The sequence below is a fragment of the Tenrec ecaudatus genome, chromosome 2 (genome assembly GCF_050624435.1).
Source record: "Tenrec ecaudatus isolate mTenEca1 chromosome 2, mTenEca1.hap1, whole genome shotgun sequence".
Lineage (NCBI taxonomy): Eukaryota > Metazoa > Chordata > Mammalia > Afrosoricida > Tenrecidae > Tenrec > Tenrec ecaudatus.
In genome coordinates this window covers 137,732,552-137,788,941 of record NC_134531.1, presented here as the reverse complement: position 1 = coordinate 137,788,941, position 56,390 = coordinate 137,732,552, and the positions used below count along the sequence as shown (strand labels likewise).

The 56,390-nt window shown below is 51.0% G+C and overlaps 2 protein-coding genes across 5 annotated transcripts; one reads left to right on the top strand and one right to left on the bottom strand.

Moving 5' to 3' along the window:
• The first annotated feature begins 18,893 nt into the window (after positions 1-18,893).
• On the top strand, positions 18,894-38,827 carry SEPTIN8 (septin 8). 4 transcript variants are annotated; one of them, XM_075541535.1, is made up of 10 exons: positions 18,894-19,187; positions 29,751-29,874; positions 30,798-30,993; positions 31,193-31,373; positions 32,130-32,291; positions 32,766-32,862; positions 33,011-33,179; positions 33,275-33,407; positions 33,537-33,727; positions 35,632-35,823. In XM_075541535.1, exons 1-10 carry the CDS (start codon positions 19,158-19,160, stop codon positions 35,636-35,638), a joined length of 1,290 nt encoding a protein of 429 aa, XP_075397650.1. In that variant the 5' UTR covers positions 18,894-19,157; the 3' UTR covers positions 35,639-35,823. The 4 variants fall into 4 exon arrangements, with proteins under 4 accessions (XP_075397650.1, XP_075397649.1, XP_075397647.1 ...); XM_075541534.1 differs by having other exon boundaries at positions 18,896-19,187; positions 29,754-29,874; positions 31,187-31,373; positions 35,632-35,821; XM_075541532.1 differs by having other exon boundaries at positions 18,896-19,187; positions 31,187-31,373; positions 35,632-35,821.
• Positions 38,828-42,494: 3,667 nt separating this feature from the next.
• CCNI2 (cyclin I family member 2) lies at positions 42,495-47,069 on the bottom strand. Its single transcript, XM_075542685.1, is given in 3 exon segments — positions 42,495-42,844; positions 43,754-43,883; positions 47,058-47,069. Coding segments are annotated over 3 exon segments (492 nt in total).
• Between the last annotated feature and the right edge of the window lie 9,321 nt (positions 47,070-56,390).

Here is a 56,390-nt window from a genome sequence, read left to right as displayed (position 1 = left end):
AAGAGTTACTGTTTCAGAATCTCACAAGGGGCGGTTCTACCCTATCCTGTAGGCTCATTATAAGTCAGCATTGATTTCATGGCAGTGAGTTAAGAAAAAAAACATTCTTTTTCCTCAGCATACAGTTTGAATACGTATGGTGAGAGAATACAACCCTGACACATACCTTTCCTGATTTTAAGCTATGTACGTGGGCCTCATTCTGTTTGAATGACTGCCTCTTGACCCACATGTACAGATTCCATGTGAATACAATGAAGTGTTCTGAAGTTCCCATTCGGAAAGCCATTTGTAGTTTGCTATGGTCCACACAGTCAAATACCTTGGCATAGTCAACAAAACATAAGCTAACATTTTCAGGTTGTATTAGTTATATAAAATTTCATGTCAACGTGACGATATATAAAAGCGTAGGGGTGGAGTCTGTGTAGGGATGTAGGTCTGTCAGTCAGGTCACCTGAGTGGTGATTCCTCAGGTGGAGGGCCCTGGGAACCTACCCTCCCTCTCTGCCTTCACCTTCCTGCTGGTGAGCCACTCTGAGACCTGCCAGAGCCCTGTGTCGCTTCCACTGCCACTGGATCCACAAGACTTTGCACCTACCAGCCTGTGATCTTCCTGCATTCTGTATCATTGCATGTGGCTGCATGAGTCTGGAGAGGAACTTATAGACTAGAATCGGACTTATGGACTTGAGCTAGACTGTGCTGGGATGTTTGTTTCCTTGATATATAATTACTTCTTGATATAAAGCTCTCTTACACATATATACGTGTCACTGGATTTGTTTCTCTGGTCAAACCGGCCTAACACACTGGTATTCTCAGTTTTCAGATAAGATCCATCTGATATTAGCAATTATATCCCTTGTTACATATTCTTTTCTGAATCTGGCTTGAATTTCTGGAAACTACCTGATGATATACTACTGCAACCATTGTTGAATGATCTTCATTAAACCTTTACTTACATGTGATATTAATAATATTTATTATGTGATAATTTCTGCATTCTGTTGGGTCACTTTTCCTTGGAATAAGTACAAATATGGATCTCTTCCAATCAATTGACCAGGTAGCTGTCTTCCAAATCAGCTACTATTCTTTCATCTTTGTTTCAAATTTCTAATTCCAATTGCCAATCTTGATGGTATGTTTAATCAATTTCAGACTGAAGAATTTGGTTGAATTCTTCAATTTCTTCATACCAGGTTTAGTGATTGGTGTGAAAACTTGAATAACAGTTGCATCAAGTGAATTTCCTTGTATTGTATAGATATTATCCTATCAGAGACAGAATTGTACTTCAAGACAGATCTTGACGTTTCCTTTTGTATGATGAATGTGATGCCGTTCCCACCACAGTAAACCATTTGACTCAAAATGGCCAATACCAGTCCAATTCAAGTCACTAATATGTGAGATATCGATCTTTATGTGTTCCATCTCTGCTTTGCTGAAACCAGTTCACTTGGGTTGACCCTGATGGTATTTGAAATATCAGTAACATAGCTTCCTGCATCACAGCAACAAGAAAGACACCACACACACAAAAAAGAAAGAAAGACACCACAATAGGACAAACTGGCAGAGAAATGGTGGCGTTAATACTGTGCTAGAGCTTAAACCCTGAGCAGGAAGTTCTCAGAAGGCTGTGCTTTGGAATGCAAGCTCTAAATCTGTTTTTTGAGTCTCCAAGTAGATTCAACCTCCATGGAATTCTTTCTTTCAATTAACCTACAATGTGAGTGTAGCTTTGCCCCCAGGCAGAGTGTGATTAAAAGTGAATTACTACCACTCCCCTAACCAGTCCCGGGAGGGGAAGCGTAGCCTTTAGGAACTTGCCTGGGAGTTCCCTTGATGGAATTTTCGGTAGTAGGGTCTGAATGGTCATAATCATCATCCTGACTGTCTTGGTCAGAAGGCCCTGAGGCAATCTCATAAGCTCTCCCCTCTAGACTAGGTACATAGCCCACTCATGATCTATCTCTATCACGTTGTAATGTGTTGATCTGCTACCAGCTAGGCCTTTGTGACCGTTACTCTGGAACACTCCCATGTCCTATTAAGTGGTAGCAATTCTGTAAATCCATGCACACCATCCTGGCCTCTGGCATCCAGATGAATTTGCACCTGTCTTTGTGCTGTTTAAAATTTAATAAATGTTATCTCGATCAAGTACATTCAAAGTTGGGGTCTACTCTTCCCCCACCCCCATCCCCACCCCTAGAATAACATGTAATGTTCCCAGTCCCCAAAGAAATAGATCAGATTTATAAAGGTAGGAGTCGGGAGGTGTCTACAGTGAGAAAGGAGGGGAAAAAAGATTTTGTCAGCTATCCCATGCCTGGTAACAGAAAGAGCACACCCTGCCTGAATTGTGGGTTATTCCATGTTTCCCTGCCCCGCCCTGTCTCTTTTAAAATGAATAGTTGTTGATGATGATGATGATGAGTGAAAGTGTACACAGCACACCAGGTCTCCACTCAACAATCGCTACACAAAATGTTCAGGACCATTAGTTACATTCTCAGTGTGTCAGCATCCTCCTTGTTTCTCCTCTGGTTGCTCTGCTCCCATGAGTTTACTCCCACCGCTCCCCACATGCCTCATCTATGTTTTAGACTAACTCTTGTACACCTGGCTGCTTGTAGGCAATTCTTCAAAGTGTACAGTTCTCAAAGGTGAAACATCCTTTACTTTTTGCATACCACTCTATGTCCTGCCACGGCCCCCTGCCCCGCCCCTACCTGCTCTCAGCATGGTTATAGAGGGCCAGAGTGGACGTTGGACAAGCATGCTCAGCAAACAGAAGGTGCCAGAAGCCAACCCAGGCATTGTCAGAGGGAGATCGGGGTGAGTACACCTGCTCACAGCCCTAACACACCGACCACCTCATGAACAGCTAGAGCAGAGCACCTGAGGGGCCAGATGCGATCATAATGATTGACCAAGGGGACCCATGTAGGGTAGGCTTTGCAGCCCATCTGGGATTAGCATACTCCGTACCGCGTGACTTGGTTTCCCCCCACTTCTTTTTATCTGCAAGTAACACTCTTCTGTGTTCTATTCTGCTTATCTATATTCAGCACCCATATGTTTCATTTATTTTATCTATGTCTAGCATGTCTCACAAGTTACTAACTTAATATCTATACTTAACTCAGCATATGAATTCTGCCTACCGCTTTCATATTTTTCTTGCCTTCTACAGAAGATTTAAATAGTCTCAATTATCCAGCCATACATTACATTAGTCTGAACCAAACTTTGGCAATCTTGAAACTTCTATGTGATCAGTCCTGGCCAATGAGACCCAAGGGGAAGAAGTCTTTAAGGGAACATCGGGGAAAGAATTTCTTCCTTGAAGAAAGGAAGTAGTAATGCAAGAAAGACACTTTGTCCCCTTCCTCCCTTGTTGAGTCTTCAGCATTTAAGTCTGACATATAATAGGCCTTCAACAAATGTATTTGCTGAATGAGTGAACGAATATATGGTGTTAGTGTCCGGCCTCAACATCTGTCACACTGTAACCATGATTTTCATTTGGATCAAGTCTCATTTCCACTCCAGGGTTAGGAAGGAGGGAGAAGGGTAGTAAAAAGCACTCTTGTGATGGTAATTTAATAATGATAATAATAACTGGTCTTCCTTGTAGACATAAAGATGCTATCTTATTACTGAGAGCATGGTGCCTCATTACCAACTAATATCTCTACTTAGCACATGTATGAGTTTGCTTACTTAAAAACTTTTTTTCTGGGGGAACCAATTACAAGGATCTACATATAACCACCTCTTTGGGGGATGGACAACAGAAAAGTGGGTGAAGGGAGACATTGGACAGTGTAAGACATGACAATAATAGTAATTTATAAATTATCACGGGTTCATGAGGGAGTGGGGAGCGGGGAGGAAAGGGGAGAATGAGGAGCTGATACCAAGGGCTCAAGTAGAAAGCAAATGTTTTGAGAATGATGATGACAGCAAATGTACAAATGTGCTTGACCCAATGGATGTATGTATGGGTTGTGATAGCGTTTTACGAGTCCCCAATAAAATGATTAAAATATTTTTCTTGCTTCTACAGAGTGTTTAAATATTCTCAATAACCTAGTAAAGATGCATTGTGAGTTGGAGCTGGCTTTTGACAGCCTCGAGCCTCCTGTGTGGTAAGAGCCCAACAAATACAAGTCAAGAGGACCATGACTGAAATCTATGCATCAATTATGAAAGCCAATGCAGCCACCAAGGGGAACCGTGATGAAGAAATCGGTAGGAACTGCTGCAGTCAAAATTGATCACAGTGCATTAGAAAGTGAACTATCGCAGATGCAGCTGGTTAAATGTAACACTTTATCATTTGATCTCCCTGTTGACCCATGAAACCATGCCAATAAAACCGTTTAGAACTTCAAGGTTTGAGATGCAACATTGAAGGTTCTCAGGCCAACATACTGATCAATGCAAGAAGCATCTAGAGAGGATGAAAGGAAGATGCACGGTCACTAATCCGAAGAGAATTGGCCCGCGTTAAATTATTTCAGGAGGTAGCATGCGATCCAGAACCAGTGGTCTCGAAAGAAGATGTCTAACTGCGCTGAAGGCGCTGGCATGCAGCAGGGCCCCGGAATGCCCACTGAGGGGTTTCAAGAGATGATTCGACGCTGTAAGCATTCATTGGCTGCACCAAGACATGTGTGAGACTGGCCAGCTGAAAGTTTGAGTTGCGTATTTGTGACCATTCTAAAGACGGTAATCCAACAGAATGCAGACATTGTCAAACAATAATATTAATATCACAAATAATTAAAACTTTGCTGATGATACTTTTTAAAATGGTTGCAGCAGTACATTAATAGGGAATTGACAGACATTCACATCAGATGCAGAAGAGGACTTGGAATAAGGGGCGTGGCAGTTATACGATCTGTCAACTTGAAAAGGGGTGGAGTCTAGCCTGTCAATCAGGTCGCAGCTTGATGACCTCATTAGGAGCCATGAAGGAGATAAATAAGACTGGAGGCTAGATACACACTCTCTCTCTGCAAACATTTCTGTTGACAAGCCACATGGAGCTATGCTGATGGCAGCCAGAGCCTTGAAGCTGGAGGAGCCATGTAGAGGAGACCCATGCCAGCACTAAGATGCTTCCATTGCCACTGGATCCACAAGACTTTCCACCCAATGGCCTGTGATCTTCCTGCACTCGGAGTCATTGTATGTTTTGCATGAGTCTGAAGAGGAATTTACAGACTGGTATCGGACACATGAGCTAATATTGGACTTATGGACTTGATCTGGACTGGGCTGGGATGTTTTCTTAATATACAATCACTCTTTTATATAAAACTCTTTCTTATACACATATGAATGTCTATGAATTTGTTTCTCTAGTCTGCCTGGACTAACACAAGGGGTATCATTGGTGAATCTTGACTGAAAGCAGAGAAAACAAGAAAGACCTTTACCTGTGTTTAATTGATTATGCTAAGACACTTGACTGTGTGTACTATAAGAAATTATGGATAACATTGTAAATAATGTAAGTAAATTCCAAAACATTTCATTGTGCTCATGGAACCTGTATAAACCAAGAATAGCCTGCATAAACCAAGAATTAGTTGTTCAGATAGAACAAGGGCATACTGTGACATTTGAGATCAGGAAGTGTGTGTGTCAGGGTACTATACTATACTTATTCAAACTTGTGACAGATAGGTTTATTGTGCCAACCTGGCCAGTAGGAACATGTGGGATTAATCAGGTTGCAGTTTGATTGGAGGGCAAAGAGATAAATGGCTCTACATGACCTGCCCACCTCTCTCTTGCTCTCTGGTGATTGGACCAGAATGCAGCTGCTTTAGCTAGCTCTCTGCTTCAACTTGTGAGCTCCACTACTTGTGGGACAAGCCATCCAGTGGATCCTTTCACTAGCTTGAGGCTCCTTGGATACCTGCTTCACCATGCTTCTGGTATATACATTGCTTGAGCTTGAGGCTGGTGGATTCCATTGCCTTGCATTGCTTGTATCCCATCTGGGCTTGTTTCACTAAGCTTCTGAGCTGCTGATTGTTGGTGAGCCGCCCTGCTATGTGCTGCCTGTGGGCGGACTGCCTGCATTGCCCAAGGGAAGAGTAGGCTGTCTGCTTCCTTGACCTTGAACCAGGCTGCCCTTGTGAGTTGAAGGACTTCCAATATTGCAACTGTTCCATGGAAGTGAATTGAACTGAGCCCTCTGTACTGCTGTGTGGATTAATTAGCTGTTATATTGCTTTGTGCTGTGTAAACCTATCCGTGTGTGTGTATAATCTTACGTGTCCTGGTTTTGTTTCTCTAGAGAACCCTGCCTGACACAAAACTGTCAGCTGAATAAATAATATGAGAAGATGAACTACACGAAGAAGAAGCTGGCATCACCCCGTAACAACCTGTAATGTGCAGATGGCTGCATCTTGTTTACTGAAAGCAAAGGGGATTTGAAATACTTACTGTTGAAGACAAACACTACAACATTTAAATGGATTGCATGCAGCTCAGTGTTAAAACACCTGCGTGCACACACACACACACACACAATCTTACAACTGGACCAAGAGACAACATCTGGATAAATAAAGAAAAAATAGATTTGCCAAGGATCGCCACTTACATGGATTCATCATCAATGCTCAGTGAAGGAGCAGTGAAATTTGCCTTGGGCAGTTCTGCTCCTCAGCCCTTTTAAAAGTGTTAAAGGGCAGAGAGATCATTTTGCATGTGAAAGCTGGACAATGACAAAGGAAGACTGTAGCAGACTGGACGCTTTGGGATTACGGTGTGGACAGAGAATGCCAAGTAGATCATGCACTGCCAGAGGAATAAACAAATCTGTCTTGGAAGAAGAATAGCCAGAATGCTTCTTTGAAGGAAGCCTGGTGAGACTTGCTTCATGTACTTTGGATATGTTATCGGAGGGGCCATCGCTAGGGGAGGACATCAAGCTTGAGAGAGGATTAGTAGAAAAAGAGCAAGACCCTCCATGACATGGATGGCACAGTGGCTTCGACAAGGGGCTCAAACCCAGGAAGGACTGAGATGATGCAGGTCCCACCAGTGTTTCCTTCTGTTGTACACAAGGCAGCTCCAAGCCAGGACCAACTCCACGGCACCTAATAGCAGTATTCGCAGCAGCTAGCTCTCAATGAGTTTACGCTGTGTAAGGAAGAGTTCCAAGCACGTCACACTGAGGCCTCCTAATAAACATATATTATGGATTATATTGTGTTCTCCCCAAACACATGTCAACTGAACTGGGTCGTGATTCTCAATATTATGTCTTCAACACCCATTTTGTGATCTGATGTAATTAATTACCCTAGATGTTGTAAATCCTCGTGTTCATCATGTTCATGAGGCAGGATTAGAGGGAGTTATGTTCGTAAGGCAGAATACAATCTAGAGAATGAGTTTGTTTCTTGAATCTCTTTTGAGATATACATGAAATTAAACAAGAAAACAAATGCCAGAGAAACTTCGGTACCTCAAAAAAGAAGAGCCAGGAGAGGAACATGTCCTTTGGACCCAGGGTTCCTGCCCTGGAGCCTCTTTACAGATGAGGGAAGAAGGATGCCAAGACACATGACAAGTGCCCGGGGGCAGAAGCTCAGAGAGAAAGGATCTTCCTCCAACTGATAGAGAGACAGCCTTCCCTACAGCCATCCCCTAAATCCAAACTTGGGCCTCTTAAATTTTGAGAAAATAGATTTTCTGTTGGTTAACATCACTCACTCATGGTATTTTTGGAATAAACCCAGCACTAGATAACTCTGATACCATATAAAGAAATGGTTATTATTTTTATTTTACACATGGAGGAAGCAGGCCCCGGGGGAAAAATGACTGGCCTGAGGTCCCCTCGCTGCAAAGTGGTGGCACTGGAACTCTAGACCTGAGACACGATGCCATCGATACTAATCTCCTGTGGCTGCTGTGAGAAATGACCATACACTTGAACACACATCCTGACCCGGGAGTGCACTGCCATCTAAGCAGGCACAGCAGGACCGCTGAAGGGCAGACTGAAAATATGCAGCCCACGTGGGCACTACTCATTCCTCCAGCCTGGCCCACTGTTGTGCCAGGGGTTGGTCGAGTCAGGCCGTGTTCTGGAGTGGACCCGGGAGCCCACCGGAACAGCTTTCCTACAGCCGCTCCCCAGTCCAGGTGGCCAGACAGGAGTTCCAGACCGGCAAAGCCTCTAGGGGCCACGTTTATTGGTGCTGAGCTCCCGGGGGTGTAACCAGGAGCCCTGGTGGCAGAGTAATGATGTGTTGGGCTGCTAACCATCAGGTTGCCTGTTGGAAACCACTAGCCACCTCATGTTTTAAAGACGAGGCTTTTGGCTCCCGTTCAGAGTAACCGTCTCAGAGGCTCACAGAGGACATCCTATCCCGTCCTATAGGGACTCTTTGCGTAGGCACTGACTTGATGGTGGCACGTTTGGTGTTTGGTTTGGGGCGTCATGAGTGGGGTGGCTGGCTCAGCGTCTGGCCTTGGGGCAGAGTTTGTCTCTCAAGCAGCACCTCTTCCCTTGTGCCATTCTTGCCTTTGGTCAACCACTGAATCTGGTATCAATCTGAGGAACCAGAGTGAAGGGTGGAGGCTAGCCTGTCAATCAGATCATAGCCAATGAGGCCTCTGGGTGGGCATGGCCTTCTCCTGAGGAGTCTGGGAACTCCTGTCTTCCTCCTTGGAGATGGGAGACACTCTTTCTCTCAGTGCCTGCAAGACAGCCTCCTTGACAAGCCACTTCGAGACAGGCTGATGGCAGTGAGACCCCTGGAGCTGGAGGAGTCACGTGGGGACCCCTGCCAGCACTGAGTTGCTTGCAATGCCACTGGATCCACAAGACTTCCTACCCACTGACCTGTGATCTTCCTGCATTTGGCATCATTGCATGTGTTGCATGAGTCTGAAGAGGACTTTATAGATTGGTTTCAGACATGTGGGTTAATACCAGACTTGTGGACTGGATCTGGACTGGGCTGGGATGTTTGCTCAATATTCAATTGCTCTTGTATATAAACCTCTCTTTTATACACATATGGGTGTCTATGAATTTGTTTCTCTGGTCTACCCAGATGAACACACCCTGTCTAAGGCCATAGGCGCTTCCATTTATGATCGCCTTCAGTCTCTTGACCGTATGAGGCTCCATGAGGTTTACCTCTCTCTCCCTGCTGCTTCAACTCCAGGCCATGCACTGTGCTGGAATGTGCGTAGTGTTACCATTGAACACAACACTTCTCTAAAATACAAACAAACAAACAAACAAACAAAAAAAAAGACCTCACAAAATGGATTACTTCATACATCCTGAGGTCAGAAGCCTGATACAGACCTGACTGGGCTAAACACAAGGCGCTGGCAGCACTGCAGCCCTTCTGAACGCTTTGGGGAGATGCTGTTGCCTTGTCTGGTTCCTACAGGCTACCTGCATTCGTTGGCTTGTGGTCCTGCGTCACTCGGAGCTCTGCTTCAGGCACCTCGTAGCCTTCTACAATCTCCTGCCTCCCTCTTGCCTTTGGCCCTCCCAGGCAATCCCCAGGAATCTTCCCATCCCAAGAGCCTCTATTCAATCATACATACAAAATCCGCTTTACTGTGTATTATAAGGTAACACCCAGGTCCTGGGGGTTAGTACAGGGGCCATTGTTCTGTTTACCGCCCCAGCTCCTGGATCCAGGACTTGCAGTAGAAGCTTTGCCATCCACGAAGGACCTGAGGCGTGTCCCCTTGAACCTGTGCTCACTTTCTCAATCCTTCACAGCCCCACCTCAAATGAGCAACACCCAGTGACCCAGCAGTCGGGCCCCAACAGGGGAGCGTAGGCCCCGACCTCCTGCTTAGCAGTTCCCCTAGATTGGCTTCTGTACATTAATCAGAGCTGGGAACCAAAAGGAGGACCTGGTGGTGCAGTGGTTAAAGCGCCCGCCGTGACTTGAAAGGTCAGTCAGTTAAACCCACCTGCCCTCCATGGAAGAAAGATGTGGGCTTCTGTCAAGGTTTCCATCCTTGGAAAGCCTCTGTCCTCTGGGGTCACTCATTATGACTTAGGATCGACTCACCCACGGTGCATTTGGGTGGGTTTGATAAAACCCCAAGCCAAATTCCGTAATTGGTATTAAGTTAATTCCAAGTCATGGTAGCTCCAGGTTCTTAGTTCTAATCTACCCCCCACCCCCAACTCTCCCCTGCTTGTCTATGTGTCTTCTTTACTGCCAATTTCCTCTGATATCTACTCCTACTTCCAATATGGGCCTGGTGACATAATGGGTGAAGCATCAGGCAGCCACACATAATTTGAGTGGCTCAAAGTCACCAGCTGCCCCCAAGGAGAAGACTCTGCTCACACGATGGTCTCCAGTCTCAGAAAGCCTCCAGAGAGCAATTCTACTCAGCGGGTTGTTGCTGTTAGGTACCGTCGAGTTGGTTCCGACCCATAGTGACCCTATGCACCACTGACCAAAACACTGCCGGTCCTGCACCAGCCTCACAATGGTTCCTGCATTTGGACCCACTGGTGTCAGCCCACCGTGACACAGTGAGACGGCCACCGTGTCAGTCCATCTCCCGTCGAGGGCCTTCCTCTCTTCCACTGCCCTTCTACTTGACCAAGCGCTGGTCTTTCCTGACACGTCCAAAGTATGTGAGACAAAGTGAGACAAAGTCCTTGCCTCCAGGGAGCACTCCGGCTGTCCTTCTTCCAAGACAGACTCCTTTGGCCTCGGTGGGTGGGCTGATTCAAATTTGAGTCATGTGACTCAGCTCCCTTTACGTTCCTCCTCCAGGGATCCTGGCCAGCCCCGGATTCCAGGTCATACTCTGAGCCATCTGCACTCAGACTCAATGGATTCCTGGGATTTCCTCTAGACATGGCCTTCTCCAGACCCCCTCTGTCTGTCTGGGTACATTCCCCTCAGAGTTGTGGTTGCCAGGCTTATTCTGAGCTGCAGAAGAACACTTTGTTGACATGCAAGGAAAATATATAAAGCAGATGGAGGGGAGCCCGCCACTGCGGCCCCTCCTCTCCCCTGCTCTCTTTCCCTTGGCCCTTTGGACTCAGTTTGGAAACCATCTCTGAAAACCACTGGGCTGTAAGTCTTGCCTTTGCTCTGGTAGTCGGCTGCTTTCCCGACAGCTGCCTGCAGCCCCTTGGCCAGCATCAAGCACTTGGCTCTCTGCTTCTCTCGGGACTCTTTAGGCCATGCCCCGCCTCCGTCCAAAAAAGCAAAATACTTTCACTTCTTCATCTCTGCCCAGCAGTATCACTCCATGGGGCTTCCTCTCACCTGCTCAGACTCCACCTGTTCATGGCTGCAGGGGTGGGGGTGGGGAGCTGAAATGGGCTGGGCATCCCCTGGCCTCCCCCTAGGGCGGGGGTGTGGAACAGAATGCAGCTCCCTGGTTCCGGGACAGTTGACATGTGTTTTCCATTGGGAATTCCTTTCAGAATTATGTCGTATGAGGAGCAGAAATGTTCCACTTCAGGGAGGCCCAGGCGGGTCCCCGGCCTGTGGGTGGAGGGGCGTGGTGCCAGGAGTGCCCTCCACAGCGGCTGACAATCCCGTCTCCAAGCCAGGCATCTGGAGGGGAGTTTCCTCAGCAGCGCGTGTCTCCAGGGGCTGGGGTCCCTGACGCTGGGGTCCCCGGGAGGCCTCTGTGACCCCTTGACTGAGCCTGGTCCCAAGAACACACAAAGCTTACATTTCTTGGCCCTTGGCTCGCATGGGTTCCTTCCAAACCCTGTTCTTTCCTCATTCTAAAGAAATAATTACTTCCATACCTAATTTCAGAGTTATATTGTATTCTTTTTCCTAAGGAATGCCTTCCATATGATAAGTGTTTCAGGCCCCACGTCTGTCACCTGGATGCATCCTGGGAGCCATGGATACCAGGATCTCCCGGGGCCATAGGGGCCCTGGGGTGGGAAATCTGTGAACTAAAGACAGAGGTTCTCAACACACAAGCAAGCCTTCCCAAGAGTCTCTGCTACTCGGCCTCCAGACGGGCTGAGCTCTGGCAGAGACTCCTGTCTTCATCTGCAGTGTGCATTTCCCACCGGGGCCCCTGAGGACGGCTGGAAACCCATGAGCCAGGGGGGGCTGCTTTCTGCCACTGGTCCCCTTGGGGCCACATCGCTCCTTGCATCCAACCCTGGCACAGTAATGGCCTGTCTTTTGGGTGGGAGGGATCAGAAGACGGGTCCTCCTCTCCAGGCCAGCTGTCTCCTCCAGGCAGGACTCCTGGGTCAGCCCTTCAAGCTGGCAGTGCCACCCTTGAACTGTGCCAATCCTCAATCTGGGTTTTCAGAGTTTAGGCTTTGCGAAATGGGTGTGTCTGCCTGCCGGCTTGGGATATCTCAGAAGTCCAGCACTCAATGCCTAGGACCCGGTCTTAGGTCTTTGGTCCTGTGCTGTGTTGTCTTGGGGACACAAAAGCCAGAGAGCAGACCGTTTCTGCTCTGAAATGGGTTGTGGCTCTTCCAGACCCAGAAACTAGATGTAGAGCTTCTTCCTCAACGTGCAAACTCAAATGACCTAGATAAACACAGGAAAAAGAAATTTACCATCAGCCACCAAAAAGGGAAATGGTGTCCTTTGATCCAATAAACCTCCAGGGTGGAGTCCAGGGGAAGGCAGAAGATTCTGGAAGAGCACATCCCTGCTCTCTCCCCTGCCCACACCGCTCAGTGCTGGGCAGACTGCACTGGGCTGAGAAGAGATGCTCAGCTGAGCGGGCTCCTGTCTCCTCTCTTTTCAACGTGGGCAGGATTACCGAGTGCTGGGGAAGAATAGAGAGCAAGGACAGGGAGGGCTTGGCTGATGGAAAGAAAGGCCCCAGAATAACACCTCAAAGCAGGACGTTTCCCCACTTGGTGGACAAGTGAGTAAGAGGCCTCCGATCCAGACCCAACCAGAGGGCATCCTACGCCTCATGCAGGACATTCCACAGGTGCCTGGAATGGGCACCTGTCCAGGTTGTCCAAGGAGGACCCACGACTGCGCTGGGCTTGGGCCGAGCTCTCAGCTCCCCCTTCCTTCTTTTCAGGCTCCTGAAAAGGCTATGGAGACCACAACCCAGCCTCAGCCGGAGCTCACGGAAAAAAACTGGTCTCAAATGTGGGAGACAGCCAAGAGCCCCTGGCCCTGCCTCCGTGTCCCTGCAGCAAAAAATGAGTCTGGACAGCGTCACCAGAGCATGAACAAGATGAGAAGAAGCGGTGATTTCGCTATGTGAACACAGCAACAAGGTCAAGCAGAAAGCCAGACACCAAACTCACTGCTGTTGGGTCACTGCGGAAACCACAAACAGGAAAGGGACTGACGGGGGGCGGGGTGGAGTGGGGGTGCCCTCACTGTTGATTCATCTTGAAATTGAGGGAGGGGTGCAATTTAGAGATTGCCCCAGGAGCTCATTAGCCTTACTAAGTCCCTGGGTGAAACAAGGGCATGAGAGGGAAAGGAAACAAATTGGGGACAAAAGCAACCTCATTCTAGAGCAAGTCAATTAGGACTACTGAGGAGCGGAGCACAGCAGCAGAACAGACCCCACTGGAAACCCCAATTACTAAATGGGGACGCTGAGCAGGGCAAAGGGATCAAAGCAGTTAGCATGAATAGAAATGGAGACAGTCAAAGAGGATCCAACACAAGGATTAATTGCTCTCCCTGGAGAGGAAAAAAAAAAAAAAAAAGGCCGGTCCAAAGAGAAGTTCACTAATGCAGAGACAAACAAAACTTAAACTACAGGTGAAAAGAATAGGCTATGTTGCTGCGTACCTTGATGCAGAGTTTTAATACTAAGACACGGCATCATTAAGTTAATGAATTAGACACCAAAACAAACAACAACCCCCCCCAAAAAAAACCAAAAACATCAAACATGTCTTCTTTAGGCATCCAAGGAGGAAGAAGAAAAATTTCCCCTAAAAGGAGGGAGATTCAGGTCAGCCTCAGACTTCTGCCCAATAGAAATGCAGCAAAGCCTACATTATGGAGGAAAGAGGGGAGACCCACGAGTATGATATCCAGACATGGTAGCATGTCTGTGCTACAGTGTGACACTCTTAAACATTCCAGACTCTTCTCCATGGAACAAGGAACCAAACAAAACCCTGCTTGCTCAATAAGGAAACTCGTTAGCCCAGTAAGAGATGCTTTAAAACGAAGAACTAGCAACTGGAGAGACCTTGCCAACAGGATGAGTGATGGGCATTGCATTCGTTTATGTCTCGAACATAGACCTAGGAACTAGGGATTATGCTTATAGAAAGGGATGGAATCAAAACCCACATGGCGTAACCACAGTAATAGAAATAACAAAAGGTAGGGCGTCAAGTCAGGGATTGGAAAGAATCATGTGAGCAAATCTTTCAAAGCAGTGAGTTTCATGGTTTCCATTTCTAGCACACACAAACGCACACAGAGACATTTCTGTTGGCTGCTGTACAACAGAACCAACTAATGTACAACAGAACCATCTCCTGCCTGGTCCTGCGTCACCCCCACCATCACTAGCATGCTCCAGTTAATCATTGTGGTGTGGATGCCACCCCCTCCCCCCTTATCGGTCTGTCACACTGCCGTGACCCATGTGGCTGAGAGGCGGGAAGTTATGCCACCTGCGTTTCTAATACCAGCAGGCTCACCCTTGGTAGGCAGGTTTCAATAAGACAAACTACAAAGAACAGCCTGGTAGTCTACTGAAAATCAGTCCAACGGAGATGTTATAGATACACCCATGCAGTGAAAAGGTGTGATTAAAAAAAATTCTAACTTCCTAATTTTTTTCATAATTTTTGTCTAACCCTAGAAAGATCTTTCAGGAAGTAAGATGTCTCGTAGTCAAGAAACAGTCTTTGAAGTCTAACTCTTACTTTTTTGTTTCACTTCCAATTTTCTTCTTCTTTAAGAATACTCACATAAGATTAAATGGCCTTTATTAAAATAATATCTCTACTATGGTGTACATTTTCCTAAAATACTTCTATTATCGTTCCTCCTGTCAGTAGCTGCACACAGGAAACGGTCTACAGTGAGGGGAACGTAATGTTCTTGATGGCCAGTCCTGAGTGATGGGATCAGGACCATTTAAACTGCTCTGCATTGTTTCATTGATTTCAAGTACACATATCTTGTTTTTATAAAAACATGTTTTTTTTCTCTCCCAAAGACAGGATGAGAAATTTATTTGCTTGTTCCTTTTTTCATTTTAACTTTCCAATAAATAAATTAAAAAATTTTAATATTGGGGAAGGAAAACAATCTCACCAGAACAAAGTAAGCCAGACTGATGCAGGCTCAGCAGAAACGACTGCCCTCTCCCACCATTGGCTCCACCAGCCTTGCATGGGACTTCTATCTGCACACATGATGTCCACAATAAAATACCCATTTCCCAGCTCTGGTCAATGGGATATAAGTAGAAGTGCCGCGTAGCAGCCTCTGGACTCACTTGAGATGGTTTGTTCCAGAGTTTCCACCTGGAATACAGATGCCATCATATTGACCACCGTGAGGTCAGGGCCATTCAAAGTCAAGCAACACGAGAGACCAAATATGTAGAATATCATAACAGTTCTAGAATACCTGTCTGCACAATATGAGAAAGAAGCTTCTATCTTGTTTAACTTTTATTTTTGGATTTGGGAGTCCTAAATGAAGCATACAGCTAAGCACTTGGGTGCTAACCCACAGGCTGGTGGTTTGGGTCGACCCAGAGGCACCTCAACAGAAAGGCCTGGTGACCGACATCTGAGAAATCAGCCACTGAAAATCCTGTAAGGACATTGGGAGGGTGGGGTAGAGAGGGGGAACCGATTTCAAGGATCTACATACAACCTCCTCCCTGGGGGACAGACAACAGAAAGTGGGTGAAGGGAGACGCTGGACAGTGTAAGATATGAAAAAATAATAATTGATAAATTATCATGGGTTCATGGGGGAAGGCAGGGAGGGGGTAAAATGAGGAACTGATGCCAGGGGCTTAGGTGGAGAGCAAATGTTTTGAGAATGATGAGTGTTACAAATGCACAAATGTGCTTTATACAGTTGATGTATGTACGGAATGTGATAAGAGTTGTATGAGCCCCCAATAAAATGATTTTTTAAAAATCCTGTAAGGTTTTGTAGCCACGAGGCAGAATCAACATGACTGCAATTGGTTGGTACTCTGGATTCTCTGTCACTCCCCACTGACTCTCATCCTGACCCAGCTGCAAACCTGTATCCACACAGATAGGCACAATGGTTAAGCACTCAGTTGCTAACCAAAAGGTTGGCAGTTCAAACCCACCCACCCACTTTGTGGAAGCAAGAGCTGGCCGTCTGCTTCTGTAAAGGTGACGGCCAGGAATTCTTCTGCTCTGTCTCAGGAGGCCACCGTGGGTTGAAATCGACTCGACGGCACCCAACAATGTGTCTGTCTGTCTAACACTGGCATTGTGTCTCCTCAGGGGAGAGGCAAAGTACAGGTCCCTCCAGTACCACACGCATAGGCAAGTCATAGAGGTCCCTAACTGTGACAAGCAAATTTTAAATAGCTTTATAAGGAAATACAGAGAGAATAGATATCTCCCTGCACTAGAGGTCCGGAGGATAACTTTTTTTAAGAGACCAAAGGTAAACGCATAAAGGAAATACTAGGCGGATTTGGCAACATCAAACATTTAAACTTCTACAGGCAAAGAAGTAGAAACAAAAGTCAGAGACAAGCCTCAGGCCAGAGGCCAGCATTTCCTGGAGTGAGGTCTTTCAGTATGAGTTCATGTCGGTCGTGGGTGGGGGAGTGGGGGGGCGGGTTAAACAAGTTTGGGGAGAGCTGCATATTTCATTTTCCTCTCAGATAATGACAACGCATACAGCATTAGCTTATCTGAAGCTCTGAGGACTTCAACAGAAACTTTTATTTTCCTGTGTGGAAATGTGTCTTCCCCAGTTATTTGGCGGTGGGACCGTGTGTGTGTGTGTGTGTGTGTGTGTGTGTTAAACATCTATGAACTTCCTCGATTTGTAAAAGGAACACCAGGAAATGCTGCCTGAGGAATGAAGTGGCCTCGTGGAGGAAATGATCGCTGCATTCACCTTTGTGCCTCTACGGTTAGCTGTGACACCTGCGTAGTTCTGGCCACCAGCAGCGGCAAAATGGAGGAGGAGGGTGAAGAGGGGCACATAAGAAGAGAGAACTAAGAATTTCAGAGTCAGAGTAAATTCTCCTGCGGGAGTAAGTTCCCCGAGAGGAGGGAGGCAGGTGTCACCTGGGCCTTTTCCGCCTCACAGCCATTGGCTGGGCTGTAAGAAGTCACTGTTTTAAGCATGCCCCACTGGAGAAAGAAAAGGCCACTGAAAAGATGATTCCGGATAGATTTCAGGGAGTTACTATGCAGAGACTAACCGCCAGAGGGGCTGACTGATGGTTCTAGGAAGAGATAAAGGAAACAGCAGATACTCATATGATCAATTCAACATTGATTGACCCCCTCTTCCTGTGCTCTCACATGAAGGCCTTTGGAGAGAGAGAGAGACAGAGACAAAGACACACATGCACGCACACAGATTGAGGCACAGCTTAAAGTCCTTTGCTTATTTTGTCTCATTTCATCCTGTGCCATGATATAGGTGCTATGATTAGTCTCATGTTTAGGATGACGAAAGGGGGGCGTTGTTAAGGAACTTGCTTAGGTTAAAAAGCTAGCAAGGTGGAGGCAGGATTCCAACCCAGGCATTGTCATAACCAGGACTCTGTCCTACTTTTCGTGTAGATAATGATCATACCACCCACACCACAACCTGGTAGAGGAACCAAGTGAAAATCGTGAGTCAGGAAGGTTCAGTGGGATGTCAGCCCACCTCGGTGACAAGTTTGCCTGGGAGGGAATGGAGGGAGAAGTCACTTTAGAATGAAATCAGTGCCCATGGAAGGGGATGGAAGGGGGTCCTCTTCAAGCAGGTTGTGCCAAGTCCAGATGGAGTCTCTGGACACCCCCCGGGCAGCATCAGTTTCTAGCAGGAGGAATGGCCAGGCTGTTTCTCAGGAAGATGTAGGGGGTGGCGTGGAGGCTAGAACTTCCAGGAATGAGGTCAGTTGGAGAGGCAGGGGAAAACATTACCTTATTTCCCACCAAAAAAGCTACAGTGAGAAACGTGGGGGGAACGGAAAGAAAAGCAGAGCGTCAGAAGAATTGGCTCTGAATGCCTCGTGGATGGTGATTTTGACGCAGCCTCCAGCTTGGAGGAGGTGTTCGTTTTCTGAGTTTGAGCACGTTTTGAACAGCAGAGGGAACGCGATGGTATGTATCTGAGAGCCTCTTTGCTCAGTGCCCATTAAGAAGTCGCCCCAAGCCCTCGCAGCAGAGCTGAGGGACCACCTTGGCAATCCCGGTGCTTTGCTATTGCACGACCCGGGCCTGAAGTGCGCATCCTGCGCGTCCCTTGCGCAAGGAGCTCAATGCTGGTCCCCTGCCCGGGGAAGGCCGCTGGGCCGGACGTGCGGGTCCCGCCCGGTTCCGCCCGGAGCATCAGGTGGGGCCCAAGGCACGAGCAGCCGAGGGTGAGGCGGCCACTCTTGGAATGTCTCCGAGCATCTGCGGGGGGTGGAGGCGGCTTGGTGGGAGATAGCCCCCCTACCCCCCCGCCGCCAAAGCGCACGCAGTGCCCATATCTCTCCCCACGGAACGGGCTTCTTTGCGCCAGGGCCCAAGACCACCCCCCTCGGGTGGGCCCCCGCCACCCAAGCACACCCAGCAGGGCCGCGGGTCTCTTGGCCCCGACCCCCCAGGCACCGCCCTCCGGGCCCCCCCAACTCGCGAACTACAAGTCCCAGCAGTCCCCGCAGCTGGCACTTCGCGCCTCGCGGCGGAGACCCCCGGCCGTCCGAGCGGCTGGGATCCGGCTGCGCTCGCGGCCGCGCCGGGCGGGGAGGCCGGTCCCTCGGGCGGGGCGGGGGCGGCTCCGCGGCTTCTCCCGCCGCCGCCGCCGCCTCCGCCGCCGCCGCCAAGGGGAGTTTCCAGGAAGTGGCCATATTGGATCCATTCAGCCGCAGCCGCCCGCGCGGAGCGCGTCCCGCAGCCGGCTAGTCCCCGTCGTGGCCCCGGCGCTCGCCCCGGCACGGAGCTCGCCATGGCGGCCACCGACCTGGAACGCTTCTCGGTGAGGGCCCGGCCGGGCCGCGGCGCCGCGCGGGGAGGCGGGGGGCGCGGGTGGGGGCCGCCCTGCAGCTGGTCGGGGGGCGCGAGCGGACTGTCATCGCCGCGCGGCCGGGCCTTGACGCCGGGCCGACCCCGAGATATTCGGGCGCGCTCTCGGGCACTCCAGCCCGGGATCCCGGGGAGTCGGGCGGCCGCGCCTTGCCGGGTGGCTGGCCCGGGTGTTCCTCCCCCCCTCTCGGATGCTGGAGAGGCAGGCCCCCTTTCTCCGAGAGGATGGGAGACCTGCAGGTGCGAGGACAGAGTGGGGTCCCCGGGCCGGAGGTACTCCACCCCCCACCCCCCAGGGTATTTCTTGCTGCACAGCTGGGGAGATTGCTAGCCGCGCAGGTGCTGTTGGATGGGCGCGCACCACCGGCGGGGATAGAGCTCCGGGGTCCCGGGGTACTCTCCCCCACAAACGAGTTGGGGGCATTTGCTGACTTGAGCCCGAGGGCCCTGAGCTTGCTGTGGGTTCTCCTTTGACGCCCCTCCCGGCCGCCGCCCCACCCCATCCCAGGGCCCTGATCCTGAGTGCGACTCCCGACTGGTCTGGCCTCAGTGGTCGGGTCTGCTGCAGCCATTCCCCAGGAATAGGAGCCATTGCGGATCCACACTCGTGGGCGTTTGCACGGGCCCCCTTCGGGGTCTGCCTTCCGAAAGGCTGACAACACCCTACCCTCGGGAAACCCCCCATCCCTTCCCCTTCCCCACCGCCCAGCAGGGGGGTCTCTGGGCCTAAGCTGACCAATAGTCAACTTCCTGAAGGATTTTTATCATTCACCCAGGAGGAGGGAGGACTTTAGGGGGTTGCCTACATGTCCCCTGGCTTCTGGGGCTGGATCTGGGTGTGTCTGGGAGGCTGGGCTGTGACAGTGAAGGAAGCTGTGTCCTCTTGCCAGCATGTGAGGCCCTGGCTGTCAGGGAGGGGGAGGGAGGCCCGGGCCTCTGGGGGAAGAAAAAGGGGTAATGCTGACGATGAGACCTTTAACGAATTGGTTCTGGGGCTAAATAAGGGAGCCAGGACTTATGTAATGAATGCTATAAATACTGTCATCTGAATTTATATATGTGGATTTTCCCTTTAATCTGAAAATACATGTGTTGATCGACTTTGGAACTATGCAGAACGAAAGCAGTAGCGGTTGGCTTCCTAATGCCCGGCCTGTGGTGGTTTGTAGGAGGGGTGGGGGGGTGGGGTCAGCGTCAGTTCAGAGCTCAGTAAGTTTACTTTAGGAGCCGATTCAGAGGCTGGACAGGTCAGGACTTCACTTCACCTCTGCTCTGTAAATTGGACTTGATGTACCAAGGAGGGCAGTGACTGGATCCTAATAGACCAACTGGTTAGCTGGTGACCAAGAGACCGGAAGTGCCTGCATGCATGTGTGCGTGGGGTGTCCACAGACAGGATGCGGTTTCGGTGTCCAGCTGTCCAAAAAGTTGTGTGGAGGCTTTGCCTGTGGCCGGAGGACACACCAACAGTTGGCCTTGCCGGTGGGAGCTTTGTATATGGGAACCAGACTGCCTGGTGGGCATCCTGGTCCGCTTCTTATTGGCCATGTAACCCTGGGCATGTGGTACAGCCCCTCAGTTTGCTCATCCGCAGGCTGGGGTCAGAATACCACCTCCCTCATTGGGTTTGTGTGCAGGCCCAGTGAGTTCACAGGGGGAGGCGTTCAGAACAGTGTTGGCACATGGTAAGGACACAGTAAAGGGCACACGGTACCTGGGGTCAGTGGTGTGAAGGGCAGCAGACAGTAATACCCTCCCCACAAGGTTCTATCACTGCATGCCCAAAAATTGCCCTCAGAGACCACAGACCCAGAAAGCACCCCTTGCTTTCCCATGTTTGTTCTTGGATCGTTAGCCCCATGGTGGGCTGAGGCAGCAGGAAGAGACCGGCTTGGGAAAGGCTGCTGAGCCTGAGCTTTGGGGCCTTGGTTACGGTGCCAGGGTAAACTGGATGGATGGACGCCGTCCACACCCTCCACTCTCCGGGCTGTCAGCCTACTGGGTGGAATTGGACAGGGTTGGAGTTGGGTGGAGACCTCGGGTGGAGTTTGGCCTGAATTTAAGAGTCCGGATTCCATCCTTCACTCCTGGCTTGTCATCAGGGGAAAATCACCTCTTCCTCTCTTGCCCTGGCTTTATCTGTCCCTGATATAAAATACATCCAGCCACGCTTGACAGTCTTCAAAGAGCTCATGGAAGGGTAATTACTGTCTAAGGCATGCTTGGCGACATGCCTACATGTCCTGCCAGCCCCAAGGAATGCTGGGTCACTTGGTGTAAAGTATTGGCTGGGGGCTGGGGCTTAATGGGCCCCTGGCAGGTCTACACTTCCCCTGGCCCAGCTCAGACCAGCCCTAGAAGCCTGGGGTCAGTCTTGACCTGGAGCAGAGATGGCCACGCCGAGTTGCCCTCTGGACTTGGAAATCAGCGTGTGCTGGACCCCCATTTCTCTTCCACAATCCCTTCCTGTGATCCACAACTGGTGTGATCGCTTGTCCATCTGGCACGGTGTGAGCACCACTGCCCGGGAGTCCTGGCTGGGCCCTGTTCAACCATGGGATGGGGGCTCCGTGCCTGGGCATGCACGTCTCGGGTGACCCTCCGAGGGCTTTTTGGGTCTCTGTCTCTTAGGCAGCTAGACTCCTGTCCCTTCTTACTGTGGCCCTGACTCAGACCTCATTCCTTCTTATCTCCTGGGGCCATCTCTTCTGTGTCTGCAGCTAGGAATCTTCTGGGCAGGGCTTGTTCAGGGCCTGGGGGAAGGTGATGTGCTTGGGGAGAGGGAAGAAGGCAGTCTCATGCCTGGCATTTCTCCCAGCCAGGGACACTCCCCCCTCCGCTTATCCCCAGCACCATCTGTCACTTCCATCGTCACCCCTGTAATCTTGACACATACCCAAGAAGCCCGCTATGCACTCCTTCTCTGAAGCAGGAGCTATCAGGGAGGACTGCACGAGGTGGCTTCCTGCTCCATGCGTGCAGCGGGGCAGGACTCGGCCCCTTTGGAAGACCTCTCTGTCCTGTGAAAATGGCCTTGCTGAGCAGGCCGGCTGTGTGCAGGTGCCTCGAGGGCTAAGCAAGGGGCGTCTGTGCAGCCCTCCGTGCCGGGTGGCGTCAAGGGGTCATAAGTCAATATCACCTGTGAAGCCACAGTCCTGCCGGCCTCACTGTCGGAAGGTCTGTCTGGGCCTAGGAGAGGGTCCACAGGAGCACTGGATAAGGAGTTGAGTAGAGTTGGCACAGAGAGGGTGGCAAGGAGGAGACCAGTCCTGATGCCAGTGGGTGAGAAGAGATACAGGGCCTGACTTTCACAGGCTTGGGATGGCAAGGAGGGTGTTAGATGCTTTGTACCCCCTGACTTGGTGCCAGTACAACGTGGTTGGACAAGGGTGCACACTCTAGCCCTTAGCCAGGAAAGGGCAGCCTGAGACTCAAACCTCAGCACCAGAATACTTTTTTGGGTGGCCCCCTGAGCTTTGAGCCCCAGGGGGCCAGGTATAGGTGCGTGTTTAGGGCAGTAACTACATACCAAGTCTCTGTGACTTGGGCGCAGCTGCTGGAGGCGAGCAGCTGCGGGATAACAGACAGGGACTGAGATGGGTGTTCCCACTCCACCCTCCCATCCCCAGCCACTCCTGTTGCTGCTGGGGCTCAGACACCCTAGCACAGCCCCCAGGCACTTGAAGACAACCACATGTGGAGCTGTGTAGTGGAGGGAGACATGTCTGCCTGGGGGAGGGCCCTCTGGAGGTTGGCCCGCCATGAGGGAGAACCTAGGGCCCTTGTTGGCCTCCTCAGGAGCCCTCTGCCTCCGCAGGGCTCATGGGAAGAACCGAGGCTGGAAGGGGCAGCAGAGACCAGGGCTGGGGCATCTCGGTTACAGTCAGTGCTGCCTACAGCCCCTGAGGCCGGTGAGGTCCTCTGCTTCTCAGCGCACATGCTACGAAGGCCTGGCCAGAAGGACAGAAGCGGGAGGAGGAAGGACCTAGTTCCGATCCCAGCTGGCTGACTGTTCTCTGAGATGCTTCCTGGACCTGGATTCACTGCCACTGGCCTCTGCTGGTGGCTTCACGTTGGGGTTAGAGGGGAGGTCGGTAGGGTAGGTGTGGACAAAAGGCACCTTGCTTCTGTGGGTAGAAGAGAAGCAAGAAGCAGTCCTCTTCCTTGGAGAAGCCCAGGCTTCCCTGAACCAAGCGAGGAAACATGAACCCCTGGGGTTCCAGGACCTTCCAGGCCCAAAGCTCCTCCCCCATCATGAGCTCCACTGTGGACTGACCTGGCAGAGCCAGGGATGTGACCAGGCCCTAGGCCCCTGGGGCCTGTGTGACAGAGACCAGCAGCTGTGTTCTTGGCTCCCGGGGATGAAGCCGAGCTTGCCATGCACAGTATGAGCACACCAGCCGACACCAGATAATCCCAGTGGACAGCGCAAAACTGCTCTGCGGGGCCACTTCCACTCTGCTCTCCAAGGTTGTCACGAGTCGGGACTGACGTGGGCCACGGGTTCCATCTTTACAGCAGCAGACGGCTTCTGCTTTCTCGCACAGCGTAGCCCACCTGCTGGTTAGCAGGTGAGCACTGGACTGCCGTGCCACTACGGCTTCTTGTGAGTCAAACCAGCCCAGAGTGAGAGGCTGCAGCACTGCCAACTGTGCAGAAAGGGGAGGCCGAGTGCAGAGAGAAGGGGTGTCCAGGTAGGGGAGAGGGTGGGCTTTGGGCCCCTTTGACTCCCAAATTCCTGCTCTTCTCCAGACGAAGCAAGGAATAACTGACCTGTGAGGATGACAGGGCCCCTCTCCTGTCTCCCCAGGACTACACTGACTGCTGGCAGGTTGACCCCTGCTCCTATCTCCTCCTGAGGGCAAGGCTTGGGTTCTCAGGTGCCGTCTTGTTTGGGTTGCCCTGCCACCATCTTCTGCCCTGGCCCAGGGTTGCAGCATCCTCCCCCCACCCTTCCCGCTCCCCCCACATCCCCTTTGGTTATTTCCCGTAACCTTTGACCTGGGCTTAGAAGCTTGCTGTGGAATCCTGGGACCAGAGCCTAAGCCTTTCCTGGGAAAATTCCTAGGATTCTTTTCTGGGCTCAAGGACAGTTGCTCTTGTGACCATGGCTCTAGCCAGAGGCCCCCACTCTGGCTATTTAAGGCCCAAACTGCTCTTGTAGCTGCAGCTGGGGGTAGGAGGTTGGTGCCAGGAACATGGGTGGGGAAGCTCCCCTTGTCTCAGTGACTTATGGGTCCATGGCCCCATGACTGGATAGAGCCTCCCCCAGGGCTGGGGGCTTCCTGCCTCCCTAGCAGAGGGGACAGAGCACAGTCCTGGCCATGGGGAGGTGAAGCCCGTGGCCCCAGATACTCCGGTAGAAGGCCTTGGTGAGTTCTGTCCAAGATGTGGGTGCGAAACATGCTTTGGTGGGGTTTCCACTTCACTCCCATCTACCTCAGTGACGAGCCGAGCTCAGGAGGTCTGTTCCCAGGACTCTCCCTGGCCCCCCAGGGTCAGGCTTTCAGCAGATTTCCCGTTCCTTCTAGGTAAAAGGCTGAGATGTGGTTTCTCCCAAAATCTGTGTTGCTTCTTGGTGGAAGGGGCAGCTCTTAGACGTCAGCGACTCGGGCTACTGCAGAGGGCTCAGACAGGCCGGCCTTCCTGGTGGGGCAGAGGCTGCCCTAGTTATCCACGGGGCTGTGCTGTAGACTGCCCTGCTCCTCTTGCTCTGGATGGCTGGGACATGGGGAACCCGGCCACTGGAGCTGCTGTTATTTTGGTCATTGTCTTTGATGTGCTGAAGAAAGGATGACACAGAAGCCTGGGACCTGTCTCAGGAGTCAAAGGCTTACTAGCGGGAGAATGACCCCACAGAGTATCCTTGCTTGCCAACCTGCTGTCTAAGGGCTTTGAGGACAGCAGGAGGCCCCTGAGTGTGCTCCCCAGGGAGCTGGGTGTGTAAGGCGGGGATGCCTTCCATTAGCCAACCCAAGCTTGGCTCCCCCACCAGGCTCCTGTGAGTCTCCCTGCCTGGCAAACAGTGGGGCATTGTCCCTGCCCGCTCACTCTGCTCGCCCACCAGGCCCAGGGTGCAAACCAGCAAGCCATGGGTCTGCTCCAGCCCCCAGGCATGTTGTGTTGGGCCCACGTGAGATTCTAAATCTGTATGGCTGCCAAAATCAGGGGACTCCTCCTAAAAACCTAGATTTCAGGGTTTTCTTGCAGAATTGGGAAATGCGGTGGCACGGGGCTGGCTTTCTTAAGTACCCCCACGGTGGCCTGAGCCCAGTCTCTGCAGTCCCCCACAGCCCGCCCCTCCTCCCCGGGACCCCCACATGGGGCTAGGTCAGTGACCATGCTTCCTCCAGCAGGTAGCAGAGCCATGTGGCTGGGCATACGACAGTGCCCTCAGGCGGCTGCATTCAGAGCCTGTCTGAGTTTTGTGGTCTTGGACAGGTGCCTCAGTTGTCTCATCTGTACCGTGGAGGCAGTGTTACAGGCTGGGGACGGGTTAAGGGAGAACAGAGCCGCACAGAATGAACATTCCTCCCATGTTAGCTTAGACACTGTTACCACTGCTCCAGTCTATCCTGTCTCACTCCAGCAGACCTTTGAGTTCACACCAAATCTAGGGTCTCCATGTTTTCCTTCCTGGCAGCCTTCCCATGGGGCCAGGCACATGATGGGACTAGTGAGTGCATTCGGGGGACTGGATGTGTTGGAAACCTCCTATGGGGGATGGAGGCAGTGGCTTGGGGCAGAGGCCTGTCCTGCTCTGGTGAATTTCCTAGGCTAAAGTGTATCTGTGTATCCATTGACTAAAGTGCTCCACAGTTAACAGAAAGGTCAGCGGTTCAAATCCACTGTCTGCTCCACAGGGGAAAGCTGAGGCAGTCTGGGTCAGTAAAGAGTTAAAGCCCTGTGGAAGCCCAATGGGACAGTTCGACTCTGCCCTTTGGGATTACTGTGAGTCAAACCAGACCTGAGTGTTGGGCTTCTGTGAGGTTTACTTGTGTCTAAAACGTGGATACTTGGGTGTCTGGCCCACAGTGTGGGGACAGTCTCCGTGAGAAACCAGGGTGTAGATCGCTCCACCCAGCGCCCAGTGGACCACCAAGGGGTCCTGATGTCATCATTTGTCACCCACTCCTCTTGGTTGCAAACACTGTGACGTGACCATCCTCCCCTCCCCCTCCTTGTTTTTTCTGCCCCTCAGCATCCAATGAGCCGCACCTTGAGGGTCAAGGCGGTAAAGACCCAGCAATATGCAGCCCACTCAGCTGGCTTAAGGAATAAGGGCACCGTGCGGCCTCGGCAAGATGGTGGTGGGTGGGAGGAGGGACAGAGGAGGCGCCTAGTGGCGCCGGGTTAAAGCACTTGGCTCCAAATGGAGTGGTCAGTGGTTTGCAATGAGTAATTGCCCCTCCCTCCGGAGAAAGTCGTGACAGTCTGCACCTGTAAAGTATATCCGCCCTGGAAAATACAGGGCACTGCTCGGGGTCCGGAATTGGTGGGCTTGGGTTTATCTTTCTGGAAAATCTCAACAGGAGGGTAGGCGCTGGCCCTCTGGCTCTGCCATCTGTGCGTGAGTGGCAGCCTCAGGCTGGTGGCCACCGGAGGAGAGCAAAGCCCCTGTCTGCCTGGGTCACCTGGCCACACCTGAACACATCATGGGGCCTGCCGACTAGCTCGGGACGCTTAGACCCCAACCCTGGGGCTGGAGCTGAGGTTTTACTTACCAAGCTGCTGGCTGCTAGCCGGCAAGAGACCTGGGGTTCATTGCTGAGCCAAGTTGGTGAGCAGTGCATGAGGCTGCCTGCTGGCCCCAGGCTGTGCCCTCATGCCAGCGAGCACCCCAGAGAGAGCAGCAGACCTTGCTGTTACTGCTGCAGGTGTTGTCAGGCCACTGGGCATCTTTGGAGCAGTTGGCCCGCAGTGAAGGTGGAGGGGTAGGTCAGACGGGTCTCCCGAGACCCGGACATGCTATCAAGCCAGTGGTCATTCTGTGAGCGCACACATGAGTGTGGGCGCACACGTGTGTGCCAAAGACAGGTATTCTTGAGGCCTGGGCCCCCCTGGAAGGACAGACCTCCTGGTACACACACTTCCCCAGAGAGGGAGGGGCTTGCTGAGCATGGACAGGTAACCTTCCGTGAGCTCCCCAAATGGTGCTCTTGTTCCCTGGGACCTGACTCTGTAAGAAAGCAGAGAAAATTCAGGAATAGGGTGGCCTTGGTGCTCTGTCATGGCGTGCGTGCATGCGCACGCGCGCGCGCGCGCGCGCGCGTGTGTGTGTGTGTGTGTGTGTGTGTGTGGTTCCTCTAGACACAGCTGACGCGGCGGGTTTTGGTGGCAGACTGCAGGATGTTGGATTACATCCTGACTGTGTCACCCTCGGAAGAAGAGGACGAATAAACACACAGCCTTCTTTGCAAGCACACCACGCCTTTGAGTGCGGGAGATTTCCAGTCTCGCCTGACAACGAGAAAGCCTAGACTGACTGCTCTGTCCTCCATTGGATCTGCAAGCTGCCATTTTCAGGTGGACCAGTAGGGAATAGTGATGCTCTTTGTAAGCCGGGGCACAGCCCGGGGCCTCGATGCAGATGAAAAGGACGTCTGGTATAAATGGCGGTCTTATCTAGCACGTTGGGATGTCTTAGAGATGGGAGGGCGGGAAGCATGGAAAATTTGACCCTCCACTCATTTGACCCACTCCTCAGATTGCCCCCCCCCAAAAAAAAGCCAAAACCCAAAAAACACCCACAGCCAACTTCTAGAAGCTTTTGCAATAGCTAGAGAACACCAAGGTGTATAAGAAGAAAGTCAATGATGGCACATGAACGCGGGGCCTCTGCCAAGGGGCGAGTCTGGGATATAAGAGCTCGGGGGGCGGGCGCAAGCAGGTGCCAGGGCAGCGCCAAGACTGTGCACCGAGAAGGGGTGGGCTTGAAAAGCACCTGAGTCCCCAGCGGAGCAGCAATTGCGCATCTGGGGTCCCCTGATCGTGGACCTGGCAAGCCTGGCGGGGGCTGTGGGTCTGACCTGGTCATCTTGCGCTCCTGGTACTGTGTTCTGAGAGGATGCTGCCCTGGGGTCTCTTTGTCCCCTTGTTTACAGTGGAGAAGGGGTAGAGGGAGGGCCTGCTGTAAGGACAGAGGCTTCCCAGAGTCATTGGTTAGGACAGTTTTAGGGGTAACCCCAGCTTGTGTGAGGGGCCGGTACCACTGCCCAGAGGGGCCACGTGACACCCCCCTTGGGAGTCAACCGTGATTGAGCCGGGGGGATGGGGAGATAGGCTGAGATGGTGGCAAAGAGAAGGTTGGATTTGAGCGCCTGGGTGCTCTGATGGGAAGGACAGACTGGACAGGGGTTAGGCTGAGGCAACAGGGAGAGGACAGCCAGACGCTGAGGACATCCCTCTGGGCGGTGACCACAGGACCTGCTCCCCAGACCCCAGCCCTCTCTGACCACTGTGTCTGCAGCTACATTTACAGAAAGGGCCGCCCTGTCCTGGGCAGTAGCTCCTGGCTGTCCCTCATTGTGCCTGCACCCTTTCTTCTGGAGCTGTGGTCAGTATCGGCAGGGTAAACCTTCACCCCTCTACCCGATCTGTCCTCACACTGCAGAGCCGGTGGTCAGGGAAGAGGGACAGGATGAAGACATCGGGCTTTGGCTCCGCATGAAGCTCCCCTCAAGAAGGGCTGAGCCTGGGAACGTTCCTTAGAGGGCAGCAGTCCCCCTCCCCCTCCCAGGGAAACCAGAGAAACCGTCCACCCAAACTGGAGTTAGGCCTTGACCCTCTGCTTCAGGGTCTCATGGCATCTATTTATAGTGCTATGCGCCTGCTCCAGTGTCCCCAGCTCACTCGGGACCTGCTGTGCCTCCAGGGCCAGGCCCCCACATTCTCTTCAGGCCCCTCTGTTCCAAACAACCAGGCCAGGGCTAGCTGGGGGAGAACGTTACCCGGAGCCTGGGGGCGGGGGGGCTCAGGAGAATCCACTGGGGCAGAGGGCAGGGGCCTTGGAGCTATGATCCCCTTGGTCCCTGAGACCCAGCTGCTTCCTGCAGGCCCATGTGTGTGAGGAGCGGGTTCACACAGGTCAGGGAGCCCCCCTACAGGAGGGCGTGAGGGTTGCCAGCCCCAGCCCCCACCCCCACCACCTGCTTGCTCCTCAGCCACAGCCTCAGACCTGGTCACTGCCTCGAACACATTCTGATCCTGGCTGGTGGTGTCTTAGGGGATTGTTCTTGAGCCGGAGAAACGTGAGCCCTCCCGGAACCAGCACGCATCCTGGCACCACTGTTCCAGAAGAGGATGGGAACTAGTCACCAGCAGGCCTGGCTAGCAGGACCTCTCCCCGGTACCTTGGGGTCCAGGGCTCCTGCACGCAGCCCACTGCGCACCCTCTATAGACACTTGGTCCGGAATGGGAGCGCTGGTGCCTACCTGGCATGTCTTGGGATTTGCTCCTGGAGTGGCTTCTCTACCCAGCTAGCTGGCTCACGGTCTCCCTCCGCCTCTCTCCTAGCAGAATGCAGAACTGGAGTCCCGAAACCTCCCCCTGGGAGGCCATGTGGGCTTCGACAGCCTCCCCGACCAGCTGGTCAGCAAGTCAGTCACTCAGGGCTTCAGCTTCAACATCCTCTGTGTGGGTGAGTGTCACGCCAGGCCCCCCAGCAGGAGCCTTGGGCCACGGACAGCGAGGGCCTTCCAGGAGATGGGGCACTGCTGCCCAGGCCCCTGAGAAGTGGCCAGGGGACTTGTCAGACCGAGCAGAACCTTGGGACATCAGGTTTGGTCGGTGTCTCTGCCAGGGACAAGGGCCAAGTTGGAGCCAGAGCCTGACTCACCATTACAGTGAGGATTAAACAGGACTAGGCATGTGACAGGACTTTGTGAAATGGGCGTTTATCAGAGAGGTTTAGATTCACTTGTTCACTCATTTGTTTTCCAAGAAGAATCACCCCCTCCTATGGTGTGTCATGGCGGCCGTGGTGGCGCCAGTGTTAAGCCACAGCACTCAGCCACTGACGGAAAGGTTGGCACTTTGTTTCCGCCCAGCAGGGCCTCCACACATAGGCCTGACCGTCTCCTCCCCACAGCTCACAGCTGTTGAAAACTCCGTGAAGCACAGCTCTTCTGAAACACACAGGGGTGCCTGGAGTCAGTTCATTAGAGACTGGGGTGGGGGAGCAATAAAGTCAGTGACACTTTGGTAAGCTAGGCACTGCTCCCTAAAGAGAGGGTGGCACCCTTCATCTCAATACCATGGAATCAGCGCTGCGCTGACAGCTGGCCCAATGGAGCCCAGGACTCGGAGACTGTGGGAGGCACGGGGACTCCCAGGACATCTGAGGGGTGCCTGCCAGGCTGTGGGTGCTCTGCCCTTTGATGCTTCTTGGGGCCTGGGCCATCCTGTTTGGAAGAGGGTGCCACAGCTGCCCAGCTGTGCCCCTCCCTGTGGCAGGGATGACTGCAGGGCAGGAGGGATAGGAAGCCTGTCTTGTTGGTGGCCTGTGGGGTCCCTGCACCAGCCTTTGACACCCGCCTCTGTCTGCCCACTCCTGCGGCTCAGGGGAGACTGGCATTGGCAAGTCCACGCTGATGAACACGCTCTTCAACACCACATTCGAGACAGAGGAGGCCAGCCACCACGAGGAGTGTGTGCGCCTGCGACCCCAGACGTACAGCCTCCAGGAGAGCAACGTGCAGCTCAAGCTGACCGTCGTGGACGCTGTGGGCTTCGGGGATCAGATTAATAAGGACGAGAGGCAAGAGGCGGGAAGGGCAGCCCCACCCAGAGAACCCCCACCCTGTTCCACCACCTGTGTCCGGTGACAGTGCCCGAGCCCCACCCTCTATGCCGACTCTTCCTCCACGGGACGGTGGGTCAGAGAAACCCCTCCGCAGCCCCTGCCCACCCTGTCCAGCCACCTGCCTCCGAGATGATGGATCTGTCTGTAGTTACAGGCCCATCGTCGACTACATTGACGCGCAGTTTGAAAACTATCTGCAAGAGGAGCTGAAGATCCGGCGCTCCCTCTTCGACTACCACGACACCAGGATCCACGTCTGCCTCTACTTCATCACGCCCACGGGCCACTCCCTCAAGTCCCTGGACCTGGTGACCATGAAGAAGCTGGACAGCAAGGTCTCTGGGCCCACAGCCCACCCTTCTGGGGCTCTAGACTGCTCCGTTCCCCCTTCTCCTGCCCCATCCCTCTGGGTTTGCCCGTAGCTGAGAGCAGGATGAACTGCAGCATGGGAATGCAAACGAGCGATCACAGTAAGGGAGGGGTGGGGAAAGCCGAAGGGTTGGGGGCCTGGAGTCCCTGTTGGTGCTCCCATGACTGCCGTGCTCATTTCGGGAGTTCATTTTGACTGTGAAAAAAGAAGCAACCTTGGCTGGGCAGATTTTGAGGCTGTCCTGTGCCCATTGCTGATAAGATGGTCTTCCCAACCTCAGCCCGCTGCTTCTGTCATGCCCTGGCCCATGAGACCTGCAGAGCATGCCAGTGTCCCCAAGGGGGCCAAGGGGCTGGGTAGTGGTTTGGGGCAAATCCAGGGCTGTAAGAAGCCCTGCAAGCAAACAAACAAAAACACTGCCATCGAGTCGATTGCGGGAGTAGAACTGCTCTAGTGGGTTTCCAAGACTGTACCTCTTTACGGGTATAGAAAGCCAACTCGCTCTCCCAAGGAGCAGCTGGTGGATTCAAACTGCTGACTCTGCGAGTTAGCCCAGTTGAGTAACCACTCCACCACCGGGGCCCCTACCATCAATCATTAAAATCTGGTTCAAGGCCAGAGCTTCCCAGGTGCTTGGCAGCGTGTACTGTCCAGAGTTGAGATACAACCTTTGCTGAAAGACAGCTCTCTAACCTGTTGCCCCGCTCCCCACTCCTGGCAGGTGAACATCATCCCCATCATTGCCAAGGCAGACACCATCTCCAAGAGCGAGCTCCACAAGTTCAAGATCAAGATCATGGGCGAGCTCGTCAGCAACGGGGTCCAGATCTACCAGTTTCCCACCGATGATGAGGCTGTGGCCGAGATCAATGCGGTCATGAATGTGAGCACTGGGCCAGGGACCAGGGTCCGGCACGGGTCACCCATAACCCCAAGAGATTCCAGCCTGAGCCTCTCTGGGGCAAAGAATGGGCATCTGGGGTTGGGCTAGGCCTGCAGCTGGGGGCCAGGCCTGGGAGGCCCTGGAGGTGGTATCTGCCTTGAGGCTTGTGTTTCCCATGAAGGAGTCTCAGGTGGGAACCTGGAACTACAGGAGGGAGCAGGCATGCTGCCAGGGCTCGGGAACTGGGAAAGGAGCCCGGCCCCCACATTTCCCAAGGGAGCTTTGGGTGGCCCAGGAGGGAGTCTGAGGGAGGGTCCAACACACCCTGCTGTGTATAGGTTCTGGGACCCTTTCCTGAAAGGCAGGAAGTAAGTCCTTGATCTGCCTGCCCCTTCGAGGATCCAGGGCCATTGAGGGGCCTTCCATGAGCCTGTGTGCCTGCTTAGTGTTGATGCCTTCTTGGGCCTTTTGCAGGCACACCTGCCCTTTGCGGTGGTGGGCAGCACCGAGGAGGTGAAGGTGGGGAACAAGCTGGTCCGAGCACGGCAGTACCCTTGGGGAGTGGTGCAGGGTGAGTGCAGCAGGGCTCTGGGCCTAGTCCCTGCCTTGCCTGGGTCCCTTCCTCCAACACCCTGCCCTGGGCCCCTCTCACGTGCCTGCCTGGGGTCCCACCCTCCCCGTGCCTGGCTGACGTCTACACTTGCTCGCTCTGCGCTCAGTGGAGAACGAGAATCACTGCGACTTTGTGAAGCTGCGGGAGATGCTTATCCGGGTGAACATGGAGGACCTCCGGGAGCAGACCCACAGCCGGCACTACGAGCTCTACCGGCGCTGCAAGCTGGAGGAGATGGGCTTCCAGGACAGTGAAGGCGACAGCCAGCCCTTTAGGTGAGTGGGGCCTCTTGCAGGCCAGAGGCAGGATCCTCCCAGTGAACCCCGCACCGTGTTATTCCCCATGGCCTCTTTCCCCTGCGCCTCCGCAGCCTACAGGAGACCTACGAGGCCAAGAGGAAGGAGTTCCTGAGCGAGCTGCAGAGGAAGGAGGAGGAGATGCGGCAGATGTTCGTCAACAAAGTGAAGGAGACAGAGCTGGAGTTGAAGGAGAAGGAAAGGGAGGTGAGTTCAGGGTCCGGGGCCAGAGGGGAGGGAGGAGGCGTGGTGAGAAGCTAGGGCAGGGCCTGGCTGGGAGAGAGGGTTGCCAAAGCCGTCCCCCAAAGCCTGGGCTCCTCCACCTTGCACTCCCAGCTCCACGAGAAGTTTGAGCACCTGAAGCGGGTGCACCAGGAGGAGAAGCGCAGGGTGGAGGAGAAGCGGCAGGAGCTGGAGGAGGAGACCAGCGCCTTTACCCGCAGGAAGGCAGCCGTGGAGGCCCTGCAGTCACAGGCCTTCCACGCCACCTCGCAGCAGCCTCTGCGGAAGGACAAAGACAAGAAGAAGTAGGTGCCGGCCCCTCCCCTGTGCCTGCTCCCACCCTGCTCACTCTTTGCTGGTTGCCCATCTTCCTCTGCTTTTGCCTTTTCACTTGCCTCTCCTCTCTCTCTGGCTCACCTTTCTTTTTCCCTCCTCCGCTCTCACATTCTCTGTTGCCCATATGGCCTGCTCGTAGCCCCCACCCCCCTACCCCGCACCTGCCCTTGCCTTCTCTCTCCCTGTCTTTTCCTGCAGCCTCCCCTCCTGGCGCCTGCCGACTGCAGTGTTGGTGAAGGCTGGGCCTTCCCAGCAGGGAGAGGCTGTGGCCATGGAGGTAGTGGGGAAGGCTTTCAGGCCACCGGAGCGGAATTGCTTGTTTCTGCTCCAACTGAACCCCTGTGAGCACGCTGCTGCAGCTGCCTCTGAGGGTGTGGCTGGCCCAGCCTGGCTGCAGGTGGGGAGGAGGAGCTAGGAGCATTGGGCCCAGCCAGCGCTGACCCAGACACTCTGATTAATAACTACCCAGCTCTCTCTTGGTGGAGAGCACTTGGGACACCCGGAAGATCAGGAGTCTCTGCAGGGGCCCTGTGGGTCTGTCCGCATTTGTAGTGCGAGGAGCTGCTCAGAAGTGTGTTCTCCAGGATGTCAGAGGCTTTTTCCTGACATCAGAGAGTGTAGTTGACTTCTTGACCAGGTGGGGGCAGCCACGAGTCACTTGTCCTTGGTCTTTTCAATGGACTGTTTCCACCTGCGGGAGAAAGAGGAAGCTTTCTACTCCTGTGAGGAGTTAAGTCTTGGAAACCCACAGGGGCAGCTCTACTAGGCTCTGTTCAGTCGCTGGGAGTCAGAATTGACTCGATGGCAGTGAACTTGTTTTTTTTGTTTCCACAAGCTTAGCTCTGCCCTGGCTCCCAGGGATTCTCTCCCTTCTACCACATGTCTCCCCCACACGTGTGCACACGGGTTTGTTTCTTTCTCAGCATACACACAGGCTCAGGCACACCTAACCCTCAAAAGCACAGGCACAGACTGACGAAGAGAGTGACACTGGGAAAGGGGAAGGGCAAGGGCACAGAATGAAACATTTGAGGATTGGGGTGCAGATTCTCATTCCTAAGGCCCCTTCTCTGCTTTGGAACATGATCCTTCACCTTCCTGTAGCTCCACACACCCCTACCCCCCTACCCCCTGCCCTGCTGCCCCAGACCCTGAGCTGGCCAAGGGCTCCCTGCCCCCACCCCACCCCACCTCTCAGCCAAGTAAATGTCCCCTGTGCTTTACATTTGCTCCCAGCCCTGCCCTGGGCTTGGTGGGGGTGGGGACTCTGAGCTGAGACTTGTGCAGCTCAGACATCTGGTTTCTCCTTGGGAGGGGAGCCAGGGGAATCCGTGACCCCAATCTTGTCCTGTCCCCTGCCATTTTGACCCAGGTCATCTGGTCAAAGAAAAAACAAGTAGGGCTCTCTAGGAAAGCAGCTGTGGAGACACCTTAGGACAAGGTCAAAGCCAGCAGGGAGCGGTGGGGTGCAGGCTGGCCAGAGTGCCCAGAGACTCCATACCAGCTCTGCTGGCTTGCAGGCGTGTCTCTGGGGTGGGGGACTCGCCCCTGCTGTCTGGTTCTCTGCTTTTCCCGTGGGGCCTGGGTTCCTTGGTATGTTTTCCAGGCCTGGGCCTAGAAAGCATGTCTCTTCTGTTGCGGGATGCGGCAGCAAGCGTCAGTCATTTTAGCCTCTGAGAAAAGTTTCTTCTGTGCTTGCCTTGCAAAGGCTGAGTGGGGTTGGTGGGTGGGTGGGGTGTCAGGCCCACCTCTTCCTCCTGCCCTGGTCAGGGGTCGGGAGTGCCTTTCACACCTTCAGAGTTGAATGGCTTTGGTAGGTTGGACTTTTCCTTCAAATGTTAATCCATTTTCTGCAAAATTACTTCCCAACCAGATCTTGACCCTCAGCCTGGGACGCCACACACACTGCAGCGAGTTCTCTGGTTTGCTGGTCACAAATGCCAAACTGACTGCCCCTTCCCCGTGTCTGCCTTTGCTGTCTGTTTTGCTTCTGTTTGATTTGGTCTGCGTATCTTTTAACGTGTCTGGTTTTTTTTGTTTGTTTGTTTGTTCGTTTGTTTGGTTTTTATTTTTCAGTTAACGCACGCACAGACTTTACATGTCAAGAGTGGACTTTAGCCTTTCATGTGTTAAGTTGCGTGAATCACACCTTGTGACCCTTCACCCATAACATGGTGTGAGGACGGACTGGGAGCTGGTACAGACTCCAGTGTTTACAGCCTTGCTTCACCTGACCCCGATCCTGGCCCCCGCCTTCCCCCAGGCCTGGCGGGCCACCCTCTCTATACAAACATGGAAAAGCCATGAACACTGGGGCCCAAACTGACGAGGTTTATTTTTTGCAGCGCCAGTGGCTGGTCTTCCATTTACAGTGTCACTATTCCATGACGGAGCGGTCATGGGCCCCGCTGGCCAGTCGACGCCAGGCCTGTTTGTCCAGCGTCAAGATGGCAACCCATGGGGTGCCCTCGGCACAGCCGCTGGGCCCGGTCCACATGCCACAGTGTCCACCTGGCTGCCCTCTGGTTTATGTTTTTTTCTAACCAAGTGCTTCATTCCAATAACCTCTTTTTTAAAGACGAAACAAACCTCCTAAATTTTTATTTTGGCGATGAGCATAAAGATGAATCGTTCCCTCTCCCGTTATTTTCCTAAGTTAACACTGCCTTCCTGATTTTCACAAACTAAAATCCCCGCTAAACGGTTCTCATGTGTACCAAGCCGCCTCTCCGTAGAAGGAGAGGAGAGGAATAAACGTCAGGTCGTGACCTTGTTTGCAATTTCTTTGCGGATGGAAGTGGACATGACAGGGGCCCAGTGTTCCCACTGTGAATGTAAATGGAACAGCAGCCTAAAGCCCTCTGGCCCTGGGGGCTCCCTGTGCACGCTGCACCACCTGGAAGCTGTGCTAAATGTCCGACTGTAGCGAAGTCCCAGCCCATCTCTGCAAGCCCCATGTGCAGAGTGCTCAGAAGGGTTTTATTCCATGGGCATTGCTTCCTTCTCTGACCAAGTCCTGGGGCCTGAAGACGCCTGCTGTGTCTGGTCCGTTGAAGGAACAAAAGAGAAACCCCAAGAGCAGCTAAAGTGCTTCCCCCCACCCCCAAAGAGTGCTAGCCCAATGATGGTTTTCCCCGCCAGCCACTGGGAGTTGGGTTGAAGACAGAGTTGTAAAAAGGGAGGCTGAACTGAGCAGAAGAGAAGGAAGCCCATGCGTTTCATGTCGATGAAGAACTGTGCCGGGCACTGGGGCTACTTTGCGGCTCGCCCAGCTCTGCCCTTCAGGTGCTCACAGGCCAGTGTTCTGAGCTGGACGCCTTAGGAAGCCGTGCTAAATTAGGATTGGACTCACGGCTTGTTTTCTCCAGCCCCCAGTCTCCACTGTCCCCCTCGCCGATGTGACATGCTCCATGTGCACGACCATGGGCTCCCTTCCTCCTGCTCCTCTGAGATGGTGGGACTGAGGGTAAGGGTGTCCGGAAAGAGGGGCCCCGACACCAGGCCCGGAGGCGGCTCCATTAATGTGTGAAATGAACGTTCACCAAGTGCCATGCCAGGGACAGACCCAGGTTTTCTTCTCTGAAAAGACTGTCAAAGTAATATTCAGTACAGGACCTTGCCAGGGGCCCTGAGGATGGAGCCCCATGAGCGTGACGCTGAAAACCAGTGCTTCAGTGTCGCCATCTCAAAAGCCCCTTCCCCCCCCACCACCACCCCCGGCACTGTCTAAAGCAGATAGATAGCAGGCGACACAGCGGGTAAGCCTTTGGCTGCTCACCGCATTCTCCTCGGGAGAATGAAGAGGCAGTCAGCTTCCTCAAGATGACAGCCTTGGGAACCCCACGGGGGCAGTTGCGTCCTGTCCCAGAGGGTCTCTCTGAGCCAGAATCAATCTGCTAGCACCTGGCAAGGCAGTTAGGGACTGTGAGAGGCTTGCCTTCAGGGTACTGATATGTCTGTAAGTCTATTCCCTGGGGTCTGCCTGTGGCCTTTACGATCACCTCTCTCTACCCATGTATTTCTGCAGGTGAGGCCCACTGTTATGTAAGAGGGCCAGCAGTGGGTCAACCTGGGGGTCAGCCAGCTCTCCACTGAGCCTGCCCCCCACTGCCTGCAGGCAGCACCCGGGGCACCTGGAAGGCCACTGTTGTACCTGCCTGTAATCCCAGGGCTTCTCCATTTCTGGGGACTACACTGCCGGTGCTTCAGCTAGCTTCCCGGCCCCTCCCCCCGCCCCCACCCCACCCTCTATTTGCCTTTGGGATTTTTTTCAACTGAGACCAAATTACTCCTTGGTGCATAAGGCAAGCTTAAGGCTTGCCATTACTTAACAAGCCCCCTTGTGGACTGGACCCCTGAGGACAGGGTCTTGCTGACAGCTCCTCTTTCTCAAGAAGCTCTGGGGGTTGACGCCTTGGCTGCTAGCCCAGAGGTCAGCAGTGTGGACCCCCAGCTGCTCTGCGGGAGGAAGATGTGGCCGTCTGCCTCCTGGGTCAGCTCTGGGCAGGTTCCTCGCTGTCCTGTGGGGGTGCTGTGAGTCGAGACAGTGGGCTTGTGTGCATGTCTCTTTCTCAGTGCCTTAGCCGGCATCATGAGGGCGTGTAGAGGGATCGTGTTGGTATCTGTCATCATGGCTTCCAGGAGCCACATTGACTGTGTACACTCACCATGTAACTTATTGTCAAATGGAGGCACTTCTGAGAATGACTATGACTAATTATGTCAGGTCAGCAGGGATAACTTGGAACTCTCCTAGGCAAGCCAGCAGGTATGGCCTTGCCAGGTGTGGGCAGCCCAAATCTCCACAGTCTGCACTTGTATGACCACTGCTGGGCGTACATGCATGCGTGCGTGTGTGCAGGTTTCCTGTTCAGTGGGGGGGCTCACGTGACTGGATAAGAAGCCCCAGAAAAGTGTGGCTTGCTGGTCTGTTACATTCATGTGCTTTTCTAAAAACAGCTTCATTTGTTAATTCATTTACTCCATTCATTGACTGTTTTTGTTCCTTCCCATTTACTTTGTAGTCTTTTTTCCCCCTCGCCCCCCATTAAATTTTGCATTTATTTTGAGTTTTTGTGGTGTCTTTTTTGGGCAGCAGCTTTCCTTCCTGATTTAACAAGGTCTCCCGAGCTGATTAATACGCTAGCCTTTTCTGGGAGCTTTGTAGGGTTCATTAGATCAGCTCTTACAGGCATGACGTTTGAATAATTCATTCTGCTGTGGGCATCTGCTGGTGGGGTGGGGGATTTGGATGGGTGTGTGGTGGAGGGTAGTCACAGGAAAGAGCCTGTGGTCCCTGAGCCTTTATTGGGTGATGAGGTGCTATGCAGCACATGTGTGAAGGAGTACCCTGTGCTTTACAGCCGTGGCTTAGAGGGCTGACATAGAGCAGCGGCTATTAAACTGCTCTGAAGTCCATTACCCCCTTCCCTTTCTCTCCCCTCCCCCTGCACTAACCCTTCTAATGCTCATGAGCCCGTGGGTAGATGACATTATTCTCTCCCATTTCATAGGCCAGGCACCCAAAGGCCATCTGGGGAAGTTTCAGGGGGAGGTCCGGTGCCCAGGCTGCTTGAGGTGGAAGGCGGTGTTGACAGACTCGAGCTCCTCTGTTGGGGACCCTTCCCTGTGGGGCACTAGGCTAGACTCTGGGGAGGCAGAAATGGGAACAGAGGGTCTGAGACGGGTGCTGGCCACCTTCCATGAAGGTAGGAAGGTAGGTGGCAGGGAAGCCAAGTTGTCACCTGGCTGTGAGGGCTCCAGGAAGCCAGAGGGAGAAGGGTCCCCTTGACAGAGGGTGGTGCTGTTTGGACAAAGAGCTCACCTGCCCTGTAACCCCCCCATTCCCCGGTCCCAGCCCGCCTGCCCGTCCTGGTGCGGCAGAACTATCCTTTAGCTTGCACAGCCCTCCACCAAGCCCTGCTGGGAGGGGGGGGTGGGGGATCGCAGCACAAGAGGTTGAGTCCATATGTCCCCCATCATGAATGCCAACCTCTAGATTGAGGTGGCTTTTGACTTCCCAAGCTCAGGAAGAGCCGGAAAGGAAAGGGGAAAAGCCGGAGTGCAGAGAAAGGTGATGGCAGGGCAGCAGAGGGGCTAGGCGGGAGCCTGGGCTAGAGGCAGACTGGAGCAGCACCAGAGATGGCTTGTTCTGAACTCAGCAGGGGCTCAGCCAGTAAAGGAGTTTGTTCCCAAGAGGAGCGTTAACCTGTTTCCGAAGAGGAGGAGCCATGTCGGGCTGTCCGGGAACACAGTTTCACCTTTGTTCTTCGAAAAAGTGGGAGTTGGAGCAACTGTGGGAGCAAGCTGTGCTTACACCTGGAGTTATCTGGTTAGAGGCCCCTGTGCCTCTTGGGAACTCCCAAAGTCCAATCCTTTGGTGTGGGCCCTGGAGATGAGCCCCCTAACCTTCCAGTGCATGACCCACTTAGAGTGGTAGGAGGAAGAGTCAGAGGACAGTGGTGCCCACTATGGGCGAGGTGGCACGAAGCAGGTGCTGCCCCTTCAGCAGCTCTTACAATGGGAGCTGGACAAGAGGACTCTGATTGGCAGAAGCCAGGTAATGATCTTCCACGTACAGTTGACTCTAGCAAGTCTAAATACACTTCGTACCGTATGTGTGAGATGAGAACCAATCAGTGTTGTCTTGGACAAAAGCTAAAGCGAATACATTTGTTTCCAGAGGAGGAAGAGATGGGTGCTGATGGTAGGACACATGGGATGCCATCGCGGGGCTTGATCTGTGATCACTGGGCAGCTCCCAGTCCCTCATAGCTTTGCACATTCACACACAGTGTTCAGGCCTCACCAGCCACCTCTGAGCGCAGCTAGCTCAGGCATTCACGTCCCCAGCACTGCTTAGAGAGCCCCAGCGGGGGGCACTGCACAGAGACGGGCTCTGTGTGGTACTAGAGCTTCAGAGGCGCAGCTGGCCTCCCCCGCCATGGCCATGCCAGTCCCCTCCTGCTGCAGCATAGTGCTGGGCGCAAGCTGGATCTCCGGACCTGCTCATCCCAACCCCAAGCTTTCACAGCGGCCCCTCAACAGGTGTTATTCTGTAAGACCCATCCACTGACAAGCACCCCCTTAGCAAGCAAATAAACGACTTCCCTTAAGCCTAATAAGGGGGAACAATGCTGAGAGTGGCTGAGTTTACTCAACATTAAACAGCGTGTTGTAGAACCCGGCCCTTGGGAAGAGGAGCTGTACGTTTTGGCCACGTCAGCGCAATAGGACCCGGAGAGGGCCTGTTTTCAGAGTGGTGGGCAGGGCCGTTGGGCTGCTGCACACGTGTATGCACAAGCCTGGGAAACTGAACCTGGCCAGGGCAGCAAGGACTGGTGGGTCAGAACCAGCCCTGACCCTTCAGCCCTGATTGAGGGCCAACTTCTGACCTTGTAGGGAGTCCTGGTGGCATAAAGGTTAGGTGTTAGGTTGCTAACTCCAAGGTGAGCAGTTCAAAACCACCAGTTACTCCATGGGAGAAAGATAAGGCTTTCTGCTCTCATAGAGAGTTACAGTCTTGGGGACCCGTGGTGGTCATTCTACCCCGCCCTACACGGTCACTATGAGTCAGATTTGACTTGATAGCCTTGATTTGGGTTTTGAATCTGGCCTCGTAGTCCAGTGCTCTCAGCCACCAATGCACCAACCCTTGCTGGGGAGGAAGGAAAAACGAGGTTCCACTGAGCTTCCAGCCTCCTAGTCTCAGGCCCAAGGGGGGAAACGGAGGCAGAGTGTGACTTGGGAGACTTTGGACCAGTCTTAGCTCTAGTGATCCTTCCTGACTTGCTTATATTTCCCTAATTCTCCAAAGGATTCCACGCAGAATGCTTTCTCAGTGGTTCAGATAATTATTTAAATCAGCGAAAGAACTCAGTCTGACCAAGGAGGAAGCCTGATGTGCTTCTCCAGGCTAGCCAACAGGTGAAACAAAGCAGTCTCTGCAGCATAATGATCAAATGTCAGTGCAGTGGCAAGTTCCCGGCAGTGATTGACCTGGCCAGTGCTGGTCTGTCATTAAAGCGGAGTGGCCAGTCTTGAACCACAGTGCAGCCTAAATGAACAAGCAGTTGAGTGTCAGAGTGAAGCAACCTCAGGGAGGTTTACAAAGCATTAACGGTGCCATCTCAGGGACATCCATCTTGAACCTCCATAAAAGCGCCATCTGCCTAACCATGCCTTCCATCTTAACCTGCCCATCCCCAGGCATTCTGACACCCCCTTCCCCATCCCTGTCTTTGTTGTGCCCCAGTGTCTGGCACTACACCCTTATACGGAGGGTGGTGACATTGGCAGGTGCCATCAAGTGGGCCCCAATGTATAGCAATCCTATGCACAACAGAACAAAACACTGCCCAGTCCTGTGCCATCCTCACAATGGTGCTATTCTGGAGCCTGCTGTGGCAGCTGTGGTGTCCATCCATCTCACTGGGGGGGCTTCATCTCTTTCTCTACCCAATGTTACCAAGCATGACGCCCTTCTCCAGGGACTGGTCTACCATAGAGTTTGGAATTCACACTTGCCAACCTGAAGCTCAGTGTTTCACGGGCAGATGAAAGCCACCACCACTGGTCAGCTGCAGGAAACAAGGATCCCATCTCCCCAGCCAAAAGGGCATGGCCAATAGTTAAGTCAGACTCTTTTTTCCAGAATCATGGTAGTCAGAGCACCTCTGGAACCTACAATGGCCAAGAGGGTTCTGGGTGTCCTGTGGGGATGAGGAGGCACAGCTCTCAGATCCTGGTCTGGGGCAAAATTGATGTCTGCCTGTGTTTCTTTAGCAGATCAGATGTAGGAGGAGTGAACCAATCGGGCACGAGCCTATCCAACTCTAAGGTGATGATGACCAAGGCCAGTGTGGAGCCCTTGAACTGCAGCAGCTGGTGGCCCGCCATACAGTGCTGCAGCTGCCTGGTCAGGGACACGACGTGGCGGGAAGGATTCCTCTGAGGCGGCAGCTCCATCACGTGGGGCCCGCCCGGTACCACCAGGCTGTAGAACTGGAGATCGTGGTTTTTAATGTTAGATCAGAAAACCCCGTCCTTTTCATATGTCCGTGACCAAAAGTGCAAACGATGTCAGTCTCCTTCCGGGAGCATCAGATGCTCGGCCCTCAGAATGAAAAAGCCCAGCCCTTTTAATTCCCACGCACGGCCCGACAACAGGGCCTGGGGTTTAATGCCCCTTCGATGGCCAAGCTGAGCTTGAATCTCAGAGGAGAAGGTCAGTCTGCTCTGTTGCATGGTCCCCGGGACCCGAAAGTACTGCGATGACAATGTTTCAGAAATGACTTCAAGATCAAGGCAGCAGAAAAGCTGCTCGCATCTGCTTGACACGAGAAGCAGCCGGTCCTTGGCAATCGCGGCCAGGTTTCATAATGAAACAGCCCTCAGTGATTTAATCTTCATGCTTCATAACAGACCCAAACCCCATGGCATCGCCACATTGCATAATTTTGCCTTACTAACAGAATCATATCCTTACGGAGGACCACCATTCCCCTAACGAAAACCAGAGACTCACATGTGATATATATTTTTAAGTGCCAGATCGATATGGTCTAAAGCCTCAAGAAAAGAAGGGTTGTGTGTGGGTGAGTAAAGACAGCTAAGTGAATGTGTGTAAAGTGTCGCAAGAACAGAGAGCTTTTTATGTACAGCATTCAGACTAGAAAGTGAAATATTTTTGCAGCGTGTATTTCAAAGAGAAACTCTCACCATACTAGTGCCGTTGGAAACATCTTAGTAAAGTTAATTTCATGTCCTTGCCAAGTGGGAGTCTGGTGGAACTGTGTTGGCTCGGGGTCTGCTGTGTAAGATACATTTTCATGCTTGCGTATGTCATGAGCCCTGTGGGTGACCTCACTGTGGTGCATGTGTGGGGACATGCGCACGCCCGTGCTTTGCCGTCCTGTGTCGTGAACAGCTGTTCCAAAGGCACAATCGAGTCTCAGGTAGACTCTGCAAGCTCCTCATCCTCACTCCAGTCCTGCAGTCCAGCGGCATCCCGACACAGAGGTCTCGGTGCAATCTGTCCAGACTAGCCAGCCCCATCTTCAGCAGCTCATCTGGGGTCTAGCCAGAGCCATTGTGCTTAATGAAGTCTTTTAAATGTGGAATTAACTGTAAACAACAACAACAACAAAAAGAAAGAAAATAAAAGTGGCCAAAGCCCTAAATCATGTCACAGTAGTCTTTGTTCCCCCCCCCCCGAAAGCCCCCCTCCACCGCACTTCCCCCAGGCACAGGGCATCTCATGAGCCTTGTGGAATCGTCCTCAGGGGCCTGCCACTCGAAGTGTAAGAAAAGCATATTGGCTCAGGTGCACAGTCTGGGGTGATGTTGATGTCTACCTGTACTTGCTTTGAACAGATTAGAAGTAGAAGGAAGAGCTTGGCCGTCTGTCACATCCCTAGATAGCAGTGTCAATATCTAGTGACTATCACATGATCACCCCTGAAAACAGGCTCCAATCCCCAAGTGACCAGCAGTTCATACCCAGCAGTCCCCGCGAAGCTAGGGCTGTGCTATCTCCCCCATTCAGCTATGTGTATTCACTCAGCTTTCCAGATGTGCTGGCCTCTCCCCATTCCTGTACCCAATTCCAATTAAGCTGATTTGTCAGAAAGAGGAAAAGTATGCCTTTGAACTTCCTGGTCTACCCCAGACAGGCCCACTGAGAAAACCACTGCAACAAACACATTCCCTTTCATCTTGATCAAAGGCAGTGCCATTTTGGAGAATGTTGCCCAGAAGGACGACCAATGAACTTTGTCGGTGAGAAACATTCACGTGTTAAAAACTTGGTTCTCAAAAGTAAATAATAAAAAATTAAAACTTGGTCCTACTGTTTTAAGATCTTTAGTTTGACAAATGCAACTTGAAGGGGAGCAGGGACATAAATTATGTTCTAATAAACAGGGGATTAACGTATTTTATTTACTTATTGAAGTGAAGGCTTGGAATTGCGCACACGGCGGCTTTTCCTGCCCCCTCACACTCCAGAAGTCAGCCAAGAGATTGTGGAAATGGCAGTGGTTCCATCCACCTCCCCCAAGGAGGGAATGAAGTTGGGGACCAGAGGGGCTGGGAAGGGGATTGACAGAGATCTTCTCTTGAACAGAAGCTACAATGGAACTCGGAAGGCCAAGCAAGTCTGAAGCACTCGCTGGTGCTTCTTGTCCACCACCAGTGCATGTCCCTCTGCCCTTCTCAGAGGGGGACACAGAGTCTCTGAGGCCCACAGCCAAATCCTCAAGTCTCAAAATAGCTTTCCTACATGCATCTCATTAAGCAACATGGTTTGAAAGACCTTCCTAGATCCACAGAAGGGGTCCCTATCTAGTATGAACCAATAGACAAGACCATCTGCCAGGAGGTTGGGGCCTGGGCTTGCTGGGTCTGGAGAACTCTGGGCTAGAATCTTTGGGGTCTGAGTCTGCCAGGCCTGAGGGGCAGACAAGAGCTTTTGAAGTTAGGAACTCTCCCAAGATGCTTACTCTTCCCACGGATACATACTCATGAAACCGGAGAGTTCTGGTGTTACCTCTCAGAAGCAGTCATAGCAGGCCTCCAGGGATACATACCTCTTCTTCTGTAAGTTTTGCAGCAAACTGCAAGCAAGTGATGGTGGTTGTGTGAGTGTGGGTGGACTAGAGAAGCAAATGCATAGACACTCGTATGTGTGTAAGAGAGAGTTGTATATCAAAGAGCAATTGTATATTAAGAAAGCAGCCCAGTCCAGTTCCAGTCCATAAGTCCAATATTAGTCCATATGTCTGATACCAGTCTATAAATTCCTCTTCAGACTCACACAACACATGCAATGGCACCGAATGCAGGAAGATCACAGGTCAGTGGGTGGAAAGTTTTGTGGGTCCAGTGGTGGTGGAAGCATCTCAGTGCTGGCAGGGGACTCCAGGTAGCTCCTCAGCTCTGGCTCCATCAGCTTCTCTCCATATGGCTTGTCAACAGGAATGTCTCTCAGGGAGTGTGCGTGTGTCCTGCCTCCAACGAGCTATTTATCTTAGTGCCTCCAGAGGAGGTCATCAAGCTGCTACCTGATTGACAGGCTAAAGTCCACCCCATTCACTCCTAAATTTCAAATTGACAACAGATTATGTAACCACCACAGTGGTGTACTGGAAGTCTCACATACCTGTTGGTAGGGAACTAACAGATCTGAGGAGCACCTACAGGCAGTGAAGCACCTGGGGTCTGTTCTTTGTGAAGATAGTTTGCTGTTGTCGTGTTAAGACCTGATTTTTCAAAACCCCAAACCAAACTCACTGCCATCATGTGAATTCATAGGACAGGGTGAGTGGCCGCTGGGAGTTTCTGAGAGTCACTCTCCACGGGAGGAGAAAACCTCAGCTTTCTCTCTTGCAGAAAGGTTAGCAGCCCAACGAGCAGCTCACTGTGCCATGGAGGCTGCTCTGCATAAAAGGGAGAGAGGGTCATTTTTAGATCTGGCCCATTTCAGTGGCCCTGATTTTCACCCTCCGATGGCCGGCCAGTCTGTATTCTGTTGGAGAGCTGGCTGCAGGAGGAGAATCTGGGGCTTTCTCAGGGCCCACAGGATAGGTTCAGACCAATGCAGTTCACCACACAGGGAGTTCTTTTCCTCTGAGATCCTACCACAGCCCCCCGAGGGCCAGCCTTGAGGGGCATCCAGCACAGCGGAGTCAGACAGACCTGTGAGGCTGTACGAGAGTTTGAATCCCAGCTCTCCCACTTTTTGTGGATGAGGCTCAGTCTGCCTGTCAGCCACTCCTCTCTCAGGCTGCTGCGATGCGATGGGGAGCAGAGATAAGCTCTGTCCTCATCAGCTCTCCGAAGTCCCTGGACCTTCCCTGAAACCACGGCAAGGCTGGGTCCAGGCATGGCCAGGGAGAGGTCTAAGCCTTCTGGAAGCCCTCCTGGGCGCTGCCTAGGATCAGGTGTGGTGGCCTGGGAAAAGTGGAGGAAGAAGGGAGATTGTTGGTGGCCAAACCTCCAGTCATCAACGAGAGGAGTCCTCTGTTTGAGGTGACCAGGAGGGGTGTGGAAAACCCCTGGACCTTAATCCCCTGGTCGGATGACAGGCCTCTTGGCTGCCTAGTGGCTGACCAATATAAGACTGCCCACCCCCACCCCCCACCCCCAGCCTTTTCTTCCTAAGGAGAGTTCTCCCCACTCAAACAGGCCCTCTCTGGAAGCTTCCACTCAGAAGACACCTTCTCTGTGAGACAAGCAAGCGAGCCCAGCCTCGTGCGAAGGGCCACCCTGAGGGGGGAGGGGTCCCGGCGTCGGGGTCACCTGCGCGGCCATGCCCAGCCCATGCCAGGTGGGCGAGAAGCGCACGCAGGTCCCGGAAGCCCCTGCAGGCGCGCGGTGCTGGTCAGGGCCCGCCGCCCCCAGGCTCCGCGGGTGCAGACCCCAGCCTCGCGGGCGGACGCAGTGGGCGCCGGGCCCCGGCCCTGGCGGCGGCGAGGCTGCCCTGACCGCGGAGGAGAGGCGACCCGAAGCCCACGGGAAACTCGAGCAGAAAGCACGGGTGCGCTCCACACTCCGCGCCTCCACGCAGGGCCTCTGTTGAACTCATCGTCTGTGCCCTGCCCCGGGACCCTTCCGTGGGGTGGCTGGGGGCTCGGGGTGGGGCGCACGCTCAGTTGGGGTCCCATCTGCTCTCCCGGCTCAGGGTTGCTGCAGCGGATCCTGCAGTCCCACTCCCAGGAACATGCGTACACGGAAAGACAGCTCTCAGCGGCCCAGCGGCCTTCCCGTCAAGCGGGAGGGACAAATGGCGGTGCCTTCACACAATGGAGGTGCAAAAAATAATACAGGTGCCGAGGCTGGCTGCTCCCTTAAAGATGGACAGGCTCGGAAAGACTACGGAGCAGTTCTAATCCACGGGGTCACTCTGCGTGGATGAACCGACTTGATGGCAGTTTAAAATTTTTTTTCATCCTAAGGTGGCCAGACGTGGGACAGTCTCGATTGTAAACAGTTTGTCCCGCGGCGTTTTAAAAAAGTCCCGATTTTTGGAAAGAATGCACGACAAGCTAGGGAACGGCGGAGAACGGGAAGGGAATATACGGTTTTCGGCTGCCATGTGGCTATTTAGCCAGGATATGAGTTTTATATTATTTTTGTTAATTTTATAATGTTAAACTTTAATAATAACAAATAATTGTTGAGAACTGATTATCAAGAACTGCTTATCAAAGTTCGCATTGTTGATCAGTTGTTAGAATTCCACCACCATTGTTTGGACTTAATGAACAATGGCATTTTTTGGCATTGGCAACGACGAAAACATTTTGCAACTGTCTCTCAGACGAGACACATCGTACTGCGTGCTAGTGCTGGTTAAACAAGGGATGTCAACAAATCGGCTATTCAGATAATTTAGGTAAATTATTTATTTATTTATTTCATAAATACATAAATTTTCTTGAATTTAGCAGACAGTACTCGTATTATTTATATTTTATAGTGGCGGCAAAAAGTCTAGCACCGGCCTTGAAAGTGACACTTACAACTTACGTTACGGCAAATTCAGAGAAAAAAATCACAGTATTGTTATTATTTAGAAAGAAATATAGGATTAAAATAATTTTTAAAATATAGTTACTTTATAACAATCAAATTAATTTAATTTAAAAACTAACAATAAAATATGTTCATGTATTATGTACCTACTTGCTGTGTCTTTAAGCAATATGTATATAATAATTTATAATATAATTTTTTAAAATTTTTTAGATTTTTAACATGAGTAAGAGGATGCAAATTCAACAATGATCTAAGAAGTGAATTTCCTTTTATTTAAAAAACCAAAAGCGATTACATGGTAAAATGTAAGAAATGCAATGGTGAATTTTCTATTTCGCATGGCGGGAAGAATGATATTTCAAAGCACTTGGAGACACAGAAACATAAAAGATATTTAAATACCGCTGCATCTTCCTCCAAAATACAGGAATTTTTTTGGGAAAATAACTTATGGAGACGAAGAAAAGAAATTAGCATTAGAAGAAGGACTTATGTCTCTTCATGCTATTAATCACAATCATTCCTTCAGACCTATGGACTATACATCTATCACAAGTTGTCAAAAAGTTAATCAACAAAAAATTTGCCTGTGCTAGAACAAAATCCAAGGCAATTGTATGTAATGTGCGTTCCCCATATGCATTTTCAGAATTAAACAAAAATCTAGAAAAAATTAATTTTATATCCGTATATCTATCCTTATCTAATCATAAGGATATAAAGTTATTTCCAACCATTATTAGATTTTTTGACTTGGAAACTGGAATAAAATTAGAATTTTAGATTTCGTTTCTGTGCCCGGCAATCTTCTGAAATAATTTTCAGTTCCATTATTAATATTTTGGAAAGAAAAACAATTTAAAACATGAAATGAGTGCATTTTGTGGAGACAAACAAACACACATTTTGGAGGAAAAGTGAGAAGAGGTACAAATAATATTTTTTATAAATTAAAAGAAAACCTTAATGAAAACATTATTGGTGCTGGTTATGCAGCGCACATAATACATAAAACCATTCAAACAGCTGCTGATTTTTTGCCTGTAGATGTGGAAAATATTGTTATTAAAATATATTCTTATTTCTATATATACACTGTACATGTTGAAATGCTTAAAGAATTTTATGAAAGTGCAGAAGTCAAATATCAGAAAATACTTGGATACAGTAAAATGCACTGGTTAGATCTTTTGCCAGCTGTCGAAAGAATTTTGAAAATATATGATCCTTTGAAATCCTACTTTCTATCACAGGATAAATGTCCTAGAATTTTAGAAGACTTTTTTGAAAAAGAATCTTCAAAAATTTGGCTAGAGTTTGTACACAATCAAGCAGCTATTTTTCAAATTGCTATAAAACTTATCGAAGGTGACAAAATTTTGGTAATCAAAGTAGCAAATGAAATTAATAATTTTAAATTTCAGTGTCAAGAGTGGTAATTTTCTTCCGTTAACTATCCATAATAGTATAAGCCAGCTAGAAGAACAAGGTGCAATAAATAGTGCAGATATCATGAATCACATTAAAAAGTTCTATAGCAACTACATAGATTATTTAGAAGATTAGACAGTACATTACAATGATATTGAACATTTTATTTTTATCATTTTATTAGGGGCTCATACAATTCTTATCACAATCCATACATAACATCAGTTGTGTAAAGCACATTTGCACATTCGTTGCCCTAATTATTCTCAAAACATTTGCTCTCCACCCAAGCCCCTGGCATCATCAGGTCCTCATTTTTTCCCCTCCCTCCCCACTTCCATCTCCCTCATGAACCCTTGATAGTTTATAAATTATTCTTTTGTCATATCTTGCTCTGTCCCATGTCTCCCTTCCCCCACTTTTTTGTTGTATGTCCCCCAGGGAGGAGGTCACATGCAGATCCTTGAAATTGGTTCCCCCTTTCCAACCCACCCTCCCTATACTCTCCCAGCATTGCCACTCACACCACTGGTCCTGAGGGGATAATCCGCCCTGAATTCCCTGTGTTTCCAGTTCCCATCTGTATCAGTGTACATCCTCTGGTCTAGTGAGACTTGCAAGGTAGAATTCGGATCATGACAGTTGGGGGTGGGTGGGTGAAGTAAGCATTTAGGAACTAGAGGAAAGTTGTATTTTTCATCGTTGCTACATCACACCCTGACTGTCTCATCTCTTCCCAAAACCCTCTGTAAGGGGATGGCCAGTGGCCTACAAATGGGCTTTGGGTCTCCACTCCGCACTCCCCTGCTCATTCACTATGGTAAGATTTTTTGTTCTGATGATGCCTGATTCCTGATCCCTTGACACCTTGTGATCACACAGGCTGGTGTGCTTCCTCCATGTGGATTTTGTTGCTTCTGAGCTAGATGGCCTCTTGTTTACCTTCAAGCCCTTAAGACCCCAGACAATATATCTTTTGATAGCCAGGCACCATCAGCTTTTTTTGCCACATTTGGTTATGCACCCATTTGTCTTCAGCGGTCGTATCAGGGAGGTAAGCACACAATGATATGATTTTTTTTTGTTCTTTGATGCCTGATTCCTGATCCCTTCAACACCTCGTGGTCACACAGGCTAGTGTGTTTCTTCCATGTGGGCTTTATTGCTTCTGAGCCAGATGGCCGCTTGTTTACCTTCAAGCCTTTAAGACCCCAGATGGTATATCTTTTGATAGCTGGGCACCATCAGCTTTCTTCACCACATTTAGTTGTTCACCACTTTGTCTTCAGCGGTTGTGTTGGGAAGGTGAGCATCATAGAATGCCAATTTAATAGAAGAAAGTATTCTTGCATCGAGGGAGTTCTTGAGTGGAGGTCCAATGTCCCTCTGCTACCTTAATACTAACCCTATAAATATATGCACATAGATCTATTTCCCCATCCTCATGTATAAATATATTTGCATATGTACATGTCTTTATCTAAACCTCTATAATGTCCTCTGCTTCCCAGCTCTTTCTTCTATTTCCTTTGACTTCCCTCCTGTCCCACTATCATGCTCAGTCCCCACCAGGGTTTCAGCATTTCCTCTTAGTTACATTACCCTTGATCATGCCCAACCAGGCCTCCCACACCTTCCTCACCACCAATTTGTATCGCTTGTTGTTCCCTTGTCCCTGGGTTTATTAACACCACTACCTTTCCCCCACATCCCCGTCTCCCATGTCCCCACGGAACTATCGGTCCCGTTATTTTCTCCTCTAATTGTTCATCCAGCCTATTTTATTTAGACAGACCTGTGGAGATAATAACATGCACAAAAACAAGACAGAGCACAACCAAGCAACAATATACAACAAAACGACAACAACAAGCAATGACAAAAACAAAGCAAAGCAAAACAAAACACAACAAGAAAGAAAAGCTTGTTGTTAGATCAAGGATTGTTTGTTGGCCTTTAGGAGTGTTTTCCTGTCCAGTCTGTTGGGGCGCCACGCCCTGGCTCCAAAGTACACCTTCAGCATTCCCTGGGGACCTCGAAGCTCCATTCCCTTGTTGTTCTGTTGCACCCCCATAATGTTTTGCCTCGGTGTGGTGGGATCTGATCGAGTGCAATTCCCTCACTGTGTCTCCGGTGTTGTCCCCTGAAGGGCTATGGGTTGTCCCGTCCCGTGGGACATCAACAACGTGGATACCTGAAAAAGGGACTGGGAATGAAGATGGGAAAGGGCGCGAGAAATGGAGGCAAGACAGGAATCTGATCAAGCCTCGTTTATTGAGTTGAGAGCAGATGTTTAAATAGCCAGCGAAGGGAAGGCACCATTACGTCACATGTAAAATAAGGTACAGATGAGGTAGCCAATAGTTGTGCATCTCCAAATAAGGAAGAAATGGCGGGCAACTGATCAAACAGGTAAGTATGCTAATGAAGCATACCTGGTGCCTGGGGGGAGATGCCATCAGTCATGTATTGACCAATGAACATAGTAGCTGCTAGTGAAAGAGCACCAATCCTAGCAAGGGTCAAGGCAGCCACCCTCTGGTGGGAAATGAAACAAAGGCAGTAAAATCACAGGGCAGTTTGTATGGCAGGAAACTGAGAGTAAATTCATAAAGGTCGTACATGGCTTAAATCCAGGGTGGGGGGACACACAGTTCCCTACAATGGGTCAGTGAGGAACGTCATGTCTCATAGTGGGGCCGGCCATGTGGTCCTCTCTGTCAACTGACTGCTCTAATTGGGAACATTGACCTCCTGGCCTGGTGGGCCATGATGTGCTCCACTCTCTCCTCCTCCCCCTTCATCTGCTCCCGTGTGCTCCAATCTGATATGTCCCTCTTCTGGAGCTGTAGATTCAGTGCCGTCCTTTGAAATACATTCTTCTGAGGGGAGGGGCAGGTTTCCACTTAGTAGTTGGTGTTGGGGCCGGCCCCCCAGACCTCTCCACTGGTTCCCTACTCCACGCCAACATGTTGCGTTCACATCTTGGAGCATCGGGTTGAAGTCTGGTCCCTCTTTCCCTGTGGAGACAAAAAATACCCTCCCCTTGGGTGGGTTAGTGCCCTGTGCCCCCACTACCCTTTTCTTTATTATTATTTTTTTCCTTTCCCACCTCCTTTTTAGTTGTCTACCATGTGTATCCCTGTATTTGGTCTGGTCCCTGCCATATTACCTGGTCCTCACCCCAGGAATGTTTGTATACTGTAGATTTTTCCCTATGCCCCTTTGCCTTTTTTTTTTTTTTAAAGCTTACCTCAGCAGCCTTTCAAGTCTTTCTATATTTAAGTCAATGCTATCTTGAGATCTGTTTTCTCTTTTTCCCCTTCTGGGTGAGGTTGTTCTATGTGGTGGTCTATTTATGCTTGGTAAGTGTTGTTCTTCTACCCATACTGGGTCGGCAAGGATTTTTTGTAAGACTGAGTTTCTTCTAATGTATTCTTTAAGTTTTTCCCTGTCTGGGAAGACTTTTACTTCTCCATCTATCTTCATCAATAATTTGGCTGGGTAGAGTATTCTTGGGTTTGCATTGTTTTCCTTCAATTTTTGGAATATGTTACTCCACTCTCGCCTCTTCTTCATAGTTTCTGCTGATAGGTCTGAGCATATTCTCATTTAGGAACCTTTATATGTGATTGCTTGTTTTTCTGTAGCTGCTCTCACGATTTTCTCCTTTTCCTCAAAGTTGGATAATTTAACTATTATGTGCCTTGGTGACTTCTTCTGGGGATTCAGTCTTGCTGGGGTTCTTTCAGCCTTCTGAATGGTTGTTTGGTTTTCATTCATTAAGCTGGGGAAGTTTTCCTCCAAGAATTCTCTCACTATGTTGCAGATGACTTCTTTGTTGTGTCTTCCTCTGGTAAGCCAATAATTCTAATGTTGTTCTGTTTCATAGCACCAGACATAGCTCTTAAGTTTTCTTCAGCTTCTCTGATGATCTTATTAGATTTTTGTTGGCGTTTGTTAAAGTCTGCTTGGCTGTCCTCCAAGTCACTGATGCGGTTCTCTGATTCCTCTAGTCGCTTCTCGAGGTCCGTGAGTCTGCTACTGGTTTTTGTTATCTCCTCCCTAAGGTCCTGTATTTCTCTTTGATTTATGGCCTTTACCTCTTCTATCATTTCATCCTTTTTCTGTATTGTTTCCCTCATATCCTGTATGACTCCAAGTATGATTCTGAAAATTTCTTTCTGTGGCAGCTCAATGTCTGCTTCTTCTATGTATGTCATTATGTTCAGGACATCTTCTGCCATTGCCTTTTGTTTCTCCCATTTTTTTGTTGAGGTCGTTTGGGCTGATGGCTGTTTGCATTGTGTTATTTTAGAGGAGCCAGGTGCCATTTTCCATGGAGTCGAAGAGCAGCTTCTTCGAACTGCCTATAGCTTATTTCACTATGAAATTAACCTACCACTTTATCCTCCTATGGCTTCCCTCTCAGGGGAGTGACCCATAAGAGTTACCTGCTTTGGTATTGCAGAGGTTGGGCAGAGGTTCCTGCAGCAGTTTGGAATGTTGAGGAGTGTTGGCCGAGCTGCCTTATGTCCCCAGGCACACAGGGAGGAATTTCCCAGTAAGAAGTTGAGCAGAGTATCCCGTGGTGGGAGTCATCGGGGCTTTACCCAACCTTGCTAGCTACACAGGGTGGAGCTCACCTAGCTGGGTGTGGCGCAGGAGTAAATATCCTAGGCTAAGGGGAGTGGCCTGGAGGTTAGCAGTAGAGTGTGAAAGACCAAGAAAGAGACAAAAAGGAGAAAAAAAGAGTTTAAAAGCAAATCCGTTGAGCCTGTGGGGGCAGGGGAGGGGGTGATATAATGGAGATGGAAACAAAGCAGCAATGTAGCTGAGTGGAGATCCCCGCAAGTGGAGCTGCAAGGGTTTAGTCTCTGCTCAGAGGCGGCAGTGGCAAGTTGTGGCTGTGTTGAGAAACGGCATTAGCACAGCCCTCCAAGACCAAGGTGGGGGGGGGAGGGAGGAGCTGCAAGGGTCCAGTCCCTGCCCCTAGGCAGGTGGTGACAAACTGTGGCTATGTTGAGACCAAGCGGCCCTACAGGCTCCAAATGGTCCAGGCTACAGCAGAAACAGTGGCGGGGCCAAGGTCAATCCGCAGCCGGCCTCCACTGAGGTAAGCCAAAAGCCCCCAACCTCTCAAACCCAGTGGGTCCGTGCCTACTTATCTTTATGATGCTCCTCCTGAGTTCCAGCAGTGTTGAATTTCCCTCTAAGCAACTCTCCTGGGCTGAATTTTATGGAGTCCCTCTGGTATGTGTCACTCCGTAGCCATCTTGCCAGAAGTCCCCCCTCAAAATTTTTAAACAGGGGGCCAGTTCACTGTTCCTCTGACCCTTGAGAAACTCGAGGTGCCCCGGAGGGAATGGGATCCGTTGCAAACTGGGAATAGGCTTTATCTCTTGAGCAGTTGCCTTGCGCTAAGCGATGACTGGGAGCAATTTCCTCCTGGCACACTGCGGTCCTCGGAGAGAATCAGCGGCAATATTGAACATATTCATTGGGTTACATTAAAATAAGAACTTTAATGGAATGATGTGCAAGAATAATTTAATCATATTACTCAAAATTTCCCATATACTAATATTTCTGAAAATGATCTTTTTAATGAGGCATCATTATTTAAAATATATATTGATAATTAAAAGGTTAAATCTTGGACATCAGCAAAAATTGCAATAGAGAACAAATGGTTAGATATTTCATCATTTTGAAACAAACCATGTTCCATACAATACTGCCCTAAAAATTGTGCAATATGCACTGTCCTTACCAGGAACTAATGCTGTGACTGAACACGTTTTTCCACAGTAAATAAAGTGTGGACATCAGAAAAATCACAATTAAGTGTTGAGACTTTGAAAGTCATTTTATGTGTGAAATATAATTTTACAAGTTCTTGTGAAAAATGTCATGACCTTTTAAACAACGACAGCAATCTACTAAAAAATTCACTCAAATAAGAAATATTCCAAAGAATAAAATAATACTATACATAATTTTTAATGTGTAAATTGTACTTATGTTGAAATTAAAAATATATATTATGATACTATTTTTGCATTCTATGAACATTTTTGTTGCTCCATATAGACCAAATTTGTAACCAAGAACACCCCCCACCCCCACCACCCCCACCATCAATGGTGTCCCGCTTTACCAATGTTAAAATCTGGTCACCTTAATCTAGCCCCAAATATGAAACGATTTCAGAAATGTCTGGAATATCTTTGTGGGGTTTGAGAAGGTGTCCTGTGCACATTTGTTTCCCATTTGACAGTCGATGCATATTTCATTATTTATTTTCTTTTGTTGTTATTGTTGCATATTTCATTTTGTAACAACCTAAGTGCAACAATACAACCTCAGTGTAACAATATCCTTCCCACTTCCTCCCTGGGTGCTTTGTTTCCGCCTGTCCATTTCTGGTGCCCCTTCCTGCCTTCTGAATTTTGTTTTTGGACAAGTGGTCTGGGCCGGTTCATTGTTCTAGCTGTATAATTATTACCACATTTAATTCTAGAACATTTTCTTCTTCCTTGTACTCATTATTATTCATGTTATTATTTTCTTCCCAATTGTGTTAAAAATATACACAGCAAAACATTCTCCAAATTCTACGTATCATTCAGTGCCATTGATAATACTCTCTGTGCTGTGCAA

What these genes read in the sequence shown, in the direction of transcription:
- SEPTIN8 (XM_075541532.1), top strand. Translation starts at nt 19,158, where the DNA reads ATGGCGGCCACCGACCTGGAACGCTTCTCG. An exon ending in CTTCAACATCCTCTGTGTGG is followed by an intron (nt 29,875 to 30,797) that starts GTGAGTGTCACG and finishes CCTGCGGCTCAG; the next exon opens with GGGAGACTGGCATTGGCAAG. An exon ending in GGCGACAGCCAGCCCTTTAG is followed by an intron (nt 33,180 to 33,274) that starts GTGAGTGGGGCC and finishes GCGCCTCCGCAG; the next exon opens with CCTACAGGAGACCTACGAGG.